The following is a 72,089-nucleotide window of genomic DNA, read 5'->3' on the forward strand; positions in this document are numbered from 1 at the left end:
AAAAGTTGGGCCGCCTTGATGGTGTGTGAAGGCCGCTTCTGCCAAGCCCGAAGGCTGAATCCGATCCTCAGGCCCTCCGGGTTGGATGGAGAGAACCAAACCGATGACTTCCTCAAGCCTGACCACCAAGCCAGGTCTCCCCGCAACCCCCACCCCCACACAAGCGCACACAAATTAAATGTTTAAAAAACTTAGTAGTTGGAAAAAAAAAACAAACAAAAAATATGATTACGGAAATGATGATGCAAAGCGGGAAAACTCACCTTCCTTTCCAAAAATCTTAAGGATTTCCTTCAGGGGAAGCCACAGCCAGTGGAGACCAGAGACTTCAGTACGAAGGTCAGTTCGGGTCTCTCACAGCGGCAGATAAGCCAGCCATTTCGACCTTCATTACTGGATTGATCCGGATTGGTCTGGAAACAGCAGAAGCGGCTTCAGATACTTTTGAATCTGTTTCCTGGCCTCACCTCCTAGGTAGGTTAATTTACATTTCTAAACAATTGTCTGAAAATTCTTCTGTAAAACACTGACCTTGGGTGTGATCTCAGTCCCAGACAGATTGGATAGCACATTGCTGATATTCCCTGAATTGGAAAGGCTAAGGCAGGAGGATTGCTGCAAATTTGAAGTGGACCCAGGATAAGAGGAGAGTTCCCAGCCAGCTTGGATCACAGAGATTCTGAAAACAGATAAATCACTACTAATTCATCCATTCATCCTGGAATTTTATATAATAATAATAATAGTAAAAAGCTGTGTGTAGCAGTGCATGCCTTTAGACCTAGCATGGTGGGAGGGGGACAGCAGAGGCAGGAGGATGTCTGTGGGTTGAGTTCGAGACCAGCCTGATTTATAAAAGACAGACAGACAGACACACACACACACACATGGAGAGAGAGAGAGAGAGAGACAGAGAGACAGAGAGAGAGAGACAGAGAGAGAGAGCGCGCATACATTGGGATGGGGTGTGAAAGAGGAAAATGGAACAGCAGAGATGGAAAGGTTTAATGGAGGAGTCCGCCAGGGAGATGGAGGGAGAGGAAGGGGGCCAACTAAAGCAAAATGTATTTTTTTTTTAATTCCTTAAGGTAATTAAAAGTAAATTTAAAAACTATAAAACAAAAGAGAAAGGTACTTTTAAGATGTTGTGCCCTGTGTGTGGTGATCATTTATAGGAATGCAGACCATGAAATTACTTTGCAAGATCTGCCTTGTTTTCCTCTTAGCCTCAGCCTCATATCTTTAACTGCTAATGCTTTTTCAAGAGAGAAGAATGACTCACTTGGTTGTCCAGAATGTTTGCTTCAGGGAAGGGTCACTGCTTTGCGCTGAGATAACCGCCTGCCTAAGGACTTTGTCCCAGGAGTGGGGGGGGGGGGGTGTGGGGGGGGGCGGGAACAATCCCAGCCACTCTTGGTCTGGGTCCAGTGAAGAGGAAAATCTCTCTAGTTCCCTAATCTTACAGTCCTGTCTCTGACAGGGATTATGTCCTACGCCAACCCGCCAACCCTTGCTAAGCAAAGGAGGGAGGGTTTTAAATCTAATTTTATTTTTTTAAAGCAGTTGCCACGACAACCAGCAAATCCTCCTACCTGGCTCTCCTGATCTTCCCGATCAGATTCAGCACTAGGCATCTAGCACGTGGCTCTCCTATCTCGAGAGATTCTCTGTACCTTCTCCCTAAACTGAATTCCTCACCCTTTCTCAGATAAACCACCTTCATTTTTTTTTTTTTCTATTTCTTTAGTCTGGAGAGGATTTTCTTTTAAAATATATACCCAATCTCTTCTTCTAAGCCTTGGGACAAAAAAACATGTGTGAGATTTTGACTCGCCCGCTTTTTGGTTTTTGAGACAGCCTTTTGTGTGTGTATGTGTGTGTGTGTGTGTGTGTGAGTTTCAACGAGACAGGGTTTCTCTGTATAGCCCTGGCTCTCCTGGAACTCACTTTGTAGATCAGAAATCCGCCTGCCTCTGCCTCCCAAGTGCTGGGATTAAAGGCGTGCGTCACTAGCCTTTTGCTATATCTAGAAGGCTGAATTTAAACTTGTGGCACTCCTTCTGCCTCAGATTCCATAGTGCTGAAAATTTCAGGTGTACAGGCAGCACCATGCTCTGAAAGGAAGGACGGGCTTCTAGCTGTCTCGTTTTCTCTAAGTTTGTCCTGTTCCTTAGAAGTAGGGACAAGAAAGATCGATCAGTGCTTAAGGCTCTTGCAAAGGACCAGAGTTAAGTTCACAGTAATTCAAGTTAGGCTGCGGACCACTGCCTGTTACTCCAGTTCAAGGGAACCGCTGCCCTCTTGTGGCCTCCAAAGTCGCTTGCTTTTTGGAACAAGTTCTCACTGTCTAGCTGTGGCTGGTCTGGAACATGCTGTATAGACAAGTCTGGTCTTGAATTCAGAGGTCCACTTACCTTTCAGCTTCTTTAGCCCTTCCCCTACCTCTTACATTGGGGTCCGCCAGCTCTGTCCAGTGGACATTTCTATTCAATTTCGTGGCCCTCTACGTCTCTTCTATCCCTCCCCATACCTGATCCTGCTTCCCTTTTGAAACTCTCCCTCTTCTCTCCCTCAAAGGTCCCTCCCTCTACTTCCGGAGATTATTTTGTTCCCCTTTCTATGTAGGATTGAAGCATCCACACTTTGGTCTTTCTTCTTGAGCTTCATGTGGTCTATGAATTGTATTGTGGGTATTCTAAGCTTTGGGACTAATATACACTTGTCAGTGAGTACATACCATGTGTGTTCTTTTGTGACTGAGTTACCTCACTCAGGATGCTATTTTCTAGTTCCATCCATTTGCCTGTGAATGTCACGAAGTCATTGTTTTTTAATAGCTGAGTAGTACTCCACTGTGTAAATGTACCACATTTTCTGTATCCGTTTTTGAGAGACATCTGGGTTCTTTCCAGCTCCTGGCTACTATAAATAAGGCTGCTATAAACATAGTGTAGCATGTGTCCTTGTTATATGTTGGGCCATCTTTTGGGTATATGCCCAGGATTGGTATAGCTGTATCTTCAGGTAGAACTATTTCTAATTTTCTGAGGAACCACATAATTGATTTCCAGAGTGGTTGTAGCAGCTTGCAGTCCCACCAGTAATGGAGGAGTGCTCCTCTTTCTCCACATCCTCACCAGCATCTGCTGTCACCTGCATTTTTGATCTTAGCCATTCTGAATATCTGTGTTTTCTGATGATCTTAGATGACCCCTGTGAAAGGGTCATTTAACCCCTTACCTCCAACCCCTAACAGGTTGAGAACTGCTGCTCTAGAGTAACAAAACTTATAGAATGAATCCCTCTATAAGTGAAAAGGGGATTTATTTGTCTGACTTTCAGGGTTTGGTCCACGTACTCCAACAATGGCTGCCTATGAATGGAAGGCTTAAGAATCCGGTAGTTGTTCAGTCCAGGAGGCTGAACATTCCACCTCGTCTTGAGTGTATGCTGGAATTCTAAAGAAATAGGCACTAATGCCAGTAAAGGAATGGACTTGCTAGCAAGGTGAGAGCAGACAAAGGGCAAAAGCTGCCTTCCTCCAGGCCCTTATGTAGGCTTCCAGCAGAAGGTATGGATCAGTTAATTTGAGATGTAGTCAAGTTGACAACCAAGAACAGCCATGACAGTTGCCTTTGAAGTCAGTGGGTGCTCATCTATTCTTGCCACATTTATTTTGCTTATACTTTGTTTGTTTGCTTATTTGTTTTGAGGCAGGTCTCCTGTGGTCTTGAATTTGAGGCAGGTCTCATATATCCCAGGCTGGCCTTGAGTTTACAATGCTGCTGAGGCTGGTCCGGAACTCCTGATCCTTCTGATTCGATTTTCCAAGTGCTGCAGTTAATGCCTAGGGTCAGCTGGTTACTGCAGCAGGCCTCAGGACCCCGAAGCACACACGTGGAAAGACAACTGACCACATTGTTAGAAGGGATTGTCAAAACTCCTGGATTTGGAGAAAACTAAGTTTCCCGAAACTGCTTAACTAACTGGTATTATATCAGCAACAGTCAGTTTGAGTAGATGTTTTTTCTTGAAAAAAAAAAATAAGGTTTTCCTCATTTTGTTGAACAAAATCTGGGTGCTAGTCTCACAGAATTGAATGTGGCTGGGGTGAGTTATGAAGGTCAGGGCTACTGAAAATGGAAAATTCAGTACTGTTCTTTAAACTGTCCTCATTGCATGAAAAAATAAGCAAAGGTGGTCAGGAGACAAATGACAACAAAATCAGAATTAGGTACTGTCTTCTCTCCAATCACAACAAGGTAAATCTAACATGATATTAGCCTGTGTATTATTCCGAAGTAGCGTGAACAAAGGCTTTTCTTTAACATCCTTAATTCCTTGTCTGAATTTCACACTCCTCAGCTTAGGGGGAAGGGGGCTCTCTCTGCCCAAGTGACCATGAAACTCACTTGAGTGAGAAAGGATTTTTTTTTTTTTTTTTTTTTGCATTCTTGTTAAAATGGTAAAGTGAGTGTTAGAAAGGGGGACACAGCGATAATGATCTTATCAGTGCTAGTTAGCAGTCGGGACTATGATAAAGGTCAAAGTTTGCCAGGATAAAAAGAGCATCAAGATTGAAAATACTATGATGGTAAGAATGATGGATAGTAAGATAACCAGCTATTTGTTGGGTTTAATTGGGTATGAATTAGATGGGAGCTACTGATTATTTGTTAGTAGTAGGACATTCAAGATCATGAAAGATGACAGAGATCGGGTGTGGTGGGGCACACCTAAAATCTCAGCACATAGGAGACTGGGAGTTTAAGGCCAATTTAGGCCTTATTAAGGCTACAGAGTGAAAGCCTGTCTCGAAGCAAAACGAAACTCCACCCTAATCTGCTGCCCTAAACTAGCCTAACAAGTGCCTGCTTTCTAAGACATGGCTTTGTACAAGGATATCAGCCTCAACTTAGATTTTTCAGATTCTAAAACTTAAAAATAATTCTGTCCCTGTTATACTCCCAAGAAAAGATTGTTTGTCTGGGTGGGTGGATTTTGTTTTGTGTTTTGACAGGATCTATGTACCATTTGCTGACCTTGAACTTGCTATGGAGACCAAAATGACCTCAAATTCATAGAGATCTGCCTGCCTCTGCACCCTGAGTGATGGAATTAAAGGTGTGCACCACCACCACACTGAGATAAGGTACAGAGGTTTTGTCTTTCCATTTATTGAAAATAGATCCCCCTCACATAATATATCAATGAAGGGCCCAGCTTAACATTACAAACTCCATTTTGCTTTCAGATTCCATTTTATGGTTAACTTGCCCTTTGAATGAATTCCGCTACCGGAAAAAACCCAACTTGTTCCAGGAGCCATTTGGTAACAATCACAATTTCCCAGAGCATATAGCTACTATACCTATAGCAACAACCAATCAGTTCTTAAGGGGCAAATACCTAATGACTTAAAGTAGATTAATTAAGCTAGCAGCCATTGTTCATTCCAAGCTGAAATCATTACTAGCCAATAGAAACACACCAAACAAATGCCAACCAATCATGTAACTAACGAGATGGGAAGTCTCTGACCTGGCTGTGAACCATGATAATAGGCAAGGCTTATACCAGTCAGCACCTTCCACACCATCCACAATGCTAGAGAGGCTGGAGGGTCCGAGCTTGAGCTTGAATAAAGACTCTCACTTTTACATACAAGTTGGACTCCTGGTGGTCTGTAGGGACCTTGGGATCTGGGCATAACACCCTGATTATGGCTTGACCTCCCTCTATTCCTCCTGGTTCCTCCTCTCCATCCTTCCCATTCAGATCCATTTTCTCTCCATTTCTCTTTAATAAACAAGCAGGCTTCTAAGGGATAATAATAAAATAAGCTAAAACAACAACAGCAAAAATAATGCATGGCGGGGGGAGGAGGAGGACAAGAGCCCAAGAGAAGGGCTGAGATTTAGAAACCCACTTGCTTGTAAACTCAAGTATCCCACAAAAAACACTAAGCTGGAAACCATAATGTATATGCAGAGGAGGAAGTACGAAGTTGTGCACGGCCTGTGCATGCTGCCTCTGCGAGTTCATATGGGTCAAGGTCTCCCATTCTTGACATCACTTCTGGCTGTGGGTCTCTGTGTTTTCCTCTGCTGCAGAGGGGCACTTTACTGATGGTGACTGGACAAGGCACTGATCTACGAATAAAGCAGAATACTAGCAGAATAACCTTAGGAATCAGCTTATTGCTGTTCTTGTTGGTAGTGGGTCTCCCTTCCTTCCTTCCTTCCTTCCTTCCTTCCTTCCTTCCTTCCTTCCTTCCTTCCTTCCTTCCTTCCTTCCTTCCTTCCTTTTTTTCTTTTCAGAACAACAGTATTTGGTTTTACTTTAGGTCTTTGGGCTATCTAGTCTTAACCTCTTGGTCACCCAAGCAGTACTGAAAGTGGGTCCCATCTCACGGAGTGGGTTTTAAGTCAAATCAGGTGTTGGTTGGTGTACTGGCTGGTTTTGTGTGTCAACTTTACACAAGCGGGACTTATCACAGAGAAAGGAGCTTCCCTTGAGGAAATGCCTCCATGAGATCCAACTGTAAGGCATTTTCTCAATTAGTGATCAAGGGGGGAGGGCACATTGTGGGTGGTGCCATCCCTGGGCTGGCTGGTAGTCCTGGGTTCTATAAGAAAGCAAGCTGAGTAAGCCAGAGGAAGCAATCCAGTAAGCAGCACCCCTCCATGGCCTCTACATGAGCTCCTACCCCTAAGTTCCTGTCCTGTTTGAGTTCTAGTCCTGACTTCCTTTGGTGAGAAACAGTGATGTGGAAGTGTAAGTTGAATAAACACTTTTCTCCCTAACTTGCTTCTTGATCATGATGTTTTGTGCAGGAATACAAACCCTGCCTAGGACAGTTGGCTACTCCTACAAGTTTTGTGCCATCATTGCACTAGCATTTCTTGCAGGCAGGACACCATTTTTGCTCAACTAATATCCACATATACGCAAATATACATCATATTTCTTTTTTTCTGGTCTAGGATAATATCACTCAAGTTGATTTTTTTTCATGTTCTACCCATTTACCTGTAAATTTCATGATTTTAGTTTCTCTTAAGGGCTGAGTGATACTCTATTCTGTAGATGTTCCACATTTTCTTTTCTCATTCTTCCATTCAGGAACATCTAGGTTGTTTCCAGTTTCTGGTTGTTTTGAATAGAGCAGCAACAAACATGGTTGAGGAAATATCTCTTCTACATGTAGCTATCTGGCTTACCAGCATCATTTGTTGAAGATCCTTTCTTATTTTAGTGTGTATTTCTGAATGCTTTATCAGAAACCAAGTGTACATAAGTGTGTGAGCTTATGTCTGGGATTTCAATTCAGTTTCATGGAGCAGCATGCCTGTTGTTGTACCAGTACCATGCTGCTTTTATTGCTATAGCTTTGCAGTATAGCTTGAAATTGGAGATAGTGATACCTCCAGCAGTTCTTTTATTTTTCAGGATTATTTTAGATATCCGTGTGTGTGTGTGTGTGTGTGTGTGTGTGTGTGTGTGTGTGTGTATGTGTGCCTTTCCTTACGAAGCTGAAAATTGTCCTTTCAAGATCTGTGAAGAATTATGTTGGGATTGCATTGAATTTGTAGATTGCTTTTGGTAGGATGGCCACTTTTACTATATAAATCTCAGCAATCCGTGAGCACAACAGATCATTCTATCTTTTATATCTTCTTTGATTTCTTTCTTCCATGTCTTAAAGTTTTAATCTTACGAGTCTTTCACTTGCTTGGTTAGACTTACTTCAAGACATTATATTATTTGAGTCTGTTGTCAAAAAGGGTTGTTTCCCTGATTTCCTTCTCAGTCAATTTGTCATTTGTGTATAGGAGGGCTACTGATTTTTGTGAGTTAATTTTGTATCTGCTGATGTTGCTCAAAGTTTTTATCAATTGTAGAATTTTCACAGTAGAATATTTTTTTTGGGGGGGGTCAGTTATATATACTATCATATCTGCAAATAAAGATACTTTGACTTCTTCTTTTCCAATTTGTCTAGACTTGATCTCATTTAGTTTTCTTATTGCTCTAGCTAAGAAGTCAAGAAATATAATGAAAAGGTACGGAAAGAATGGATAACCTTGTCATGTTCCTGATTTTAGTGAATTTCTTTGAGCTTCTCTCCATTTAAATTGATGTTGATTGGCTATGGGCTTGCTATAAATTGGCTTTATTATGTTTAGGTATTTCTCTGTACCACTGATCTCTCCAAGACATTTATCATGAAGGGGTGTTGGATTTTATCAAGGGCTTTTTCAGCAATGAATGAAATGATCAAATAGTTTTTTTTTCTTTCAGTGTGTTTATATGGTGGATTATATTTATCAAGTTGTCTATGTTGAACCATCCCTACATGTTTGGGATGACATTTACTTGATAATCGTGGATGATCGTTTTGGTGAATTCTTGGATTCAGTTTGCAAGCTTTTTTTGTTTTGTTTTGTTTTTTGCTGTTGTTGTTTTTGAGAATTTTTGTGTACATGTTCACAAGGGAAATTTGTCTGTAATTCTTGTACTTTTTTGTGTCTTTCTGTGATTTGGGCATCAGGGCAACTATGGCCTTACATAATGAATTGGGCAATATGCCTTATGTTTCTATTTTGTGGAATAATTGAAGGAGCACTGGCATTAACTCTTTTTAAAATCTGGTTGAATTCCATGTTAAAACGATATTGTTCTGGGCTATTTTTGGTTGGGAGACTTTTAATAACTGCATCTATTTCACTAAGGGTTATAGGTCTCTTTAAGTTGCTTATCTAAAGCTGGGTGGTGGTGGCACAGTCCTCTATTCTCAGAACTTGTGAGGTAGAGGCAGGGGAGATCTTTTAGGTCTAGGCCAGCCGTGTTTACAGAGTGAGCTCCAGGATGGCTATGGCTGCATAGGCAGAAAAACCTTGTCTTGAAAAACAAACAAACAAACAAACAAACAAACAGACAGACAGACAGACAGACAGACAAACTGCTTACCTGATCTTGATTTAACTTTAATAAGAGTTATATATTGAGAAAAGTATTTTTTTTTAAAGAATTTTTTCAATTTTGTGGAGTATAGATTTTGAAAGGATGTCCTTAGGATTCTCTGGGTTTCCCTGGTACTTGTTATATTCTGCCTCTCATTTCTAATTTTGTTAATTTGGACATCTCTTTAGACTTTAGTCAATTTGGGTAAGGTTTGACAATCTTATTTATTTTCTCAAAGAACCAACTCTTTTTTTCATTGGTTCTTTGCATTGTTTTCTGTTTTTTTTCTATTTTATTGATTTTTAGCCTTGAGTTTCAATACTTATTGTTTTTTTTTTTTACTGTTTATTCCTTTTGGGTGTGATTTATCCGTTTTGTTCTAAAGTTGTCAGGAGTATTTTTACTGTTATGAGATCTTGTCATATTTTTAACTGTAGGCACCAATTAGTGCTATGATCTTGCCTCTTAGGACGCCTTCATTGCATCCTATAAGTTTGCAGGAGTTGGGTATTCATTTCTATTCAATTCCAGAAAGTCTTTAATTTCATTCTTTCTCTTTCATTCTCTCTTAACTTCATTAAGTAGAGAGTTGTTCTGTTTCCATGAATTTGTAAGATTTCTGTTTATTTCTATTGTTATTGATAGCCAGTTTTAATTGTGGTGGTCAGATAGTGTGTAGTGACTTTTTTTATGGTCCAATGTATTTGGTGTTCTGTACAATTCTTGTACCTTGATAGACATTTTCTTCTTTAGGTCAAGGATATTTTCTGCTATGGTTTTGTTGAAAATATTTTCTGTGCCTTTGACCTGTGATTTTTCTCTTTCCTCTATTTCTACTATTTTTAGGTTTGATCTTTTCATAGTGTCCCAGATTTCCCAGGTATTCCAGGGCAGAAGAAGTTTTAGATTTAACAGTTTCCTTGACCTATGTATACATTTCTTCGAATGTGTCTTCAATTCCTGAGATTCTCCCTTCAACCTCTTATATTGTGTTGGTGAGGCTTGCCTCTAAAGTTCCTGTTTGAGAGCCTAAATTTTTCATTTCCAGATTTCCCCTGGTCTGGGTTTTCATTATTGATTCTATTTTCAATTTCTGGTCTTGAAATTATTTTATTGATTTCCTTCCACTGTTTGTGTTTTCACAGATTTCTCTGAGGGATTTATTCATTTCCTCTTTAAGGACCTCAGTCATATGCATAAAGGCTATTCTAAGGGTGCGTGTGTGTATGTGTTTCAGCTATGGTGTAATACTCAGGGTCTACTGTGGTAGGATCGTTGGATTCTTGTGGAGCCATATTGATCTGGCTGTTATTGATTGTGTTTTTACACTGGCATCTCAGCATCTGAGTTTGGCGAGATTCTAGGTGCTGATATCTGGATTTATCTTTCTTGGGTTTTGCACCTTGGTTTCTGTTTCTATCTCTGGTTCTTAGGAGAGTGTGGTGGCTGTGTGTTGTCTGGTTCAAAACTCTTCTGGGATCCTGAAAGGGGGAGCCATTGAGTATTCTGGGTACATTATATATCTAGGTATTGAGAGCTTAGTAATGGTGACGGGCTAGGAGAGAGGGTGGCCTAGGGGGTCCACAGGAGGGAGGGAAGCCGAGTGTTCATGCAGGATTTGCTTTGTTTCCTGGCAATGGAGGCAAAAAGTAAGAAGAGGCCATTGCAGAGCATCTGCTACAGAGCTGGGGCTGAGACTAGGGGGTTGGACAGAGCAAGAGATGCAGGTGTTCAGTTAGCTTAGTTGCTTCCCTGGCTGGAGTAACCTTTCGCCTCCCAAGAAATACCTGTTGTGGCTTTAGGCTGGAATAAAGCAAGGAGTGGGGGGTGGGAGAGAATTTAGGAGGGGAAAATCTGTGTGAGAGATTTTAGGTAGAGTGAGGGAGAAAGTGACTGACAACAACTGTTGGATACAGAGCTTGGGATGGGACTTGGGGATTGGGCTTGAAGAAAAGCAAAGATAGATGAAGTTCTGCTTAGCCAACCTACTTTCCTGGCTGGAGTGGCTTTCCAGGCAATGAGATGCAGTGTCTTCGTGTCAAACTTGGCAAGTGAGCTAGTGAGCTGTCTCTGATACTGTTGTATAGCAACATAGTTCCTGAATAATAAGTAGCATACCTCCTTGTAGCAAGTGTTGTTTGCCAAATGCTTGAGCAAATTCTGAGTCTCAGCTAGAGAAAACTATTCTGACTCTACTTGAAGGCACCTTACAGATTCCTGTTTCCAACCCATGCCTCTCTCCCACAACGGCCCCCCAATAATACAGTCCAGAGGTTAATTTCTAAGTTCCCATAGGGGCAGAATCATCGTATGTATCATTGTGGGGTTAAGGATGTGGCTCAGTTAGTACAGTGCATGTCTATCATTAAAGAATCTCCAAACCAGAACAAAATAATCTGTCAGTATGGGTTTTTCTCACTTCCATATACCCTTAGTTTTGAGGCTGCCTCCAAACAGGTTGTGTAGACAAGAATAAACTTAAATTCTTGATTCTTCTCTTTCCGCCTCCCAAGTTGGAGGATGAAAGGTATTCATCCACTCACTTCTTCCCTGTCCCACTTGGCTCTGTTAACTCTACACTCCAAATCAATTGACACAGTGAGATAAGACTGGTTCCCCACACAGGGATCTATCCACCGCGAAGAAAAATATTGCTTAGCTTTATCAAGAAAGTGCTTGTCCTTTCTAATCATCCTTAGACTGTAAACAACCCCAGGGAAGTTAACAATCCTGGAATAGTGTCTACTATTAGACAGAGTCAGTCTCAGTTTAGTCAGTCTTTTTTTCGGTTTGTTTGTCGTATTGATTGATTGATTGATTGATTGAGACAGGGTTTCCTTGTGTAGCCCTGGCTGTTCTGGAACTCACTGTCTAAACCACACTGGCCTTGCTCTCAGAGATTTGCCTGCCTTTGCCTCATAAGTGCTAGGACTATGGGCATGTGCCACCACATGTAGCAAGTTTAGAGAATTCTTAACAGAAAATAGTTCCTCTTCTCCATTCCTTCTTTTGGATACCATTAACACATATGTCCTTTCGTTGTTTTGTGTGCTTCAGCCTCTTGAGTGCAGGGACGAGTGGTATGAACCACCATGCCAGGATGGTATACAATTTCTGAGGAGGGATGAGTCAGTACAAACAACCACCATCTGCTATCAAGAGAATGGCATCTTTCAGAGGCTAGAGAGAAGGCTTGGGGGCTAAGAGCACAGACTGTTCTTGCAGAGGCATCAAACTGAGTTTGCAGAACCTATATTAGGCAGCTATAAACGCTTGTAGTTGAAGTGCTGGGAGCATCCAGTGACTAGCCTCTGTGGGCATTTGCAAACATGAGCCCATACCCCCCCCCTACATACACAATTAAAAATAATCTTTAAAAAAGTAGAAATGAGATGGCGGCAGCTGGTCAGTTGTATAACCGAAGGGATTGAGCACAGATTTCAGATGAGAATACGTCCTGGCCACTATCTTATTTTGACCTCTTGAGACATGAACAGAGGATCAAGTCATCCCAGGCTAGACAGCAGATCCATAGAGCTGTGAGCTCATGAATAGGTGCCGCGCTATTATGCTAAACTTCTTGTAGTCTCTTACCATTCAACAGAAAATGAGTATAGGCATTTATTTCAGTGAACTGCTTCTTGCCGCCTGAGGGAAGAAAAGAAATGGGGTTAGAGATGGATTCTCTAAGCAGCACTCTCATTTTATAGTGGATGAAACAGAAAACAGATCTGGAGAACAGATCAAGAATTGTGTTCTCAGTCACAAAACTATTTTATTAGTCTCGAGAGGTAGTCTCAAGCAAACCTAGGATAGCTGTGGATGAGAACTCAACCAAAAATAAAAGTATCCTCAGGTGGTATTTGATTTTCTTTTCCATAATGGAGGAATAAAATTTACCTTCTTTCTTGAAGGGGGCAACCTTTCCTGAGTCAAAAGGCTGTTAGAGACTCAAGGTATTTATTTTGCAAATATTCATTTTGTTTATTGCTATCCCTGTCCATACAAGACAGTGATGTGAACTTCTTCACATATTTAGTTAAACGAACAAGAATTGCTTATGGTTTCAGTTTTTCTTTCTGCTCTCAGGCTAGATCTTCCACAAGCATGTCCCACAGAGGTCTCTCCTGTAGAGTCTGACAGACTCCTGCATTCCAACATTGCATTTTGTTTTCTTATCATTCATTCTTGAAAGGATTCCTATTTGATGACTAGTGGATAACTGTAATTTCATTTTATTGGTGAAGCTTCCCTTGAGAGATAGAATCAGGAGCATGTAGTAAGTTGGTAGAGAAAAGAGGATTTAATGAAGAATTGGCACATGCGATCATGGAAGCTACATTCTAAGAATGGCTGCATCCAAGTTGGAGATCCTGGGATGCTGGGGGTGGGGGTGTGCCTCTGTGCAAAAGGGAAGACATCAGAAAGAGGGAAATCAGTGACATATTTCTACACCAAAGGCCAACTCTCTGAGAACTGAATAGTACTACTTAAGGAATCCCTGGCCAATGAGTCTGTGATTCTGGCATCTAAAAAACTTGGGGAAATCTCTATACTGATTCTCAGAGAAGATTCCAATTTGCCTTTGTTCTCTCTGTCACTGCTCTCTGATTGTCAGGTGCCTGCCTACAGTAAAGATGGATTTTATTTACCTTCTAAGAACTATAGTTATCTCATTCAGACACAGTCCAACGACATGTTAGAAATTAAATTCTACCATGTTTTAGGGCATTTATAAATCTTTAGTCATCAATTTCAGCACACACACAAACATACAACAAATATTCACACACACACACACACACACACACACACACACACACACACACACACACACACACATTTTGGTGAGTGAACCCAGGGCTGCATAGATACTAAATGTGGTGGTTTTCAATATGCTTGGCCCAGTAAATGGCACTATAAGCAGAAGGTATGGTCTTGTTGGGGGAAGTGTGTCACTGTGAGGGTGGGCTTCAAGACCCTCATCCTAATTGTCTGAAGACAGACTTTTCTTGACTAGATGTAGATCTATTGACTCCTTCTCCAAAACTGTGTCTGCCTGGACTCTGCCATCTTTCTTGCCATGATGATAACAGACTGAACCTCTGAACCTGTAAGCCATCCCCAATTGAATGCTGTCTCTAATACGAGTTGCCTTGGTCATGGTGTCTCTTCACAGTCATGGAAACCCCATGACACTAAATAACTACTTTTCCAGCCTTATAGTAAATGTCTTGATTTAAACCTCCCTAAGCAACTACATTTTTCTTTACCTCACTGAGATAAGGTCTAGCACTGGAACCCGAACTAGGTTCCCACAGCAGAATCCTCCAGCCTCAGCTTCCTGAGTATCTGGAACCAAAGGTATTTACTATCATGTGTAGTGCTCTCATTTGACTGGTTATAAAAACTGGCTTGGACTTGTAACAATCTGCTACTGCCTTCTGCATGCCTGGATCATAGGCATATACCATCATGCCCACTGCTATCATAACATTGCTGCTGCTATTATTATTATTATTATTATTATTATTATTATTATTATTTGTTTTTGAAACAAAATCTTATATAGCCCACTTGTTTTGCAGCCTGCTTAAAGGTTCATAATGAACCTAATCTTCTAGGTTGTTGACTGGAACCCTAGAAGAGGCCCAAGTATGGCATACTGGATTCCTCTTCTCTTGTTAAAGATTTATTTTGATTTTTGTATATGTACACATGTTTGTGTGTCTGTTATATGTTTTTTGATGCCAAATCCCTTGGAGCTGGAATTACAGTGGGTTGGTAACTACCCCTTGGTGGATGAGATATTAGTTCTGGTCCTCTGAAAGATCAGCTGAGCCATCTCTTCAGCCCCATCATTTTCTTTATAAGGTTTATTTTTATTTGCATTATTATTATTTTAAACATGATTTATTTTTATTTTATGGGATTTGGTGTTTTGCCTGCATGCACATATGTGTCAGGGTGCTAGATCCCCTGAAACTGGAGTTGTAGACAGTTATGAGCAGCCATGTGGGTGCTGGAAATTGAACCTGGGTCTTCTGGAAGGGCAGCTGCTGAGCTATTTCTCCAGCCCCGATTTTTTATTATTATTATTTTTAATTGTGTGTTCAAGCAGACCAGAAGGGTCAAGATTTCCTAGTAGCTGCAGTTGCATGTGGTAGTACTCCACCTGATGTAGGTATTAGGAAATAAACAGTATCTTCTTTTAGAGCTGTATATACTCGAAACTGCTGAGCCAACCTCTCTTGCTCCTAGGAACCTCTGAATTTTTAATTATACATTAGTGACCCCATGACCTTTGTTATTTCTACTAATGAAGATTGAAACATCCCTCCCTCTCAACAATACAGGTCACACATGCAGGATTATGGACGTGCATGCACACGCCATTAGGTAAGTTTTGCATATTATTTTGCTATTAATATACTTGAGTAACTTTTTCATTTACACCTAGAGTTTGATCCTGATAAAATGATATTTTCCCCACCACATAGACATTTTTACTCAATGCAACATGCTTTCCCATAAAACAAACAAGACTCCTCATACTCTGCCAAATCACGTACTAAAAATAAGTGTTTTGATGTGTTAGAGCAGAAAATTCAACTCAACCTAGATGCTTAAAAATGTTAATAGACACACACACACACACACACACACACACACACACACACACACACCAGAGCTAAAGACAGAAGTTCCAGCAACCACCAAATATGTAGTAAGAAATGAGGCAATGCTTTCCAGAAACGACCTCTACTTGACAGGCAGTTTGGGGAAATGAGGAGATCCTGGGGTTAGTGTGGCAAAGGCAGAATGTGATTTTCAGAAGAAAAGCAAAGCAAATCTCTCGCCTACCTTCTCATCCTAAGATTTGGCAGGCTGAGGTAGGAAGTTCACCAAATTTGAGGTTAGTTGGGCTACAAAACTATGAGTTCAAAGCAAATATAGGCTACACAGGGAAGCCTTGAGCTGTTCTCAGCAACCCAAACTCTTCCCTAGACAGAAAGGGTAGGGTTGCTGGTTACTGTGGAAACAGGTCCCCTCATCACTGCGTCATGTATTGGCTGATCCAGGTACTCAGTTTACCCGATTTTACCTACATGGAAACAAATCCCAGTGTTCTGGTGGAATGTCCCATTTAAACCCACAGGATGATCTAATTAAATGCCCCTCAACTTTGCATGTCGCCTGTCAATTGGTTTCACTTTCCAGTGTGTGTGTGTGTGTGTGTGTGTGTGTGTGTGTGTGTGGCAGTTCTCTCACGCATGTTCTGTGGTTCATTGAACTTTGAGTTTCGCCTGCTGCCTATGATCACAAGAGCAGGGACTGCTCAGTTGGTCGGGTGGGTGCTTGCTTTAGATGTAGCTCACTTGGTGGGGGGTTTGCTTTGCATGCAGAAGGCTGTGGGTTTGATCGCTAGCACTACTATGCATGATATAATATACCTGTAATCCCAGCTCTCCAGTAGAGACAGGGGGATTACGGAGTTCAAGGTCAGCTTTGATTGTTTAATGGTTTCAAGCCCTACCTGGACCATGTGAGGCTCTATTTGATTAATTAATTAATCAATTAATTAATCTTTATCAAATGTGATTTAAATGTTTAAAAATTATATTATTATTATTATTATTAGGTTTAATTTGGTTTAGTATTTTATTAGTTACTTCTCCCACGCAATGGACCTTTCCAGCTGGCCCATGCACAAGCACACTCGGGCTGCACTACAGCAAACTCTCAAGTGTCTGCCGCCAGACTTGATCTCATAGGATATCTTAGCCATGGTGCCATCAGGGGCATCGTTGGGTGTGCTCAGTAGGGCTTTCTCCACTACCACCCCATGGGCTGCCTAGAGGGGCTCCTGCGAGTACTCCACATTTTGCTCCAAAACAGCCAATCACATCACAGCCTGGTCCAGAAGGTTGCCGTTCTGCCGCTGAAGTCCTGCCGCTAAGATACTGCTCCTTTCTTGCCCGGACCCCTCCAAGGGATCTCCTCCTGAGAGTCCGGCAGATGCTCATAGTAGGTCAAGACTTCTCTGGTGATGTCTGGATTAGGGCATGTCCAGTTCCGAATGTGCAGATCAGAGAGGACAACCCACCAGCCCAGCTCTTCCACCCACTGAAACACAGCCAGGTCTGTCTCTTCAGTCTTCTCTTTGGGGGAACCAGCTCATAACTGCATCTTCCAAGGCAGGCAGATGGCTAGGCTCAAAGATGGGACCAGTTAAGGGCTGTAAACAAACTTCCTGCAAAAATCCTTTGCTTGCTAAGATGTTTGCGAAGCTCCTTCTCCCAGGTGGCTCTGGGATGCAGTGCCCTGAGCAGGACATCCAGTTGTCTCAGGTTCTCCGATCAAACACCAGCCTGAGCACATCTCAAGGGAGAATAGCCTGGGCTGTCAGCTGGTTTAAGCAATGCTGCTCCACCTGCTTGAAGAACTTGCTAGGAGGTCTCCCTCTCCACTTTGGTTGTCCCAGTCCTGTGGGACTCTGTGGCATTTTTCAGAGTCCCCTGATGGCCTCCTACAGCCCCATCCAGGCAAGTGGGTAGAAGAGAGCAGCACCGGAGAACAAGGATTGGTAGCACCAGGTGTATTCATTGGTTCAGAGGAGGCAGGCAGCTGGAGGGAGGGAGGGAGTAGGTTGGTCCTCAGAAACTGTGGGGGACGTGATGGTGTAGGAGCAGTGAGCATCACAGGGTATCTGGGCTGAGAAGTTAAAATCAGGGACCTTGAGGACCAGGGCAGGATTGTGTCTCATCAGGCTCTGGCTCCCCCAAGGACTGAGGTGGAGCAGAGTCTAGTTTTCCTGGGCTGCTATCAGGTGTGAGGACTGAGCTGATCAACAGGAAGTTGTGGCTCTGAGTCTGACTCAGCCAAGACAGGAAGGCGGACTAGCTGAAGTCATGCTGGCTCTGACCCAGAAAGAAAGGGGAAACTTCCAGCTCTAGGAACCCGCTACTTGACTGAAGTCAGGGCTGGGTAGGGGTCTGAGGTTGAGACTGGGGCTGAGGTCCTGGGTGAGCTTGAGTCTGGGCTTGTTCTCAATCATGTTCCCTAATGGTGTACTGAAGTTGCTGAGGCTGTGGAGACCCAGGCTTAGGTTTTTGAGGTGGTCCTCTGGATCCGGCAGGAGAAGTAGAGGTGTTGGAGTCAGTTAATTCTCTTTACAGAGACTCGGGTAAAGCTGGGTGTTGGAAGTGACTGCTTCCATCAAGGACTCAGTTTCTTGCTTTGTTCCATTGTCAGTAACTGTGCACTCCTCTGACCCTTCAGAAAGATACCAGGGAAACACAGTAATACCCAGTAATGGTGTCTATAGCGGTTTTGAACCAATGACACTGCCCGGAGCATCTGGGATGAGTGAAGCAGTTTTTTTCTAAAGAAGAGCTGATGCAGCCGGGCGGTGGTGGCACATGCCTTTAATCCCAGCACTTGGGAGGCAGAGGCAGGCGGATTTCTGAGTTCAAGGCCAGCTTGGTCTACAAAGTGAGTTCTAGGACAGCCAGGGCTACACAGAGAAACCCTGTCTCAGAAAACAAGAAGAAGAAGAAGAAGAAGAAGAAGAAGAAGAAGAAGAAGAAGAAGAAGAAGAAGAAGAAGAAGAAGAAGAAGAAGAAGAAGAGCTGATGCTTACTGAGTTTTTCTATCTGGCACTCCCGCTCTGGAATGCTAGATGTTGTAATATCAACCTCTCCATCTCTTCGACCCCTGCAGCCATTGACAGCTGCTGTATTTACCTCCTCTTCCTCCTCTTCTCTGTCACTAGTTTCCTCTATGATCTGAGAACTGCACCTCTGTCCCAGGCTGTCTTCTGCCCCTTCCATCATAACCTCAGGCCACCCGGTTTGCTTGGCCAGAACAGTTTTCAGTCTCTGGAGTTGGCCTTCAACAATCCATTTGTTTTTCCTGTAGCTAGACATACTGTACAGAGTCGTGTCAATCTCATTGATGATAATGGCAGATCTGTTGAGCTCAGGCACAAGGAAGGCTGGAAGAGCAGCCTTCTGTTGAGATGACTGGGCCTGAAAAGGTTGGGTCCACAGACTGTCACAGAAGGATGGCTCTGCTCTCTATGCCACAAGGAAGCAGCACAGTATCTCAGACACATTGCCTCTGGTCAATGAGCTCTCTGACACCTTCTCCCCCCAAGATCTTTAGGGATTGACAGGAGGAGGGCAGACCAGGATCGTGGAGTGCAGTCTTCAGGAGCTACACCAGCAGGTCTTGCACTTTGTCCAAGCTGTCACCTTGACATAAAAGTCCCCCCTACAGGACTCTCAGACTAGGAACATCTTTGGTAAGGTCAAAGCCTAGCACTTTGCCAAAACTATGCAGGAACTCCACAAATGGTCAAGCAATCTGAGAAAGCCCTGCTGGACAGTGTCAAACCAGTGATGTGTGTGAAGTCAGGCAGGGGCTGGTGGTCAGTCAGCCAGACACATATTCCCAGTGGGCTTCTTCATCTCCTCCAAGATAACCCACTGCCTCTGCCGCTCCACCAGCCACCTCTGTGTGGCAAGGTCTTGTCTGCTCTATGGGATGGCCTGGCTCTGGGCTCTTCCTTTCCCTCTTTACCTTTTACTTCAGCTTCTGTTGTGTCCCACCAGCAGATCACAGCCTGGGTTCTAGCCTGGAAAGGCATTTTGGAAACCTGGAAGAGAAGAGGAGCTAGGCGGCGAGAGAAAGAAATGTAGCTAAGACAACATTCTGATCAAAGCTCACTTTTACTATTTCCAGACACTCAGTTATAAAGGAAGGGGGAGGGAACCCGATTTCCCGCCAAGTAACTCGGGGTCCAGTAACAGGACGAACACGTGTGTACCTCCAAGCAGCAAAGCGGCAGGGTCTAGCAGTGGGCGTGGCAGGATGAATGAGCAGGAAGCTCCACCCTTGAGCAAGCAGGTTCCATGCTGGGGAAAGGGAGACCACAAGCTTCTCCTGCTTTGTCTTCATCTTTGCTTTCTCAGCCTTGAATTCCTTCTCATTGTCCTTCAGCTTTAAGTTTTTCTTGTCTTGCTTCCTCTTGCTCCTGGCCTGTAAACCATAAGGGAGGTCATTTCTTCTCAAACTCCGAAAGCACCTCTGCTTGGGCTGCCCTTGGACAGGAGTCTGACTCTCCTCACTGTGCCTTCTGCCTCATCTTCTTTTTGCTTTTAGTCATCTTTGCTTTATTCTCTTCACTCAGTGTTTCTTGAGTTTCCAGTTTCTTTGGAAGTCTATTGTCTGTTTTATTCAACCACTCAGGCATTTTGATCTTAGGAGGCCAACCATGGCCCCGCTTCACTTTGGGAACCTCCTTGTTCTTAGCCTTCTCATTGTTTCGAGGTCAGCTTTGTTTGCTAGTAATTGCCTGAATTCTGAAAGAAATCCCCTCTGCTGATAACTGGACCCACTGCAAGCCTTCTGGTATATCTCTTTCTCAAATCTCCAACAGGCATGTGGGGACTGAAGCTGAAGTGCTCATGACAGACACTGTGTACTACATTTTGGCTCAGGTACTTGATAACTTTTGGAAATTGCTTCATTCTCTTCCCACAGGGACCACAATACCAAGTCTCCCCCTGCCACCGTGGCTGTCATTCTTTTTCTTTCTTTCTTGGTTTGCTTTCTTTCTTTCTTTTTCTTTTATCAAATATTTTCTTTATTTACATTTCAAATGTTAGCCCCTTTCCCTGTTTCTCCTCCAGAAACACCCTATCCCACCCCCCTACTCCTGCTTCCATGAGGGTGCTCCCCTACCCACCCACACACTTCTACCTCCCCACCCTGGTATTCCCCTACACTGGGGCATCAAGCCTTCCCAGGACCAAGGACCTCTCCTCTCATTGATGCCCGACAAGGCCATCCTCTGCTACAAATGCGGCTGGAGTCATGAGTCCCTCCATGTGTACTCTTTGGTTGGTGGTTTAGTACCTGGAAGCTCTGGGAGGGGTCTGGTTAATTCACAGACCACATGAAGCTCAAGAAGAAGGAAGACCAAAGTGTGGATGCTTAAGTTCTTCTTAGAGGAGGGAACAAAATGCTCATGGGAGGAAATATGGAGACAAACTGTGGAACAGAGACTGAAGGAAAGGCCATCCAGAGACTGCCCCACTTGGGGATCCATCCCATATACAGTCACCATACACAGACATTATTGTGGATGCCAAAAAGTGCTTGATTACAGGAGCCTGATATATCTGTCTCCTGAGAGACTGCCAGAAGCTGACAAATAAAGAGGTGGATGCTTGCACTCAACCATTGGACTATGCATGGTGTCTCTGATGGAGGAGTTGGAGAAAGGACTGAAGGAGCTGAATGGGTTTGCAACCCCATAGGATGGCTGTACTTCTTCATGCACACCTCTCTTTGCCATCCATACTGGAGGGGAAGACAAACTTCTTAGGTAGCAATATGTCTCTTCAGTACATCAGTACAAAGACTGCAGCTACTTCTCCAGTCATCTCTTCTCAATCAGCACAAGCTTCAGGGGCACTGCTGACATTATTACTTGTTGGGGAGACTGTCTGGAAGGCAGCTACTGGAGAAGGTTGAGGGGAACCTTGAGGAGAAATCACTGGAACTTTCATGGAGGCTCCCAAAGAGATGGCTGGGAAAGCAGGTGAGGAAGCTGGAGAGACTGCTGGAAAGACTTCAGGAGGGACAAGAAAGCATGCTACTGGAGAGACAGCTGGAGAGCTTTCTGCAGATGCTGCCAAGGAGGTTGCTGAAGAGGCTGTTGGTGAGACAGTTGGATTTAGTTGAGTACTAGGTGGCTGGTCAGGGGCTGACTCAGTTAGGGGATGTTGGAAGTTTGAAGACTGGGTCTCTATTTCTTCCTGTTCAGAGTCACTGCCACTATTCAGGCCAAAGCTGTTATCCCTTATGACAGATGGGGAGGTAGGGCTGACAAAGATGGAGGTTGATATTTGGCTGTCATCTGCCAAGAGACTAAAGGCATTAGCATTACTGAGAAAAGAACAGTGGAGTGCAGAGATCACAGGGTTATCCTCCAGAGACAGCTTGTGCCATGCACGCATCAGCTCTGTGTCATCTATACCATAAAGTCCTCCACTCACTGGCTCTGCTGCCAGAGAGTCAAAGGGCTGGAGGGAATCTTCACTGGGGATTGGAGAGTTGTCCAGGTGATCAGGAAGATGTGAAGGATCATTTAGATAACTCACTGTGTGATCAGGGACCAGAATAGAGACCTCTTAGTCTCTACAGAGGAGACAGGTACACACCTTTACTTCTGACTGCTCTTCCCCAGCTCCAGACTGCCTATCAAGCCCATGCCATTTCCTGTCAGCTCCTTTTCTGTTGCCTTATCAGGATGGATGTCACTGCCTACATCCTGGGAAGGTGCAAAGGTCTGGATACTCAACCCCAACATTGGAGAAGTCTGTGGGGAGGTGAAAAAATCTTGGGGGTCCATTGGAAATCATCTCAAAATCAGGAAAAGAATGATACAGTTCCCATGAATTGAAGTTAAGCCCCATGGGACTCTGGGTACCACTGGCCCAGAACTCTTGGCTTGAAGATTAGTGATATGACTTGGGGATGATGGTTTGTCCCCCAAGGATACCATTGAGTGGGTATTGTCCCCCAGGGAACTGAGAAAGATGGGGTGAGTCCTTGAGGATGTTGCCAGGGTTTGTGGGTGGGTACCGTGAGTAGTTCTGAAGACAGTCATAGGCTACATGGAGGTTATGAGGGGCAGGAGGAGTTGAGAGTAGAGTTCACAATCTGCGAAGTAGTAGTGTGAGATACAGTAGATAAGCCATTAACATTCTCATCCCTATCCAGGCTTTGCTCTGGCCCTTGCTGGGGGAAGCTCATGGGAGACTCTTTAGTGTGTTAGTGTAGAGGCCCTTTCCCCTAGAAAGAAGAGGATGTCAGTCCTGAGGCAGCTGGTGCAGGAGGAGAGCCAGTAAAGCGAAAATGGCCTTTTGCCTCCAGTTTGCCAGGAAGATGCTCAAATCTCTTCTGGCTGCACCTGACTCCAGTACTCAAGGCTAACGAGAGGCTGAGGTGAGCCCATCTGACTCTACTTAGACTGTATTTTAAACAAAAATAGCAGCAACTATGAAATATAACCTGGACTTTTCCATTTTACATGATGGTTTTCAGGGATAATTATCTGTACTGTGGTTTTCAATTGCCTTCTTTCTCAGCATCTATCTATCTACCTATCTATCTTTCTATCTATCTGTAGTGTGTGTATGCACGTGTGTGTGCATGTGTGTGTGTGCACGTGTGTGCGCGCGCGCGTGCGTGTGTGTGTGTGTGTGTGTGTGTGTGTGTGTGTGTATATGTGCCTGCCTTTACTTGCTGAGCCATCTTGGTGACTCCCCAGTTGCCTCCTCGATGCCAAGCCTTTATTTAAAGTTTAGATATTTCTTCTGATCATTAGACTCATATGTGTATGTACTCACTAGAAATCTCTATTTAGGTATCCTACAGGTATCTCAAAGCCATATGTGATGTCTATGAATGATAAAAATGTACTATCCTCTCTTTATAACTGGACGCATCCACTCAGTTAAGCAAGAATCTTGTGATGGACTCCAAGCGACTACCCGCTTTGCAAATCTCTAGTTAATCACGCGCTAGCACTTCTAGTCTCCTTTAAATTCCATTAGGAAAGTTCACTCCTCTCTATTCCCACTCCCATCACCCCAGTTTAGCTTTTAGCTGAGAACTGCAACCAACTGTCAAGCTCTGTGACAGTTTTAATTATTTTGAACCCAATCGTCACAGTCACTAACCTCTGATCATACCAGTCTGCGAATATGAACTTACTGGGAAATGAAATAAAATACCTTTATATTTGCAAAGCCCTGCTGATTTGTTCCCCTGGACAACTTGCTTTGTTTTAATGGAGTGTGATGGTTGGGATGCTCAAGTGTTAGAAGCTTGGTTCTTAGTATGAGCGAGAGCTGGATCTTTAAGAGGTAGGACCGCTGTGGAATGGTTTTTATGTGTGTGCATGTTGTCCTAAGGGGAACTGAAGCCATTTTCAAGGGATGTCTTCATCGGTTCTTACAGAGAGGGCTGTGCTAACTGGAGTCTGACACTGCACTATTGTCTAGATTTCTGACTGACCGTATCATCTCTGGCCACCCCACAAAGTCATATAGCAGGTATCAGTTAGCTTCTATCTGATACCTTAGCAAATACTTTAGGTAATTTAGAGATAAAATAAGGTTCTTTAGGTTAACCTGTTCCAGCCTGTTGTTGGTTGGCCTTGCTTTGGGATCTGTGGCAAGGCAGCACACAATGAAGTGAGAACATGGAGAGCAACAGAGCCCCTCATTTTGTGGTTGGCAAGCAGGAATAAGAAGAGACCAGGACCTCACAGTCCCCCTTGAGGGCACACTGCCCAACCCTAAGATGCCACCTCTACTAGGCTGCACTCTTAATTTTTTTGTTTTAAGATTTTCATTTTAATTTAATCTCTTTCATCTGCTCTTAGGACTCCTTTCCTCCTACTAGGTTGCCTCATCCAGCTTTGATATGAGAGCATGTGCCTAGTCTCATTGTATCTTGTGACTTGTTCATGGAGATCCGTGGGAGGCCCACTCTACTCTGAAGGAAACTCAAGGACGATGGGATCTTGGGTAAAGGGGGGCTGGGGAGCAGGTACTGGGAAGAGTGGACGGAGTGGAAATTGTGAGAGGGATGGGTTGAAAACAACAAAACATAAATAAATAAGAACATTTTATTTATTTATTTATTTATTTATTTGTTTGTTTGTTTGTTTGTTTTTTTGAGACAGGCTTTCTCTGTATAGCTCTGGCTGTCCTGGAACTCACTCTGTAGACCAGGCTGGCCTCGAACTCAGAAATTTGTCTGCCTCTGCCTCCTAAGTGCTGGGATTAAAGGCGTGCGCCACCACTATCTGACTTTATTTATTTATTTATTTTTATTCTATGTTTTAAATTATGTGTATGTATGTGTTTGTCTGTGCCTATATGTACAGAGTGTGAGTGCCTGGTGGAGGCCAGAAGAGAACTTGACAGAGTCAAGTTCTCAGGACAGGTTGACAGAGTCCCAGCAGCTGGAGTTACACATGATTGTGAGCTATTGATGTATATAATGGGAATCAAACTTCGCTCCTCTGCTAGAGCAGCAAGTGCTCTTAATTGCTTTCCAACCTCACTTCTTAAAAAAAAAAAAAGTGTGGGCTGGAGAAATGGCTCAGCTGTTAGCTTTTCCAGAGGTCCTGAGTTCAATTCCCAGCAACCACATGGTGGCTGATGACCATCTGTAACGGGGTCGGATGCCCTCTTCTGGTGTGTCTGAAGACAGCTACAGTGTACTAATAACATTAACTAAATAAATCTTTTTTTTTTTTTAAATGTTTATGTAGGTGTGATTGCAGTGTGTGCGCACATGTGAGAAGTACATATGTGTGCTTATGCATTCAGGCCAGAAGAGGGCGCAGACACCCAGTGCCTGCTTTACCACTTTCAACCTTATTCCTCCGAGACTGGGTCTGCTGCTGAAGCTGGAGCTCTGAGACTGGGTCTGCTGCTGAAGCTGGAGCTTGCTAGGCTGACCTGAGGCCGAACCTAGCAAACCCCAGGGGTTTTCCTGTTTCTACGCTGCTCCCACAGCCTTAGGTTGACTGGTGTCCATTGCTGTGTTCGGAAGTTCGGGTTTCCGTGTTTGCACGCAGGCAAGCTCTCTTACACACAGTCCTAACTCCCTAGCCTCAAGGCCATACATCTTGAAGAATTTTTGTTTGGTTGGTTTGTTTTTTGTCAGTTCTCTACATCACAAAGTTGGGGAATGAGCTTCTCATATAGGAACCTTTAGGGGGTCACTGAAGAAGCAAGCTTTAGCGCTCAGCACGCCGCTATCTGCTGGCAAGCTGTGGCCCAAAGGCTGAACTAATAAGCTCCTCCAATCTTGGACTTCGCAGTTTCTAAAAGTAGAAGTTTAAGAAATTACATTTCCGGGGACTGGCGAGATGGCTCAGCGGTTAAGAGCACCGACTGCTCTTCTGAAGGTCCTGAGTTCAAATCCCAGCAACCACATGGTGGCTCACAACCATCCGTAATGAGATCTGATACCCTCTTCTGGTGTGTCTGAAGACAGCTACAGTATACTTACATATAACAATAAATAAATCTTTAAAAAAGAAAAAGAAATTACATTTCCGTTTTGGGTCTGGTGAGATGGCTCGGCAGTTAAGAACATTGGCTGGATTTTTGAGGTTCAGGGTTCAATTCACAGCAACCACTTGGTGGCTCATGGCCATCTACAAAAGGGATTTGATGCCCTCTTCTGGCACGGAAGTGTACGTGCAGACAGAGCACTCATATAATTAATACTAGCAATAATAAATACATTTTAAAAAGAATTTTCTTCTTTTTACTCCTCCTCTTCTTCCTCTTTACCTCCCCTCTTCCTGGCACCCACTCTTCCTTCCCCACCTTTTGCTCCTCCTCCTCTTTCTTGCCTCTTCTTCCTATCTTCTTCCTCTCCCTCCTTCTCTTTTTCCTTGGCTACTAGGGCGATTGAATTTAGGGCCTTGAGCAAGCTGACCTATGCTGCCAATTTCCTCATCTTCTTTTTAATTTTTGAGACAAATTCTTGCTAAATTGCCCAGGTAGCCTTTGAAAGTATAATCCTCCTGACTCCTACCTGGAATCGCAGTCCTATGTTGCCTGGCTAATCTCTCTCTGTTTTTCTGTCTCTGACTCTGTCTCTCTCTGTCTGTCTGTCTCTCTCTCTGTCTCCTCTTTCCTCTCTCTTCTCTCCTTCTACCCCCTCACCTCTGCCTAAAGATTCTCTTCATAATAACAAAATCAAATTGTCCAAAGTGCAATCCTAGGAATTCATAATTTTAAAATAAAAACATTGATCAAAGTGGGCACAGCAGTGCACATCTATAATCCCAGAATTTGAGAGCTGAGGCAGGAGGATCAAGGAGTTCAGGCCTCATATAATCCAAGAACGACGATTAACTTTCTTTTGTAATTTTGTGTACTTACCAACAGTGGCTTTGTTACTTTCCTTTCTCCAAATCCTATTAGGTTGGAAAAAGTGATGCTTGAGCAGAGTCGTTAAATATTTCTTAGAAACTATGCTTGGGGGCTTGGGGAGCTGGAGAGATAGCTCAGTGGTTAAGAGCACTGACTGCTCTTCCAAAGGTCCTGAGTTCAAATCCTAGCAACCACCCGTAATGAGATCTGACACCCTCTTCTGGTGTGTCTGAAGACAGCTACAAAGTACTTAGATATAACAATAAATAAATCTTAAAATTAAAGAAACCATGCCTGGGCTTTGTTTCTGGGTAGGCCCTCTCTGCACATTCTGCTGTAAGCTCTCAATTGTGACTGGCCAGCTACTATACTAGTTCCTCTAATAGGCTAGCCTCTTCCAAGCAGGAACTTATTACACTTTCTGACTTTTAGTACCACTTGGGTCTTCCCATTTGAGCAGGATGGTTTAATTACACTTCCAGCCTTGAGACCTTTTTCCTTGGGAAAAACCCCAAGTGGAGTTAGTCATTGCTCATTTTTCTGAGTCTTCTGTGACATTATTGGACTGGAGATATGGGTCAACCAGTAAAAGATAAAGCTGTTTGCTCCTAAGTCTGTGGACTTGAATTTGATCATGGACACAAAGATGAAGGAAAGAACTACTTCCAGAAGTCATTCTCTGGCCTCTCTGCACATGTGTCATGGCATGTGTGTGTGTCTTTGAGCACACGTGTACATACACATACAATAAATAAATAACAATCTTTAAAAAGGAGTACATTTTGTTGTTGATGGGGGTTTTTTAGTTATTTTTCTTTTAGTTTGCTTGTTTTGATTATTGTTATTATTTTTTGAGAGAGAGAGAGCATGAAGTTGGGTGGGTAAGGAGGTAGGGAGGACTTAGGAGGTGGTGGGGAAAGGGAAGAATATGATCAATGTGTTTCATGAAAACAATATAGATAAAAGAATATATTAATGAAGAAATAAAAGGTGATGTTCTATTGTGAGAGTCTTCTGCCATACATCTTCTGCCTCAGTTTCCCTGTGTGCAAAGATTAGCACATGCCTAGCCTCAACCTGACTTTCAACACCAGACATTTGTCCCCTCTTGAGACAGAATGTGTCATCATCTTCGGATGCTTTCCTGATAGAGAAGTTAAACCTCTACCCTCTGCCTCACTTGCAGTTCATGCTGGGAACTCTAGTACGGGAGAAGCAAGATGGCTTTGGCAGGAGGGAGTATAAAACAGTGTCCTAGAGATTAGCCTCCAGATATCTAGCAGTCCAGCCGTTATGCATAAGTTATTTTTGAGTTGCAGACTTGATCCTAAGATTTCATACAGTGTTAGAATTACCCAGAGAGTTAATTCAATTTTGATCCCAAAATCTGTGCCTTCCAAACTTTATAGTACAACAGAATCATCAAAGGTCCTGGGTCTTGTTAAAGCTGGAGTGCTGGGTCAAACTCCAGAGGGTTTGTGTGTGTGTGTGTGTGTGTGTGTGTGTGTGTGTGTGGCTTTTTGAGACAAGGTTTCTCTGTGTAATAGAGCTCTGGTTGTCCTGGAACTCTTTTTTTTTTTTTTTTTTTTTTTTAGACAAGGCTGGCCTCCAACTCTTAGTGATCCACCTGCCTCTGCCTCCAAAGAACTGGGATTAAAGGTAAGGACTGGAGTTTCTGATTCAGTTAGGTTGGGTCTTGGTCTAAGTGTTTCTAGCTTAGAGTTCTAGCAACTTCCAGGTAATATTGAACACCACCATCTGAGTCCTCCATGCCAATTCAATGCATGCTATCTCTTCCTTTCCCTTCTCAGGTGCCTCATACATGGGGTTAAGATAGGGCGTTACTACACTATAAGAGTTAATGTTTAAGAGAGACTGATGGTGTGTCTAGACGTTGGTGTCAGCATGAACTTGACATCTGTGTCTTATCCTAGATTGTAACCATAAAACATGCTTTACGTCTTAAGAAATTCTTCCCTTCCTCGTTTTCCCTTCTTGTTCTTTTTCATCTTCTCCAGTTCCTCCTTCTCTTTTAAGTAAGACAAGGTTTTGTGGTTGGCCCGGCTAGCTGGTGTTGCAGAGATCACCCTGTGTCCAATCTCCTGCATGCTGGGCTGATGTGAGTGTGCCACAGTCGTGGGCCATCAAGCTTCTGGGTTGTTCTTCCTCAAACATGGAGCATTCTTCCTTAAGCTTCCTTGAGTTTCCAGGTCGTAGTCACATGTCCTACATGCTTGTGTTGCAGCTCCTTAGGGGCACCCATTTCTTAGTTCTTGTTAAATCTATTTGGGTTTGAGATTAGGTCAGAACTTTCAATGATTTCTGAAATGGCCCTACCTAAACAAATGTTTCCCATCTCATATTATTTCATAATTGATGATTGTAAAATCAACATATTGATCAGATTGAGCATGGTAGTACACATTTATAATTCCAGAACTTGAGAGGTGAAGTAGGAGGGCCAGGAGTTCAAGGCCAGTTTAAGCTATGTAGCAAGTTTGAAGACATCCTGGGTCAGATGGATTCTAACAACAAACAAACAAACAAACAAAGAAGCAAAAACCTCCCAAACCAAACCAAAGAAAACTAAACCAAAAAAACAGAATAAATAAATAAATAAATAAATAAATAAATAGGTAAATAGATAAATTCTGAAAAGCATTGAATGTTCTAGTCCTGCAATACCAACTATCCAGCTAAGATTTATTCCATGTGTAAAGATAAATGAGCACATCCATTTTGTTAACATGAAATTTTGTTTTCATCTGCCATAAATGGTAAAATTGCATTACTGCAAAGAATTGCTTAAAAACATCTTGTTCTGATTTATCATCAGTAAATGTTTGATTTGCATACTTCTTTTATATACCTATCTTCAGAGGGTCAGACAGATTTCTTGGGAGAATCAATATAGCAAAACAGTAAAAGGTTTTGAAGTCCTGATCTAAAACAAAATACATATAAAATAAAACAAAATAAAATAAATAAGTCAAAATGGTGACAAAAACAATGCAAATTAATCTGAAATCTGTAACTGGGAGGAACATACACAAGCACCCTGTCTCATGTGGAACACACATTGGGTAAGTTGTTTGTAGAGATTCAACTATATTTTTCCAGATGGCTACACTCACTTATCCTAAACCATTAGTTGAATAATCTATCTTTCCCACTCTGATGTGAAATGACAGTTATATTTTTAAAACTAGGCTTTCATACAAGATATTTTCCAAATAAGCTCAACCTATCCCAATGACCCTTAATAGGCAAGGCCTTTATATTACTATCTTTGAATTTTTGAATTTCTTTTTTAAAAGTTTTTTTAAACTTATTCACTTTACAGTCCACTCACTGCCCCCTCCTAATCTTCCCCTACAGTTCCAACTTTAGCCACATCTGGGTGACAGTTGGACAGTTGTCACCATGGGATATCTCTTAGCATTACCTCATCACAGACTCATCACAGAGGTAAGACTACAGAGTAAGATAATTGAGGTGTTGGCTTTAGGAGTCATGATAGGCAGCATAGTGCCTTGTGGGATTGTGGAGAATATTTTAGGAGGGCTGGGTTACTCTGGGGATTTAGCTCACCCCAGACTGACCCTACCCAGCATATTTAAAGAAATTATAAAGACTGCATTTCCAAGAAAGAAAGAGTTGTGCGGTGGGTGTAAAACTCATGCCTTAATGATAGCTGTCTACTTACTTCTGACACCATCAGAAAGAATTCATTTATTTGAGATAATCTGAATTTTTCATGTTAAAGGCAAGATGTGATGTAGTATGCTGACCAAAGACTGTGAAGAGGATACCCAGTTTTCCCATCCCGATTTGACCTCAGAATGGAGGTTCAGCTCAGCTTATTGGAACCTCAATTTTCTTAATCATTTATAGAAGGTAATTAGGGTAGTCTCTACAGGTCAGAGTGGGGACCACGGGGGCAGACGGCTTCTGGGACAGGCAGGAGCCACAGAGCCGCTGAGGCAGCACCCTTTTGGGGCCGCAGACATCCGGCACCCTCCCAGTCGGAGGACAGTGACCTGCCCTGCAGAGAGCGCCATCTTGGCTCCTGGACTCCACCGAGCTTAGTCTCTACAGGTCAGAGTTGGGACCACGGGGGCAGACGGCTTCTGGGACAGGCAGGAGCCACAGAGCCGCTGAGGCAGCACCCTTTTGGGGCCGCAGACTTCCGGCACCCTCCCAGCCGGAGGACAGAGACCTGCCCTGCAGAGAGCGCCATCTTGGCTCCGGGACTCCCCGAACTTAGTCTACAGGTTAGAGTGAGGACCACAGAGGCAGACAGCTTCTGGGACAGGCGGGAGCCACAGAGCCGCTGAGGCAGCACCCTTTTGGGGCCGCAGACATCCGGCACCCTCCCAGTCGGAGGACAGTGACCTGCCCTGCAGAGAGCGCCATCTTGGCTCCGGGACTCCGCCGAGCTTAGTCTCTACAGGTCAGAGTGGGGACCACAGGGGCAGACGGCTTCTGGGACAGGCAGGAGCCACAGAGCCGCTGAGGCAGCACCCTTTTGGGGCCGCAGACTTCCGGCACCCTCCCAGCCGGAGGACACAGACCTGCCCTGCAGAGAGCGCCATCTTGGCTCCGGGACTCCCCGAACTTAGTCTACAGGTTAGAGTGAGGACCACAGAGGCAGACAGCTTCTGGGACAGGCGGGAGCCACAGAGCCGCTGAGGCAGCACCCTTTTGGGGCCGCAGACATCCGGCACCCTCCCAGTCGGAGGACAGTGACCTGCCCTGCAGAGAGCGCCATCTTGGCTCCGGGACTCCGCCGAGCTTAGTCTCTACAGGTCAGAGTGGGGACCACGGGGGCAGACGGCTTCTGGGACAGGCAGGAGCCACAGAGCCGCTGAGGCAGCACCCTTTTGGGGCCGCAGACTTCCGGCACCCTCCCAGCCGGAGGACAGAGACCTGCCCTGCAGAGAGCGCCATCTTGGCTCCGGGACTCCCCGAACTTAGTCTACAGGTTAGAGTGAGGACCACAGAGGCAGACAGCTTCTGGGACAGGCGGGAGCCACAGAGCCACTGAGGCAGCACCCTTTTGGGGCCGCAGACATCCGGCACCCTCCCAGTCGGAGGACAGTGACCTGCCCTGCAGGGAGCGCCATCTTGGCTCCGGGACTCCGCCAAGCTTAGTCTCTACAGGTCAGAGTGGGGACCACGGGGGCAGACAGCTTCTGGGACAGGCAGGAGCCACAGAGCCGCTGAGGCAGCACCCTTTTGGGGCCGCAGACTTCCGGCACCCTCCCAGCCGGAGGACAGAGACCTGCCCTGCAGAGAGTGCCATCTTGGCTCAGGGACTCCGCCGAACTTAGTCTGCACAGGACAGAGTGAGGACCACAGAGGCAGACAGCTTCTGGGACAGGCGGGAGCCACAGAACCGCTGAGGCAGCACCCTTTTGGGGCCGCAGACATCCGACACCCTCCCAGCCGGAGAACAGGGACCTGCCCTGCAGGGAGCGCCATCTTGGCTCCGGGACTCCGCCGAACTTAGTCTGTACAGGTCTGCTGACAGAGGATACTCAGAATCCCCAGAAGAACAACCTCTGAACAGAGACAACTATAACAACTCCAGAGATTACCAGATGGCGAGAGGTAAAGGTAAGAATCTTACTAACAGAAACCAAGACCACTCACCATCATCAGGACCCAGCACTCCCACTTCACCCAGTCCAGGGCACCCCAACACACCTGAAAAACTAGACCTGGATTTAAAAGCATATCTCATGATGATGGTAGAGGACATCAAGAAGGACTTTAAAGAACTACAGGAGAACATGGCTAAAGAGTTACAAGTCCTTAAAGAAAAACAGGAAAACACAACCAAACTGGTAGAAGTCCTTAAAGAGAAACAGGAAAACACATCCAATCAGATGATGGAAATGAACAAAACCATACTAGACCTAAAAAGGGAAGTAGACACAATAAAGAAAACGCAAAATGAGGCAACACTGGAGATAGAAACCCTAGGAAAGAAATCTGGAACCATAGATGCAAGCATCAGCAACAGAATACAAGAGATGGAAGAGAGAATCTCAGGTGCAGAAGATTCCATAGAGAACATGGGCACAACAATCAAGGAAAATGGAAAATGCAAAAAGATCCTAACTCAAAACATCCAGGAAATACAGGACACAATGAGAAGACCAAACCTACGGATAATAGGAGTGGATGAGAATGAAGATTTTCAACTCAAAGGACCAGCAAACATCTTCAACAAAATTATAGAAGAAAACTTCCCAAATCTAAAGAAAGAGATGCCCTTGAACATACAAGAAGCCTACAGAACTCCAAATAGGCTGGACCAGAAAAGAAATACCTCCCGACACATAATAATCAGAACAACAAATGCACTAAATAAAGATAGAATACTAAAAGCAGCAAGAGAAAAAGGCCAAGTAACATATAAAGGCAAGCCTATCAGAATTACACCAGATTTTTCACCAGAGACTATGAAAGCCAGAAGATCCTGGACAGATGTTATACAGACACTAAAAGAACACAAATTCCAGCCCAGGCTACTATACCCAGCCAAACTCTCAATTAACATAGATGGAGAAACCAAAGTATTCCACGACAAAACCAAATTCACACATTATCTCTCCACGAATCCAGCCCTTCAAAGGATAATAACAGAAAAAAACCAATACAAGGACAGGAACCACGCCCTAGAAACAACAAGAAGGTAATCCCTCAACAAACCTAAAAGAAGACAGCCACAAGAACAGAATGCCAACTTTAACAACAAAAATAACAGGAAACAACAATTACTTTTCCTTAATATCTCTTAATATCAATGGACTCAACTCCCCGATAAAAAGACATAGACTAACAAACTGGCTACACAAACAAGACCCAACATTTTGCTGCTTACAAGAAACTCATCTCAGAGAAAAAGATAGACACTACCTCAGAATGAAAGGCTGGAAAACAATTTTCCAAGCAAATGGTCTGAAGAAACAAGCTGGAGTAGCCATTCTAATATCAGATAAGATTGACTTCCAACCCAAAGTCATCAAAAAAGACAGGGAGGGGCACTTCATACTCATTAAAGGTAAAATCCTCCAAGAGGAACTATCAATCCTGAATATCTATGCTCCAAATACAAAGGCAGCCTCATTCATTAAAGAAACTTTAGTAAATCTCAAAGCACACATTGCACCTCATACAATAATAGTGGGAGACTTCAACACACCACTTTCACCAATGGACAGATCATGGAAACAGAAACTAAACAGGGACACAGTGAAACTAACAGAAGTTATGGATCAAATGGATCTGGCAGATATCTACAGAACATTTTACCCTAAAACAAAAGGATACACCTTCTTCTCAGCACCTCATGGTACCTTCTCCAAAATTGACCACGCAATTGGGCACAAAACAGGACTCAACAGATACAAAAACATTGAAATTGTCCCATGCATCCTATCAGATCACCATGGACTAAGGCTGATCTTCAATAACAAAATAAATAATAGAAAGCCAACCTTCACGTGGAAACTGAACAACACTCTTCTCAATGATACCTTGGTCAAGGAAGGAATAAAGAAAGAAATTAAGGACTTTTTAGAGTTCAATGAAAATGAAGCCACAACATACCCAAACTTATGGGACGCAATGAAAGCATTTCTAAGAGGAAAACTCATAGCTCTGAGTGCCTCCAAAAGGAAACTAGAAAGAGCACACATTAGCAGCTTGACAACACACCTAAAAGCACTAGAACAAAAGGAAGCAAATTCACCCAAGAGGAGTAGACGGCAGGAAATAATCAAACTCAGGGGTGAAATCAACCAAGTGGAAACAAGAAAAACTATTCAAAGAATCAACCAATCAAGGAGCTGGTTCTTTGAGAAAATCAACAAGATAGATAAACCCTTAGCCAGACTCACTAGAGGGCACAGGGAAAGCATCCTAATTAACAAAATCAGAAATGAAAAAGGAGACATAACAACAGATCCTGAAGACATCCAAAACACCATCAGATCCTTCTACCAAAGGCTATACTCAACAAAACTGGAGAACCTGGATGAAATGGAGAAGTTCCTAGACAGATACCAGGTACCAAAGTTGAATCAAGATCAGGTTAATGATCTAAACAGCCCTATATCCCCCAAAGAAATAGAAGCAGTCATTAATAGTCTCCCAACCAAAAAAAGCCCAGGACCAGATGGGTTTAGTGCAGAGTTCTATCAGACCTTCAAAGAAGATCTAATCCCAGTTCTTCACAAACTATTCCACAAAATAGAAACAGAAGGTACTCTACCCAACTCATTCTATGAAGCCACAATTACTCTGATACCTAAACCACAAAAAGACCCAACAAAGATAGAAAACTTCAGACCAATATCCCTTATGAATATTGATGCAAAAATCCTCAATAAAATTCTTGCTAACCGAATCCAAGAACACATCAAAACAATCATCCATCCTGACCAAGTAGGTTTCATCCCAGGGATGCAGGGATGGTTCAATATACGGAAATCCATCAACGTAATCCAGTATATAAACAAACTCAAAGACAAAAACCACATGGTCATCTCGTTAGATGCGGAAAAAGCATTTGACAAGATCCAACACCCATTCATGATAAAAGTCTTGGAAAGATCAGGAATTCAAGGCCCATACCTAAACATGATAAAAGCAATCTACAGCAAACCAGTAGCCAACATCAAAGTAAATGGTCAGAAGCTTGAAGCAATCCCTCTAAAATCAGGGACTAGACAAGGCTGTCCACTTTCTCCATACCTATTCAACATTGTACTTGAAGTCCTAGCCAGAGCAATTCGACAACAAAAGGAGATCAAAGGGATACAAATTGGAAAAGATGAAGTCAAAATATCACTCTTTGCAGATGATATGATAGTATATATAAGTGACCCTAAAAATTCCACCAGAGAACTCCTAAGCCTGATAAACAGCTTCGGTGAAGTAGCTGGATATAAAATTAACTCAAACAAATCAATGGCCTTTCTCTACACAAAGAATAAACAGGCTGAGAAAGAAATTAGGGAAACAACACCCTTCTCAATAGTCACAAATAATATAAAATATCTTGGCGTGACTCTAACTAAGGAAGTGAAAGATCTGTATAATAAAAACTTCAAGTCTCTGAAGAAAGAAATTATAGAAGATCTCAGAAGATGGAAAGATCTCCCATGCTCATGGATTGGCAGGATCAACATTGTAAAAATGGCTATCTTGCCAAAAGCAATCTACAGATTCAATGCAATCCCCATCAAAATTCCAACTCAATTCTTCAACGAATTAGAAAGTGCAATCTGCAAATTCATCTGGAATAACAAAAAACCTAGGATAGCAAAAACTCTTCTCAAGGATAAAAGAACCTCTGGTGGAATCACCATGCCGGACCTAAAGCTCTACTACAGAGCAATTGTGATAAAAACTGCATGGTATTGGTATAGTGACAGACAAATAGACCAATGGAATAGAATTGAAGACCCAGAAATGAACCCACACACCTACGGTCACTTGATCTTCGACAAGGGAGCTAAAAACATCCAGTGGAAGAAAGACAGCATTTTCAACAAATGGTGCTGGCACAACTGGTTGTTAACATGTAGAAGAATGCGAATCGATCCATTCCTATCTCCTTGTACTAAGGTCAAGTCTAAGTGGATCAAGGAACTTCACATAAAACCAGAGACACTGAAACTTATAGAGGAGAAAGTGGGGAAAAGCCTTGAAGATATGGGCACAGGGGAAAAATTCCTGAATAGAACAGTAATGGCTTGTGCTGTAAGATCGAGAATTGACAAGTGGGACCTCATGAAACTACAAAGCTTCTGCAAGGCTAAAGACACCATCAATAAGACAAAAAAACCACCAACAGATTGGGAAAGGATCTTCACCTATCCTAAATCAGATAAGGGACTAATATCCAATATATATAAAGAACTCAAGAAGGTGGACTCCAGAAAGTCAAATAACCCCATTAAAAAATGGGGCTCAGAACTGAACAAAGAATTCTCACCTGAGGAATACCGAATGGCAGAGAAACACCTGAAAAAATGTTCAACATCCTTAATCATCAGGGAAATGCAAATCAAAACAACCCTGAGATTCCACCTCACACCAGTCAGAATGGCTAAGATCAAAAATTCAGGTGACAGCAGATGCTGGCGAGGATGTGGAGAAAGAGGAACACTCCTCCATTGTTGGTGGGATTGCAAGCTTGTACAACCACTCTGGAAATCAGTCTGGCGGTTCCTCAGAAAATTGGACATAGTACTACCGGAGGATCCAGCAATACCTCTCCTGGGCATATATCCAGAAGATGTCCCAACCGGTAAAAAGGACACATGCTCCACTATGTTCATAGCAGCCCTATTTATAATAGCCAGAAGCTGGAAAGAACCCAGATGTCCCTCAACAGAGGAATGGATACAGAAATTATGGTACATTTACACAATGGAGTACTACTCAGCTATTAAAAAGAATGAATTTATGAAATTCCTAGCCAAATGGATGGACCTGGAGGGCATCATCTTGAGTGAAGTAACACAATCACAAAAGAACTCACACAATATGTATTCACTGATAAGTGGATATTAGCCCAAAACTTAGGATACCCAAGATATAAGATACAATTTGCTAAACGCATGAAACTCAAGAAGAATGAAGACCAAAGTGTGGACACTGTGCCCCTTCTTAGAATTGGGAACAAAACACCCAGGGAAGGAGTTACAGAGACAAAGTTCGTAGCTGTGATGAAAGGATGGACCATTTAGAGACTGCCGTATCCAGGGATCCATCCCATAATCAGCTTCTAAACGCTGACACCATTGCATACACTAGCAAGATTTTGCTGAAAGGACCCAAATATAGCTGTCTCTTGTGAGACGATGCCGGGGCCTAGCAAACACAGGAGTGGATGTTCACAGTCAGCTATTGGATGTATCACAGGGCTCCCAATGGAGAAGCTAGAGAAAGTACCCAAGGAGCTAAAGGGATCTGCAACCCTATTGTTGGAACAACATGATGTACTAACCAGAACCCCGGAGCTCTTGTCTCTAGCTGCATATGTATCGAAAGATGGCCTAGTCGGCCATCAATGGAAAGAGAGGCCCATTGGACTTGCAAACTTTATATGCCCCAATATAGGGGAATGCCAGGGCCAAAAGAATGGGAATGGGTGGGTAGGGAAGTGGGGGGCGCTATGGGGGACTTTTGGGATAGCATTGGAAATGTAATTGAGGAAAATATGTAATAAAAATATTAAAAAAAAAAAAAAAAAAAAAAGAAGGTAATTAGGTGTAAGATCTGTTTCCAGCCAAGTGAAGACGGTCACTGTGTAGTAATGTGACTCTTCTGTTTGTTCATTTAAAACATTTATTTTCAATGTTTTTAGACGGTCTGACAATGCTGTAGGCTGGTCTAGCTTGTACTTTGCTCCATAGCCCAGGCTGACTTGTAACAAGCAATCCTCATTGTTCAGCCTCCTGAGCCCTAGAATCATGGGCACCATTCACTATCCCTCATTTGAAAACGTCCTTATCACTGGATAGGTGGGGAAAATTCTCCTGGTTAGAAATGAACAAGGCACAATTATTCTTTTGTGACACTTATAAAAAAAGACAATTATTTATTTGGAAGAAGGAAGTGCAATGGAACAATAGTGGGAATTGAAGCTAGAAGATGCCCATCCCCTAATTCCAAATCAGAATGTGGGCTCTATGATGCACTCCAACTCAACTGTGAGACCTGTTCTAGACTCCCTCTAGGTTGGGATATGAATTGCATTGAATAGTGGTGACATTTCATATATCTTTTTTCCTATGATGACATTTAATTTAGAGTTATTGTCTATTTATTTTGGGGGGAGACTTTTGCTTATGACTAGTTTCTAACAGCTAATGTGAAGCTGTGTCCAAATCGCAGTCTGGAAATCACCTAAGCCAGGTGCTTTTGTGATGTCTCACTGATGCCACCTCTCTTGGTGTGTTTAAATTTGAATCCCAGTTTTGAAAATGCTTGTACAAATCACAGTTGTTTAACATATTTGAATAAACATCTTCACCCTGTATCTCTGCCCACCAGGCCAAGAAGTGATGGATCAGTGACTTCAGAAAGGTGAGTTTTGGTTTGTCAAAGTTGAAGATAAGACAACACCTAATAGCTAATAAGAAATGGGTGGGGGATGGGGAAGCAGCTCAATTCTTAAAAGTCAGGGACAAAAGGTTAATAGGGTAGCTTTGGTAATATAGATCTGCAGAAGGTTGCCAAGCAGGATAGCATCAGGGAATATACACATGGCATGGTGCACTGAATGGAGCTTAAGATATACTCCCTAGCAAATATCATATAGAAGGGCATGACAAGAACGATTCACGGTCACATGACATTCTGGTTTTATGGCACTTGGCACTAATTGTAGAGATCACCAAACATAAATCACTGTACTATACATTTACGTTTTCCAACATCAAGAGAAAAATGTTTGCCCACTCAGTTTCTGCCAAGTAAGAATTAAAAGAGGGTCAGGAGGTTTATGACTAGTTTGAACATTTCTAGAAGGTGAAAACAAGCAGCAACATTATATTTCTACCAAGATAAGATTCTTTCTATCCAATCCATGGTGCAATGGTGTCTTCAGGTAATCTTCAAGAGTGTCACTTAGCTACTTTTCACGATGTCAGCTGGGTGAGCTTCGTGGTCTTCCAGGGTGGAGGGATAAGTATAAGTGTCAATTCATTGTGTGTCTCAGGTCAAGGAATAGTTCAATGGTATAGTTCTCCATTAGGATGAATACAAACAAACAAATACACAGAGTACCTGATTACTGCGTGGAAAGCTTAAGCTTTGGTGAAATAGAGAAAAGGGTTTAATGGGAAAAGAATGCACGTTGTAGTTTTCTTCTTTCCCAACTAGTTTTGTCAAGTGCGGTCTACTGAAGGATGTAGCCCACACTTTCTATTCACGAATCAGAGACCTCTACAATTTCTGTGCTGGTATCCACTAAGTAATTCATTTTCGGAACCCCAAACTCATGTGTTTAAACGGTTTCATGGTGTCATTTACATACAGGAACTAGCTAATAAAAAAAAAACCAACCCACCAATCCAATTATATCAGAAACCCCGCATTTAGCATGTGGCACGCATAGAAAAACATTCAATAAAAGGTTGGGGCTGGTGATGAGTCAGTGCCCAGAAGTTCCACATTAAGTCACAATTGGCTTTGTGCTGGAGAGCTGGAGAGCACGTATCATTTGGTGTAATCAGGTACAGAGGAGAACAAGTTTCTTGTAATAACAACACAGCACCTGATCATCACCCAGCTGTGACTGAAGGGGACTTCTGTAATCCCAGACTAGAAGTGTAGCCTTGTCCTGATGTCCAACCATGAGAAAATATCCACAGCAGATTTGATGGAGAACCTCAGGGAAGAGCTGACCTGTTTCATCTGCTTGGATTATTTCAGCAGTCCAGTGACCACTGAGTGTGGGCACAGCTTTTGTCTGATGTGCCTCCTCAAGAGTTGGGAAGAGCACAACACACCTTTATCTTGTCCTGAATGCTGGAGGACTTTGGGAGCCCCGCATTTTCAAGCCAACGAGCGGCTGGGGAGACTGGCTAATATTGGCAGACAGCTGAGATCCCAGGTGCTGCAGAGCGAGGATGAGCAGAGCATCTGTGGGAGAATGCCAGGGCCCAGTTGGGTGTTCTCTGACGATGAGCAGAGTGTCATTAATGTCTCACCTCCTGGTCAAGGGACAAACAAGGCGTGTTTCTCAAGTGAGGCTGAGGAGCAGCACAAAGTAAGTTGGGATGCTCGATGGCAACCCAGAACCCAGAACTGGTCCTAGCCACTAACTCTCATCCAGGTCTCTGTCAGTAACAGCCATGGGCACGTATCTTCATGTAGCATGGTTCTTGCTTTCACTCTCTCTTTGAGAGCCTCAGTCATTTTCCAATGGCTAGTTTTCTTGATCTTGCTACCACTGCATACCCTGCTTATTTGCCAAGGGGTTCATTTCTATTGCAGGAAAAACTCCAGGATATCATAAATATTTTACGGAAAAAGAAGAAGGAAGTTCAGGCCATCCTGAACCATGAGAAGGAACGAGTGATGTTGTGTAAGGTCAGTGTCTGTCTAGTGTTTGATCTTGTGTGTGAGATACCTGCTGACATGTCAGGGGGAAAGGACCATTTTTTTAAAATTATTTATTCTATATATATGAGTGCATTGTCACTGCCTTTAGACCCACCAGAAGAGGGCATCAGATCCTATTACAGATGATTGTGAGCTACCATGTGGTTGCTGGGAATTGAACTCAGGACCTCTGGAAGAGTAGTCAGTGCTCTTAACCACTGAACCATCTCTTCTGGAAAGGACCATTTTTGACTCTTGGTCATAGGCAGTACCCTGCTGTTTGGCTGACTGCCACTGTGTGCTCACTGAGAAGTATCACAGTTCAGCTCGGGTTAACTCACCCCAGTTTTAACTTGTTTATCTTTCTTGACTAGTCTTTTATGATGGATCTAATTAATGTTATTTAAAACACAAGCAATGTATTTTCAAGATAGGATGGAAACTAGTTTTAAAAATGAGTCTCTCAGATGCTCAGGGTAAAAATTGCATGCCAATTAAAAGGAAATAAAGAACACAGGACAATGGCACATAGTAGATTGGATTATACTGCAACAAATGCCTGAGGTTTATCACGGATTTGGACTTGAATTACCTAGCAGTTAAAGCAAAGAACGAAACGTTTCCTATGGCACAGGCAGTATAGGTATTAGGGCTGGGGAATTTGCTCAGTGGGTAATAGCATTTGCCATGCAAGCCTCATGACCTGAGTGTGGGTATTCAGAACCCACATAAAAGCCAAAAGGACAAGCATTTATAGCCCCCTCATGATCCCTACCAGGAGATGGCAGACAGACATCCAACAAACCCCAGAAGCTCAATGGCAGGCTCACCTGATGTACACAGCGGTGACACCTTGTTTCAAACCAAGTCAAAGATGAAGATTGATTACACGGGAGGCCGTCCTATGGTCTGCACAGATGTATTATGTAAACACACACACAGTCTCACACACACACACACACACACACACACACACACACACACACACATCCATACATGCTAGTGCATTCAATGTGAATATTTGAGTCTCCCAATAAATGAAGAAAATGAGGAATTTTGCTTTAGACAGCCTTTCCCTATGTAGCCCAGGTTAGCCTTTTTTTTTGTTGTTGTTTTTGTCTGCCTTAACCATCCAATTCCTAGGATTTCAAATGTGGTGGTAGATCAAATGATGATTCATTGCACACTTTGAATTCTTGTTTTATTTGTTTTGTAAGACAGAGTCTTGCTCTATGGTCCTGGCTATCTGGGAACTGATCATGGAGATGAACAATCTGACCTCAAGTTTACATCTAATCCTCCTACCTCCACTTTTGCCTTCTGAGTTCTAGTTGTACATACATGTGCCACCAGGCTGGCTCATATCTCGAATTAAGTGCAACATCTTGTGATGTATTTCTAATATGTAACTTGATGCCAAGTTTGTTTTTAAAACCAATATTTGTCTAATAACGTACACATTCATGTTTCATAATTTTTTCCTTTTAAATTGTATTTCATTTTTCTACTTTCCTACTATTAACTTTAATTTTGTTTTCATTGTTTTCCTCTTAGATTTCAGTTTATTTCCAATTAGTGCTGATTACTCTGCATCACGCTTTTTGACTTCTTTTGTTTCGTTCAGTAGGAGTGACAGTTCTTAGATTAGAAAATCTGATTTTGTTGACTGTTGGGTACATATGCGCCTCTCAAAACTTTGTCCTCGTCACCCATCATATCAATATAAATTATACATTATAGGACTGTTTCTGTTGCTAACACGTGTGTGCATGTGTGTGTGTGTGTGCTTGTGAATTTCTCTGCACATGTGATAGCAGGAGGAGACCAAGACTTGTAAGCAGGTTGTTGTGTCTGAATACATGAAGATGCACCAGTTCCTGAAGGAAGAGGAACAGCTCCAGCTCCAGCTCCTGGAGAAGGAGGAGAAGGCGAACATGAAGAAGCTGAGGGAAAACGAGATCCAGCTGACCCAGCAAATCCGCCGCCTCAGTAAAATGATTGAGCGGATTGAATCTACCTGTCAGAACTTAACGTTAGAATCTTTTGAGGTGAGGCAAAATTCATGAGGACACTGGGGAAAAATTAATGCAAAAAAAAAAAAAGAAAATGCACAGTGGCTTTTAGTATTTCAAACTATAGGAACTACATTTTTCTATAATCATCTGAAAAATTAAATTCTGCCTAAACGTCATTTCCCTAAGGTATCTATCTGGGTATCAAAAATTCTTGAAAAGGAGGAGAAATCAAACAAGGTGAAAAGGAAACAAAAAACATTTCACAAACAAGCCCAGGGACGACTAGTTTCTTCTGGATCTGCTTCTGCACACACAGCCTTGTCTAGAAACTCACGATTTATTTGTAAGCCAGTGGGCATGGTGAATTTAATCTTTTCAAAGATCTGATGAGGGTTAAGTCCTAGTGTCATGTAGCCTACAGGTGATCATCACTTACAAAAGGGACCTAGGATAGCAAATATTTAATAATCAGATTGATGGCCGTTAAGGAGACCTGATTGCCCTGCAGCTAAAAGGTGGCAGGATCCATGCATTCTCTGTGCCAGGACCTCTGTTCAATCTTTGCCTACTACCTCCCTAGGCTACTGCACTCATTAACATCGTCTCAGTTATAAGCCACAGAGCCAACTTCCGCTTCAGGTCCCATTCATGATTAGACTCTATAAGGAGTGCTATCTAATTTTGTGTCTTCTAAATGACTAAAGAACATCATAAAACATGACATGGGCTTTGTCTCAGCTCTCGCTCAGGCATTTTTCTTTGCTCATCTCTGGTTCCTTGGCACATGAGGTTAATATTTGGCCTCAAGAATTAGATATTCAAATTTTAAAGGAAGGAGGGCTTAGGAGTCCCCAGTCATCTCTGAGCATGTCTAGGCAGTTAGTGGTTGCTGTGTGTGTGTGTGTGTGTGTGTGTGTGTGTGTGATATTATTTTTTATTGATGTAGTCACTGGTAAGCTGCCCATTCTCTGTACATAACCCCTTACCCACCCCCATAAATAACCCTAATTAAACTCTTTATGTCATGAAACAAATAAGGTCATGTGATTAGAATTGTGGATGTGTTGGGAATAGGAAAGGGATAAATAAGAGTGGAAAGAAGACAAGATCAAAATTATGTGCATATATGGATACACAAAAATATATTATTTACATATTGGAATGCATCAAAATACATACACATATGAAATTGTCAGGATGAAATCCATTATTATACATAATGAATATATGCTAAAACACATTTTAAAGAAAGGACATTTTAAGTGCTAGCAAGCTATCACTTAGTGGGTAAAGGTGATTGCTGTCAAGGCTGACCATGTGACTTCAATCCTTGGCTAGGATTCACATGGTCTGAGAGATCAGCCTCCCTTTAATTTTCCCTCTCACCTCCATATTTGTGTTGTGACAAAGTGCATTCCCTACTCCCTACAAATAAGATTTGTTTTTGTTTTTGTTTTAATTAAAGCTTAGATGTGAAGAAAGAGAACAAACAACTCTCTGGTCAGAGTGAGAAACATCTCATGTTCATTAAAAACCATCCTTAGAAAAAGCTGAGGCTTTACTCTCCTATCCTATCTGTTACCTCCTCTCAAGATGTGCTAGAATCATGGAAGTAGAGTCTAAGTAACTAAGTACGAGATTGGGATGAGGATCGATTTACGATTCGCTAGTGATGGAGATGAGTGCAGAGTAACCTTCTTTTCTTTATATCCCTAGGAAGTCAAAGGAGCCATGGATCGGTAGGTGTCTATTAGTCTATGGAGATCTGGTGCTGATGAAATACTGAAGGTGTGGGGAAGAGTATGTGGATATTGTTGCAAAGAGATGCTATGGACCGACAGGTTGGGTGTTATGTGTCACAGAGAGAATGAGGCTCTGTTTTCTCTTGGAAGGTATGAGTCCCTGTTGTTTCAGTCTCCAGAGACCACCATCACGGAACTGAGCCTGTGTCACATCACTGGGATGAGGGAGATGCTGCGAAAATTCAGCAGTAAGTCCGTCTTCTTGTCATATCTCCAGGGATTTCCATAGTTAAGCTCAGCACATGTTATGGGTACCCCTGAGTTCTTGGGCAGCTTCTTCTAGCATAAAAGATTCTTCTGACAGGAGGCTCTCAGTTATAGTATTTAGAGTCAGTGCTAAGACACCAAGTTGTAAACACTGCCTATGCTTGAGCCAAGACACAAGAAGCCTTGTTGGATGTTCTGTCAGGCTCTGCTTGTTGTCAAAGGGTTCTGTGATATGTATACACCATACCCAGCACATGCAATATCCCTCTTACATTCTTTTGTTTTAATCCCTGTGTGTGGTCAGGCAGTGGGAGTGATTGTGGTACGGGTGTGTATATGTGTGTGAGAGTAGGAGTTTGTGCCAGTCAATGGGTATAGAGGTCAGAGGACAACCTTGGGTGTTAAGTCTTTGACTCTACTTTGTTTGAGGCAGGCCTCTCTATTTGTCATGCCCAGATTCTTTGGGAACATTTGAGTGGCAACTGAATTGGATCGTACCTCTGAGATGGGAAACATCTTTGTTCAAAGATGGGAGTATGTATAGCCTGATACCATTATTCAAAGATGATGGTATATATAGATTGATGTAAGTTGGGGCGGAGGGGTCCTGACGTTGCCAGGTGCATTGTTTGGAGATGGGTGTGTGCACACTCTACATGCAGATAAAGGATCTAGAATGTCTAGTACATTATTGTATGCTTATCTACCTCAATGCGGGCAAATTATCTCACAGCCAGTGAAAGTTTGAGGTAGGGATGAAGACCTAGTAGTTCACATGAGCTGCATGACAGAGCTGTATGACATTGTCACCGGGATGCTAACTCACACAAGGCTGCATTTGACCATGGCATAGTGGAAAACCATGAATTAAAAATTTACTATCATAATTCTCAATGATTTTGTAATGTTAGTAAAATTAATCTGTATGATTTTAAATTTTCTTTTAAACTCAGTTTTGTTTAGTTAATTGTTTTGTATTTGTTCAACAAGGTCTCATGTAGCCAGGCTGGCCTAGAACTCCCTATGTAGTTAAGGTTGATCTTGACCCTCTTGCCTCCACTTTCAAAGTGCTATGCTTGTAAGTTTGTGTGACCACACCAGGTTTACTTCTCTCTCTCTCTCTCTCTCTCTCTCTCTCTCTCTCTCTCTCTCTCTCTCTCTCTCTCTCTCTCTCTCTCTCTCTTTCTCTCTCCATTTATTTATTTTTAAGTGTTAGGGATAGAACCCAGGGCTTTGGGCAAGTTAGCCAGGCCTTCCACCAACACTTTGATACCTCTGACCCATTTTTCAAGTTTTTATTTATTATTTTTAAAGATTTACTATTAGCAATGAGTATATGTGTATGAATGTACATGAATTTGGGTGCTCAAGGAGGCCAGAGGTGTCAGGTCCCCTGGAGATGGTATTCTAGAATGTTGTGTGTCATCAGACATGAGTGCTGGGACTCTAACTCTGGTCCTTGTGAGAAGCATCATATACTTCTAACTATGGAGCCTTCTCTCTAGCACTTGTCATTTATTTATTCCCTATGTATTGTTGCATGCAATATGAGAATATTATAATTGCAACAATGATTAAATACATTAATGCATAGGAAATAATTTGCACTTAGAAGGAGGGTAACAAATTACCCATTTGTCTTCTATCTGAACTGCAGAAATCCTGCCATGTCTAACAGCAAGGGTGTCCTGTGTAAAGAGATAAACTGGGATTCTAAAACTGTCTAGAACACAACTTTTATTATAGTCAGTTTCCTCTCATCCTCACAGATGTGCCTGACCTCTCTTCACATGACTCTACTCTGCCTCTTCTTGTAGCTTTACTGTCTGTTCCATGGGCAGTGAAAAACAAGCTTGGAGATTCTGTTCTGTGTTCTGTTTGTTTATTTTGAGATTGGGTCTCATGACATAGCCCAAGCTAGCCTTAAACTCATGTTAATCCACTTGCCTAAGATTCCTAAGTATTGGAGTTAATGACATTAGGCATCAAGCCCAGTTAGAGGTGGACTTTTTCTTTTCTAAAGGAGTCCATTTTACCAAATGCACTGAAATTAAATTGAAAACTTTTTGTTTGTAGAAAAAAAAAAAGAATAGAAATAGATACTGTACAATAGAATTCTATAGTATAAACCAAGCTGGTCTCAAATTTACTATATAGAGTTTGGCCACAAACTTGGTTTTGAAACCAGATATTGCTGTGTAGTCCAGGCTGTTCTTCCATTCATTATGTAGCCCAGACTGGCTTTTAACTCATATCCTATTACTTTATGGCTGGGGTTGTTTGCCTGCCTAATGCCTAAGTTAAAAAATAGGCCTAGCAAAGAATGTTGAACATTTCTTTAGGTGCTTCTCAGGCATTCAATATTCCTCAGTGGAGAATTCTTTGTTTAGCTCTGTACCCCATTTTTCAATAGGGCTACTTGGTTCTTTGGAGTCTAACTTCTTGAGTTCTTTGTGTATATTGGATAATAACCCTCTATTGGATGTAAGGTTGGCAAAGATCTTTCCCCAATTTGTTGGTTTTGTCCTATTGACACTGTCCTTTGCCTTACAGAAGCTTTGCAATTTTATGAGGTCCCATTTGTCAATTCTTGATCTTAGAACATAAGCTATTGGTGTTCTGTTCAGGAAATTTTCCCCTGTGCCCATGTTCTTGAGGCTCTTCCCCAATTTCTCTTCTATTAGTTTTAGTGTATCAGGTTTTATGTGGAGGTCCTGGATCCACATGAATTTGAGCTTTATATAAGGAGCTAAGAATGGGTCTATTTGCATTCTACATGTTAACTGGCAGTTGAACCAGCACCATTTGTTGAAAATGCTGTCTTTTTTTCCACTGGATGGTTTTAGCTCTTTTGTCAAAGATCAAGTGACCATAGGTGTGTAGGTTCATTTCTGGGTCTTCAATTCAATTCCATTGATCTACCTGCCTGTCACTGCACAAATACCATGCTGTTTTTTTATCACTATTGCTCTATAGTACAGCTTGAGGTCAGGGATGGTGATTCGTTGAAAATAGTTTTTGCTATCCTAGGTTTTTTGTTATTCCAGATGGATTTGAAAATTGCTCTTTCTAACTCTATGAAGAATTAAGTTGGAATTTTGTATTGAATCTGTAGATTACTTTTGGCAAGATGGCCATTTTTACTATATTAATCCTGCCTATCCATGACCATGGGAGATCTTTCCATCTTCTGAGATCTTCTTTGATTTCTTTCTTCAGAGACTTGAAGTTCTTGTCATACAGATCTTTCACTTGTTTGGTTAGAGTCATAGGAAGATAATTTATATTGTTTGTGACTATTGTGAAGGATGTTTCCCTAATTTCTTTCTCAGCCTGTTTATCCTTTGAGGGGGAACAAAATACCTATGGGAGGAGATACAGAGACAAAGTGTGAAGGAAAGACCATTCAGAGACTGCCCCACCTTGAGATCCATCCCACATACAATCATCAAACCCAGATACTATTGTAGATGCCAACAAGTGCTTGCTGACAGGAGCCTGATATAGCTGTCTCCTGAAAGGCTCTGCCAGTGCCTGATAAATATAGAGGTAGATGATCACAGCCAACCATTGGACTGAGCACAAGGTCCCCAATGAAGGAGCTAGAGAAAGGACTGAAGGAGCTGAAGGAGCTTGCAGTCCCATAGGAGGAACAACAATATGAACCATCCAGTACCCCTAGAACTCCCAGGGACAAAACCACCAACCAAAGAGTACATATGGAGTGATCCATGGCTCCAGCCAAATATGTAGCAGAGGATGGCCTTGTTGGATATCAATGGGAGGAGAGGCCCTTGGTCCTGAGAAGGCTCTATGCCCCAGTGTAGGGGAATGCCAGGACAGGGAAGCAGGAGTGGGTGGTTTGCTGAGCAGTGGAAGGGGGAATGGGATATGGGGTTTTTGGAAGGGGAACCCAAGAAGGGGATAACATTTGAAATATAAATAAAGATAACATCTAGTTTAAAAAAAAAGGAAAAAGTAGACCTAGCTGGGCTTGGTAGTATGTCTAAATCTCAGCACGGAAGAAGCTAAGGTTAGAGAGAACTGCCAAGTTTAAGGCCCAGCCTGGGCTACTTGGTTAGAATCCTGTCTCAAAAAAAGACCCAAATAAATAATAATAGGACTATCTATTAAGAATTTAGGTTAAAATTAATATATTTGGGAGGTTACCAAGGATGTCAAAAGATTTGTTCTCTTCTTGCAGCAGATGTAACTCTAGATCCAGCCACAGCCAATGCTTACCTGCTTTTGTCCGAAGATCTGAAAAGTGTTCGGTACGGAGGGACCAGACAGCAATTACCTGACAACCCAGAGCGATTTGATCAGTCTGCAACTGTGTTGGGAGCCCAGATCTTCACCTGTGGGAGACACTACTGGGAGGTGGAAGTGGGAAAGAAGACGGAGTGGGAAGTGGGGATCTGCAAGGACTCTGTGAACAGAAAGGGGAATCTCCCCAAACCGCCCGGGGACCTCTTCTCACTCATAGGCTTAAAAATTGGCGACGATTACAGTCTCTGGGTTTCATCTCCCCTGAAAGGGCAACATGTCCGAGAACCCGTTCATAAAGTTGGTGTGTTCTTGGACTATGACTCTGGACACATAGCCTTCTACAATGCGACAGATGAGTCCCTCATCTATAGCTTCCCCCCGACCCCTTTCCATGAAGCTCTCAGACCTATCTTTTCCCCTTGTCTTCCGAATGAGGGGACTAATACAGACCCTCTTATCATCTGCCACATCTGAGGGATATGCCCTGAGCCTTGAGCAAAGACAAGGTGGTTACTGCATTCAAAGACATCACACATCAGATTACCCAGAACAACAACAACAAAAAAATCCTCCCTCTCCCCAAAGACTTTCCACAAACCCAGTTCTGCAATGAAGAGCTTATTAAAAATCTATTCAACACCAAAAATAGAAAGATGATACCCTGCCTTTAACCCAGTTGATTATCTGAGCTATGCTGTGTGTGCTGGCGACTTAACAGTGTTGTCACTGTCCGTTTTTACCTGTCAACCTGTCATAGGCCAGTTTTATAAATATATGGCATTTTTTTTTCAGTCTGTTTATTTGCTTTCTGAGCGCTGTGCAGTTTGGGTTCTTACCTAATATGTATAGCCTTGCCTGTGTGGCTGCCTTGTAAATGAATTCCTCCGTCAGCTGAGCCCTAAGCCTCCTCTGGAAAGCTACTTTTCCACGAGGCCTGACATACTCATCCTCGGGAAAGCTTACATGTGCAGGATGCTGTTAATATTTGTCATCATCAAGACTATTCATGTTAGGGTCTTTAAGAGCCTAGAATGTTCTATAGTTTATTGCAGCTAAAGGTCTGGTCAGGAAATATATCAAGGCAATGGGTGCTGAGTGGTTTGGGTTTTAGCTGAGATTGCTGGCTATACATCTGACACTTCCTAAGAACAGAAGTCCTTTAGTCCCTGGAAGGTAGGTATTAGCCTTTCCTACCTCAGAGGAGGATAGGTGTGCTGTCCAGGTGGTACTCCTTTGGGTGAATCTCACATCACCTGCTAGGGGAGTTAGGTCTGCAGAGATTTGTCCTGTTTTTGCAGTCTTGACCTTTTGAGCCTTTTTCTGTCCCCATTTTTTAAAAAAAAAATAAAAATCTACCTTATCTTGAAGAATGTTACCAATCCTAGTGTCGTAGAAAAGACCAGCCAATTGATAGGGCTTGGCCACCATACAGCTCCCTAATTATAGGTTTCTAAGGGGGAATTGTCATTGGCTGTATCTAAAGTGGATTGAAGGGAGTGGTGTGTGTGTGTGTGTGTGTGTGTGTGTGTGTGTGTGTGTGGTATGGTGGTGCATACCTATAAACACAAAATTTGTAGGGTGGATGGAGGCAAAGGATCAGGAATTCAGAGTCAGTTTTGATTATGCAGTGAGCTTGAGGCCAGCCTGGGCTTCATGAGACCTTGCTTCAGAAACAAAGCTAACGCTTTACTCAGCACGCAAAGCCCACATGATGTCAGCAACTGGGCTTTGTGCTAGAGTTCCTGCTCATTCACTGACCTAGGTCTACTGTCTCTCTTACCCTGACACATTTCAACGTTGTGCCCCTGAAAGGCAGGGAACAGGTATGAGCCAGGATTCAGATGCCAGACAACCCTCTCAGCTCTGCGTTTACATTTGCCTTTCCATGCTGTAGCCACAGAGGATAATCAATAACTTGCACACATTTTTGTTTGTTTCTCATTTACTATTATACTAAATAAATTTTATTTTAAGTATTTATTATTATTATTATTATTACTATTATTATTATTATTATTTGTGATATGGTTTCTCTGTGTAGCCCTGGCTGCTCTGGAGTTCACTCTGTAGGCCAGGCTGGCCTCGAACACAGAGAGATGTTTGCCCCTGCCTCCTGAGTGGCTGGGATTGAAGTCACGTGACAACAAGCCCACTTCCAATTTATGCTATCACCCTCTTACTGAGGAGCATGGAGTGTGTTTTCTATTTGTAGATATAGCAAATGTACCTAAGTCTTTGAGTGTAAGGGTCGCTCAGCTGTGTCTCCTGCAGGCAGGACAGTGTCTAGTAGATCCCGTGACCCCCTGTTTGTAGCTGTATACTTGTACAGATACTTCACGAAGGCTTAAGTAGCCCAAGAGTTTCACTCACCTTTGGTGTTGATGCACCAGCGATCACAGATCTCAGACAAGGGAAAATGCCTATATTCTGTGCCATACAACCTTCCACGATGTACTGCCTGGCAAGAATTAGATTTATCACAAAGCATTTCAACTCTGAATCGGACTTACTCTTCTGAAAATCAGAAAGAATGAATCCAGTGTGAGGATTTTGTGAGAAGACAAAGTCTTTATGGGGGACAATACATTTTGTTGGTTCTCCTCTGCCCTTCAAAAAATTCTTTTGGGGATGGAGAGAGGGTTCAGTGGTTAAGAGCACTGCCTGCTCTTTGGAAGGTCCTGAGTTCAAATCCCAGGAACCACATGGTGGCTCACAACCATCCGTAACGAGATCTGATGCCCTCTTCTGGGGTGTCTGAAGACAGCTACAGTGTACTTACATATAATAAATGAATCTTTGAAAGACAAAGGATATTAATAAAATTAAAAATTGTACAATAGGGTCCGGATCTTACCAGGACCTCAAGCAAAGGTGGCCTGAAACTTGTATTTCATTCCGTTTGTGGCACATCTCTTTCTGGGTAGCCAGGTGCAAAAATGAAGGACAGAGGCTGTGAAACAAGCATCCTAGGCTCCAGCTATGGCTCTCTACCTACCTACTATACTACCACAAGCTAGACTCATTCTCTCTCTCTCTCTCTCTCTCTCTCTCTCTCTCTCTCCCTCCCTCCCTCCCTCCTTCCCTCCCCCCCCTCATTGAATATTTTCTTTATTTACATTTCAAGTGTTTTCCCATTTCCATGTATCTCTGTCGGAAACCCTCTACCCCATGCCTCCTTCCCCTTGCCTCTATGAGGGTGCTTCCCCCCCCTCCTGTCTTCCGGCCTTGGCATTCACCTACACTGGGGCAACAAACACTCTCAGGACCAAAAGCCTCTCCTCCCACAGATGGCCAATAAGGACATCCTCTGCCACATATGCGTCAGGAGCCATGGATCCCTCCGTGTGTACTCTTGGGTTGGTGGTCCACTACCCCCCCCCCCCGACCGGTTGACACTGTTGCAAACCCCTTCAGCTCCTTCAGTCCCTTCTCCAACTTCTCCATCAGGGACCCCCGTACTCAGACCAATGGTTGGCTGTGAGCCTCTACCTCTGTATTTGTCAGGCTCTGGCAGAGGCTCTCAGGAGACAGCCATATCAGGCTTCCATCAGCAAGCACTTCCCAGCATTCACAATCCTAGCAGGTTCTTAATCTCCCTGTGAATCAGTCTGTTCATTAAAATGAGGTGGAAATGTCTACCTCAAAGGCATGTACATGCCCAGAGAACATCACCTCCTGTTTCCTTCTTTTATTGGATATTTTCTTTATTTACATTTCAAACGTTATTCCCTTTCCAGGTCTCCCGTCTGGAACCCCCCTATCCAATTACCCCTCCCCCTGCCTCTATGAAGGTGCTCCCCATTCCACTCCCACCTTCCCACCCTGGCATTCCCCTACACAGGGGCTTCAAACCTCTACAGGACCAAGGGCCACTCCTCCCAATGATGTCCAACAAGGCCATCCTCTGCCACATATGTGTCAGGAGCCGTGGGTTGTATTTGGTTGGTGTTGCCTGCCTTGCCTCCTTCTCCACCCAGAGCCTCAGGCTGCCAGTCCTAGAAACACTCCCAGGCAACAGACCAGATCATGATATTTCATAACTCATTGTTTGAGCCAATAACTCTCATTTTTGAATTGTTTTTCTTATTTTCAGACAGAATAAGACTCTGCTGCCCAGGTTGGCAGGTTGGTCTGGAACACTCAGGATGTAGCCCAGTCTGGTCTTTAATTTGTGGATGATCTTCTCCCTCAGCCTCCTAGTGTTGAGGTTGCATGCATGAATTGCCACATTAAGCTCAATTCTAATTCTTTTTGTTGTTGTTGTTGTTGTTGTTTCTTTTGTTTGTCGAGACAGGGTTTCTCTGTATATCCCTGGCTATCCTGAAACTCACTTTGTAGACCAGGCTGGCCTCGAACTCAGAAATCTGCCTGCCTCTGCCTCCCGAGTGCTGGGATTAAAGGCATGCGCCACCACTGCCCTGCAATTCTAATTCTTATGTCTTCTATATTAGGAAACTGTTTGGAAACATTCAGAGCATCTTCATCATTGATTTTTATTTCATGTGTTCATTCTTTTCCTTCCAGTTCAAATACGATGATCATTATGTTCAAAGCTGCTGCTCTCTTGCTGGGTTATGTTTTGAACAGACATGGTAGATTTACAGGTCTTAGTTTAAAGGGAAATCTTCATCCACCAAGATTTGTTGGGCTTCATTTTGATGAGGAACATCCTCTCTTAAAAAATTACATTCAGGGATGGATGAAAGGCTCAGTAGTTGTGAGCACTTGCTGCTCTTGCTTGCAGAGGACCTGGGTTAAATTCCCAGCAACCACATGGTGGCTCACAACCATCTGTAACTCCAGCTCCAGGGGATCCAATGCCCTCTTCTGTTCTCTCTGGGTATCAAGAACACAGGTAATGCACATAGATACATGCAAATGAAACATTCATACACATTAAAAAAACATGTCTTGAAGAATTATATCAATATTTTGATTAGTATACAAAACAATGGGCTTCATGGTGACATTTTTATGCATTTGTTCACTTATCTTTTGCTCATATTCAGACCCCATTACTGCTTTGGCTACTTTTCCTTTGTCTCTTTCAGCTCAGGATTCCTCTCTGCAAAGTGTCTCTTTCCCTGCCCTCCCTCAGTATGGAAAATCAATGCACTGTACTCTGGAGAGACAAGAGTCTGAGGTGTGCTAGTGTGTGCGTGTGCGTGCGTGTGTGCGTGTGTGTGTGTGTGCGTGTGTGTTGGGAGTATGCATGTGTGTGTGGTCAGGTGCCTGTGGTAGGGGAAAAACCCTTGCAGGAGTTCAGTCTGGTTTCTTTCTCAGTTCCCCTTCTTGTCCGTTCAGCTTGGGTCCCTCCCGCTTCAAGTCCCCACTCCAGACCCAATCCTCCTTGTCTTCCTAGATTTAGTTGCTAGTTTTTCAAACCTGTTTACAGAAGAGAGTCTTATTTGGTTTTCCAGGGTACTTTGTTTCTGTCACTCCAGGAAGCCAATGTCCTTGGAGTAAACTATCAGAGAAGAGCGTCAGAAAACACACAGGGAGGGATCAGATTGATGCTTTGAGATATTTTCCCACCCCAAGTCCATTTTCCCCTAGAAGAAACCAGGAGACCCTCTGTCTAAGCTAGAGGGATTCATGTTACTCTTACTTTAGGATGGTTATTTTTATAGTGAGTTATTATTTTAAGTTAATGAGCACCATCAAAAGCCAGTTTTCAGCAATGTAAACACCAAGAGCCGTACTGCACACTGTGCCTTCAAAGTAGAAAACTGTTTTATTCCCTTGAGCTTGGGACTCTCAAGTTAGCAATGGAGGAGTTTGTGTTTCTTCTGAATAGGTCTGAAGAACTGCTAGCCTTAGTTAAATTTTTATGAGGTATTTTAAAGAGTAATTGTGAAATGTGCTGTCTCCTCAGAGGTGCTGGGACTGCTCTGTTTTTATCTGGCACGGCTCGCATCTATTGTTCAGGCTATGAAAATGCAATGGACTGGAAATTTATATGTTCAATTTCTGTATGTAAATTGTACTTTAGTAAAAATTTTCAAAGGGGGAAGAAACACGGCTGTCTTTCATCATCGTTTAGGTTGCTGCGAAGCATACTGAGAGGGAATGTAGCATGCAGGTCATTTTTATTTTTTAAAGAGGATTCTGAAGACTTGTGGTCTTTGAAATCGGGGAGAGAAACAGGTCTGTTTACAGAGACTAAATAGAAGGGGAAGGTCTAGAGACAGGGTGCCTCAGTCCCACACAGAGGGCACCTTGGAGCAAAAGTAACCCTTTCCAGTGCTTCTCAACCTTCCCAATGCTGCAGCTCTTCAATACAGCTCCTCACCTTGTGGTAACCCCCAACCATGAAATGATTTTGTTAGTACTCCATAACTGTAATTTTGTTGATTTTAGGAATCATAGTATAAATCATCTGTATTTTCCAATGTTCTTAAATTTTTGTTTATTTATTTATGTTATGTATATGAATACACTGTAGCTATTCAGGTGGTTGTGAGCTGGGAATTGAAGTTAGTACCTCTGCTCGATCAAGCTGGCCCCACTTGCTCTGGCCCAAAGATTTTATTTATTATTATTATTATCTTAAAGATTTGTTTATTTTGTTTTATGTATATGAGTACACTGTAGCTGTACAGATGGCTGTGAGCCTTCATGTCATTGCTGGGAATTTAATATTTTTTAGAGGATCTCTGCTTGCTCAGGTCAACACCGCTCGTTCCAGTCGACTGCACTCGCTCAGGCCCAAAGATTTATTATTATTATAATTAAGTACACTGTAACTATCCTTCGATGCATCAGAAGAGGGTGTCAGATCTTATTATGGGTGGTTGTGAGCCATCATGTGGTTGCTAGGACTTGAATTCAGGACCTTCGATAGACCAGCCAGTGCTCTTACCCGCTGAGTTATCTTGCTGAACACATTTTCAGTGTTCTTAAACAACCCCTGTGAAAGGGTCATTCAACCCCCAAAGTGGTCCTGACTCACAGGTTGGGAGCCTCTGTTAGACTAAGGTCATCTGGAACAGAACTGAAACGACTCGTGTTTAAGAACCACAAGTGACCGATGTGTGTCATTGTATGGGATTACATTTAGCATGGTGGCTCTCTGCAACCAAGATTATCTGCCCAAGACACTTCCACAAAAGACACAACCAGGTCTCTTCATTAGGAAGCCTGAGAGAGACATCTGGGCTCACCCTACAGCCATGGATGACGACAAGAGGGATGTCTGAAGTTTAAGGTCTGTTGACTCTTCAGGTTTTTTTGTTGTTTATCCTTTGTTTGTTTTTTAGTCAGCTTTCCACAGAATCTAGGCTGGTCCTGACCTTGCTGATTCAATCCAGGGAGACCTTGAATGATCTGATCCACCTATCCCCATCTCTCAAGGCCTAGGATTGCAGGCTGGTACCACATTCATGGCTGTATGTAATGCTGGGCAAGTAACTCAGGGTCTCATCCATGCCAGGAAGTACTCTACCCACTGAGCTCTGTCTCTAGACCTCTGGCATTTCGGGTCATTTATTTCAAAATTCATTTGGTGAGTTCTTTTTTTTGTAATATTCATAATTTATTTTTATTATTTGGAAATTTTATATACATCTTCAATGTATCTTGATCATATCCAACTCTCACTACCTCATTCTCTTCCCCCCTGTTTCCGAATAGATTTTCCTTCCAATTTTGGTTTTCTATTATTTTTTTGTTTATTTTAATTTACATTACACTGAATAAAATTGGTTTTGTCCATATGCATATGAGTGTAGGCATAGGAAGATTAACAGTGGTCATAACCCCTTAAGAAATGTCCCAGCTATCAACTACCAATAACTCATAGTTAGTTGTAAATTTCCGAGATGCCATTCCTCATCTGTGATAGAATTTTTATCTGGATTGATTTGTGCAGCTCACATTCAGACAACTATAACTGTTGTGAGTCCATGTCTTTTTTTTTTTTCTTTTACAATTTTTTTATTACGTATTTTCCTCAATTACATTTCCAATGCTATCCCAAAAGTCCCCCATACCCTCCCCCCCACTCCCCTACCCACCCATTCCCATTTTTTGGCCTTGGCATTCCCCTGTACTGGGGCATATAAAGTTTGCAAGTCCAATGGGCCTCTCTTTCCAGTGATGGCCGACTAGGCCATCTTTCGATACATATGCAGCTAGAGACACAAGCTCCGGAGTACTGGTTAGTTCATATTGTTGTTGCACATACAGGGTTGCAGATCCCTTTAGCTTTTTGGGTACTTTCTCTAGCTCCTCCATTGGGGGCCCTGTGATCCATGCAATAGCTGACTGTGAGCATCCACTTCTGTGTTTGCTAGGCCCCAGCATAGCCTCACAAGAGACAGCTATATCTGGGTCCTTTCAGCAAATTCTTGCTAATGTATGCAATGGTGTCAGTGTTTGGAAGCTGATTATGGGGTGGATCCCTGGATATGGCAGTCTCTAGATGGTCCATCCTTTCGTCTCAGCTCCAAACTGTGTCTTTGTAACTCCTTCCATGGGTGTTTTGTTCCCAATTCTAAGAAGGGGCACAGTGTCCACACTTTGGTCTTTGTTCTTCTTGAGTTTCATGTGTTTAGCAAATTGTATCTTATATCTTGGGCTAATATCCACTTATCAGTGAGTACATATTGTGTGAGTTCCTTTGTGATTGTGTTACCTCACTCAGGATGATACCCTCCAGGTCCATCCATTTGCCTAGGAATTTCATAAATTCATTCTTTTTAATAGCTGAGTAGTACTCCATTGTGTAAATGTACCACATTTTCTGTATCCATTCCTCTGTTGAGGGGCATCTGGGTTCTTTCCAGCTTCTGTGAATTGATCCATTCCTATCTCCTTGTACTAAGGTCAAATCTAAGTGGATCAAGGAACTTAACATAAAACCAGAGACACTGAAACTTATAGAGGAGAAAGTGGGGAAAAGCCTTGAAGATATGGGCACACGGGAAAAATTCCTGAATAGAAGAGCAATGGCTTGTGCTGTAAGATCGAGAATTGACAAATGGGACCTCATGAAACTCCAAAGCTTCTGCAAGGCAAAAGACACCGTCAATAAGACAAAAAGACCACCAACAGATTGGGAAAGGATCTTTACCTATCCTAAATCAGATAGGGGACTAATATCCAATATATATAAAGAACTCAAGAAAGTGGACTCCAGAAAATCAAATAACCCCATTAAAAATTGGTGAGTTCTTTAATGCACTAAATTCATGTGTTCAACACATAACACCAGGTCGTTGTTTGTTTACTTTTGAGACATGATCTAGCTATGTGGCCCTTCGTTGTAGAATGCTTTCCTCTGAACATGACATGGCTATTGTCCCTTTGAGCTATTAGCAGCTGTGGGTGGGTATATTAACTTTCCATCTTGGAGATAAAGGCAGGGATCATGAGCCATGCTTCTCCTCAATGACTTACAGACAGATAATAGTTGTTAACACATTTTCTTCAGTGGTATAAATGTTTATAAGTGACCACAACATAACTAACTTTGCTACCAAGCTGAGGTGAAATTGTTTCTTTGTTTTTGGTATCCCATGTTGTGAGAAGACATTTGTCCAAATTTCCTCAGTACAGATTCATACGACACCTTGACTGCTCTGGAATTCACCATATAGACCAGACTGACCTTGAACTTCTGGTAATTCTCTTGCCTCTCCTTCCCAAGAGCTGGAATAATAGATATTGTGCCAGGAAGTGTTTGTGAACCCCAAAAGACCACCAAGGAGCTATATTAGGGTCTCTTGATTATAAACTTGAGTTTGGACTTATGGCTGACTCACGATTAAGCAGCCCCCAACTGTCATCAGGACAAGGTTTTATAGGAAATGGGAAGCAAGGGGGCGGGTATCCATTCGGGCAAGTATCTTAACTGAATATTAGCTGATGGGTGCTCTGAAGCAAGAGCATACACAATCACAAACTAGATCAGAGACAGACTCATCTTTGATTAACTGTTGCTAGGAAGTAGCTAGGGAGTAACTCTGGTCGAGGACAAACCATGGGGTCTTTCCTGCTATTTGGGTGCAGCTTGGGTTTATCTGTGAGTCAAATTCTCAGGATTTCTTTTTTCTTTAAGATGGAGGCTGGTTCCAAGGTAGAATAACTTTAGCCTCTCAACAGATATGTATTATATGCCAGCCCTGTTTTAAAATAATTTGGATCACATAGTGTTGCCCACCAAACTTTAAGCTAGGGTTGTCACTTCAAACTTATATAACAATATTTATGTGTATATGACTTTTACCATGTGCTTTTTATGTGTGTGTGTATGTGTGTGTGTGTGTATGATGGTGTCAGCACATGTATATGTAGGTACAGACCATCGAATAATCTTCAGTATTATCTTTAGGAATACCGCTGACCTCCTTTTGAAACAGTTTCTCTGTGCTTGGGGTTCGTCAAGTAGGCTCATTTGGGTAGTCAATACAGCACAGGAATCCTCCTGTTCCCATATCCCCAGCACTGGAATTACAGGTACAGCATACCTTGTTCAGCATTTTTATGTGAACTCTAAAGGTTGGAGTTAGTTCATTATGTTTACAAGGCAAGTGCTTTGCTACAGGAGCCATCTCCTCTGACCTTGAAATTTGCCCTTGTTTTATCATCACCATATCATATCTGACTACTTTGATTTCTCTTCAGAATTCTCATGTTTTGAGGTACTTCTTTTTGTTTAATCCATGTACCATACTTGTGTCTTTTTGATTAGCTTGTTCTAATTATCTCCATACTTACCTTTTACTAGATAAAGAAATTCTGGGTAAAAAAAAGTTTGAATGGGAAGAAATTGGCTGTCAGGTATAAGGTCTGAGAGGATGTAGCTTAAAGAATTCTAATTGTAGGGTATTCAATTGACAAGGGATCCAAGTCACCATGCTTTAAAGACTATTACAATGTCTTCACATCAGCATGACTTTCTAAAACTTATTTTTTAAAACATTTTCCTATTTATTTATTTATTTATTTATTTATTTATTCACTTTACATTCTGTTCAGTGCTATCCCTCCTTCTAGTCCTCCCTCACACAGTCCCTCCTCCTCATCTGCCCTTCCCTTTCTCTTCTGAAAAGGTGGAGTCCCCCATCCCCAGGATATTTCCCCACCCTGGCTTATCAAGTCTCTGCAGAGCTAGGCACATCCTCTCCCATTGAGGCCAGACAAGGCAGTCAAGTTAGGGGAATGGGATCCACAGACAGGCAACAGCAACCACAACATATTTTATGATTAGCTAGGCGTGGCAAGGATCACAGTGTGAACTGAATTCTGGGCACACAGGTCCCTCTGAAAGTTGGGGGTTTGGCTTATGAAATCATTGAGAGCATTAGCAAGACACTCATGTAACCTTCCATTTCTCTCCACTTCTCCTCTGCATTTCATGTTAAGTGTGGCCTTCCTTTATTATAAGCAACTCATTTATTTTCCTTGTGGAGCAGCTTGATAGAGTTCCCAGGACTGGCACACACTCAAGCATATCCTGAATATCTCTTCCTAATTTGGGGTTTGGTAATACTACATTGGAAGCTTGCAATGGAATAAGATGGAAGAGACAAGGCAGACCACTCAGGCTCTGCTTCCATTTTTAGATGCTTGATTGTTAAAACAATTATCTGATATTACCATTCATCAGTATCCCAACTACTAAAATCCTTGCACAGTTCATTCCATCTGGAATCTGCTTCTTAGAGTACTCATATTAGCACAAAAGGAGAACGAGATGAAATCTATGTTGGATGAATTGATAGTGAAGATAGAAAGTTCAAGACGCACCAGCCTATCAAAATAAAATCAATCTCTCTGCAAGTAATGTCATCATTAAGGTCATATTATTGCCTATGAGAACTGGAGTTTGGAATACTAGCTTAAAGTAGAAATAACATTTAAGACTGAAGTACTATGCCATTTCTGACTTTAAGTCTTCTTCAGCCTTTCCAATTTGACCTTGCCAAGAGCACTGTCTATGAGTTCTTCGATGGGATTGAAGTGAGTTTTCTTGAAAACTTTAGTTTTGACTCTCCTAACCCCATTGGCATCATACTCTAACCCCAATTTCCTGGATGTGGATTTAAAGTTTTTAAAAATTATTTTAGATGTATAAGTGTTTTGCTTGTATATGCATACTTGGGGCCCATAGAGACATAAGAGAAAGTCATACCTTCTCACACTGGAGTTAGAGGCAATTATGAACAACCGCATGGGTGCTTAGAATGGAACCTGGGTCTATTGGAGGAGTGGACAGTCTTATCTGCTGAGCCATCTCTCCAGCCAATATCTGTGAATTTTTAGCGTCTCTTTGTTACTTTTCAAAATGGTGAGGACCTATTTTTCCTTTCTTTCTGTGTTTCACCTAATTTTAAAAACAGATTTATTTATTTATTTATTTATTTATTTATTTATTTATTTAATGTATATGAGTATACTGTAGCTGTGCTGATGGTTGTGAGCTACCATGTGGTTGCTGGGATTTGAATTCAGGACCTTCTGAAGAGCAGTCAGTGCTCTTAACTGCTGAGCCATCTCTCCAGCCCACCTCATGTTTTTTTAAAAAAGGTCATTTATGAACTCATTTTAATTTTTACAATCATCTACTTAATTTCATGCATGTGAGTGTTTTTACTGTGTGTTTGTGTACTAGATGTGTATCCCTGGTGACCAAGGTGGTCAGAAGAGGCTATAAGTAAGATAGCCTGGGATTTTGAGTTTTAGATGGTTATAAGATATCAGTAAGCTCCAGTCCCTTGCAAAATCAATATGTGCTTATTTATTTATTTATTTATTTATTTATTTATTTATTTATTTATTTATTTATTTGACAGTGTTTCTCTGTGTAGCCCTGGCTGTCCTGGAACTTACTCCATAAACCAGACCAGGCTGGCCTTGAACTTACAGAGTTTAAGAGAGATCTGCCTGTCTCTGCCTTCTGAGTTCTGGGATTAAAGGCATGTGCCAAGGCCACTTGGCTGCAGTATTAACCACTGGGCACACTTACATCCCTCACCCTTTTGAGTAGGGATTCCATTGTGTAGCCTTAACTGGTCTGAAACATTAATGTTTTTCACAAGCAAGCCTTGAATTAATAGTAATCATTGCTTTAGTCCCCAGTTCACAGATGTAAGTCACCACACCTGAGTTTCCTTAAAAATTTTTTTCCCTTTAAATTTTTTGACATATCTGTGGTGATTTGAATATGTTTGGCTCATGGGAAGTGGCGCTATTAGGAGGTGTGGCTTGTGGGAATAAGTGTGGCCTCATTGGAGGAAGTGCATCACTGTGTAGGGGGCTTTGAAGGCTGGTAGTGCTCAAGCTCCACCCAGTGTGGAAGACAGTCTCCTGGCTGCCTTCGGATCAAGATGTAGAACTTTCAGCTCCTCCAGAACCACATCTGCCTGCACATAGCCATGTTTCCCACCATGATGATAATGGACTGAATCTCTGAAACTGCAAGTAAGCTGGTCCCAATTAAATTTTTTTCTTTATAAGCGTTGCTTTGATCATGGTGTCTCCTCACAGCAGTACAATCCAACCTAAGATGGTATTCCATGTCAATAAATAAAATTTACTCTCCTTTTCCTTGAACAGTTTCCCATGAAAAGAAGGCTTTCTCTGCCTGCTTTGACCCAGAGTATATATTATTTTCTACCGATCTCTGAACTTGAAGCTGTGCAGATTATATTCTATACCCAGTGGTTCTGTCCTTACAGACATCTTTGGGAATTTCTCTACTGGGTCTTCTTTTTCTTGGTTCTTTACTTGGGTTCTTTCCCTAAACCTTTTGTTTCATGACTAATTTTTGTGTGTGTGTGTGTATGTGTGTGTGTGTGTGTGTGTGAGAGAGAGAGAGAGAGAGAGAGAGGGAGAGGGAGAGGGAGAGGGAGAGGGAGAGGGAGAGGGAGAGAGAGAGAGAGAGAGAGAGAGAGGGAGGGAGAGAAAGGGAGAGAAAGAAAAAGAGAGAGATTGCTTATACTTATTATTGAGAAATATGTAGTTGTTAAGATTGTTAAGAGTTTTAAATTGTGAAGTGAAACTAAAAGTGGAAATTTCAAATTTCCTTTGAAAATTGTTTTATATATAGAGATTAACCATGATTCACAGATGACAAAATTCTGGCTACAGTCCTTCAGTAGTGACCTCCCCTCACTGTTACTGTAACCCAGGACCTTCCTGCTTATCATATAGCTGCTAGAGTGTTAGGGAGATCTGGCACCCTGCACCACACCCAAACTCAGAGCTAACAAGATAGCATACTGGGTGTGTTCTGTTTCTTTTCTTACCTTCTTACACTTCATTTCTTGGGCTTCATGGTTCAGACTTGCAAGTTACTCTGCAGGGGACCCTGAGCATAAAGTGTCTTCTAGCTCTTAAAAAACAAAGGGTCCTACATTATCCTTTCTGTGACATTTAAAATAGACAACCTACTCATGTTTGAAATATCTGTGTGTTGGCCATATTGTATTTTTGCAGCATCAAGTTGGGCTCTACTTATGGCTTCTTGGCAATCTTTTTTGGTACTGATTGGCTCTCTCTATAGAAGAGTGCATGCATTACATGTGCCATGGGAACCATTATAAACATGAAATGTATCCAAACCAATAAGAGATTTGTTCTTGTTTAAGAGAAGAACCACGTTCAATTACTGGGAACTCAACCCCACCTTGTTACAGTGGATTGTCCTCCTCTTTCAGCAGGGAGAGGGCTTTGCCATGTATTAGGTGCTGAATGCTATTCATTGCTGCAGTTTAAAGGTATTTACATGTTATAATTCATAAACTATCTTGTGGAGAAAATATATAAGGGGGATTTTATCTCTGAATGCTACCTTGATGATCCTAATTCTTATTCCCTTCAAGAATTTCTCCCTAGACATGTGCATGCACAGAGGATAGCTTCCCCAGACAAAGACTCCTATCAAGCAAGTCATTGCTGTTACCTCCATTACCGTCATTTAAACTGTTTTCTGATATCATTAGCAGCACAATTCCTCAGAGAAAAGAAATGTGTTGAAATGCAATGATAATAGTAATAATAACGACGAGAGCAAATGCTCAGCGCTTCTTCTCTGCTTGGAACTAAATGTTCTAAATGCTTAAACACACGAACTCATTTTACCCTCACAGCAACCTAAGAGATAATTATTGTTGTTATCTAGGGTTTCTGACTGAGGAAATGAGGCACAGACAGGCTGAATATTCTGTCAATTTTCACAGAGCTAAGGACTAGTCCAGGCAGCAGTTGGATGCAGGTGGTCTGGCTCCAAGCCCTAGTATACTATTGTAGTTGCATAATAAATGTTCATTACATATTAAATACAGAGAACGGATATTAACTGAAGAACTGAATGGATAACTTGAATTGTTTCTTTTTACCTGTTGTTTTAAAAAAAATAAGACGTAGAGTATCCTTTCAAAGGAACTGATGATAAATGTATGATATAATAATGTACTTTTCTGCTACAAATCAGACTCTAATCATCTTTAACATTTTTATATCTTTCATTTCATGGAAAATATGTTGGTCTATTTTTGGAATTCAGGTTTTCATCCTTCTATAGAAGCTCAGGACTTTGTCTCTTTGATGGCCATGTCTGCAGCATGAGGCCCTCTGAGTTATGTTGAGTGGCAGTCCTCTCATTCCTCCCACCCCCTCCTCCTGTTTTTCCTTCTTTCTTCCTTCTTCTTCCTCCTCTTTCTCCTTTTTTGACCCCTCCCTATCTATCTCTTGTTCTTTGGTTTTAAGACAAGTTCTCATTCTCCACTTGGCTGAAACTTGCTCTATAGACTAGGCTGGCTTCAAACTCACAGAGAGTTCACTTCTCTCCCCCACCCCCCCAAGTTCTGGAATAAAGGTGTATGACAACTGCTTAGCTCTTTGAGCTGCAGTCTTGGTACTTATTGTTATGAAATCAAACCACCAAGAATACCCAGGAAGCAAAATTCCCTGTGCATGTATATTTTCTTTCTAGTAGGATTCTAATGTCTTGGTAATGTATCCCAGACAAATAATACTTTCCATATTAATTAACCATCATCACAAGCTAGGTACTGTGCATAGTATTTATTATTATTAGGAAAGCTGCTCAACTCTGTATGTCTACTAAGTGGAAGAACACGGTATCTACCTAGGCTAACTCAGGAGCCTTCTTTTAACCACTGGGATGTATTCTTATTATTTTTCTTTATTTGAAGCATATGATTATCTTTTCTTTAATTGAGATAGAGTCTTGTGGACTGGAGAGATGGCTCAGCCATTAAGGGCTAGGCTTACAACCAAAAATATAAGAGATAGAGTCTTGCTATGTAGCTGAGACTGTCTTGGCACTCCCTAAGTAGCTGAGGCTGGTGCTGAACTCAGATTCTCCTACCTCTTTCACCTGAGCACTAGGATTCTAGGCATGTACAGAAAGCATACTGGCTATATTATTCTTCAATAAAAATTAGTGGAATGAGTCATTTTTATTAAAAGTTTGAATTGGAGGGATGCTATGGTGTAGGAACATGAAGAGAACAGTTAATCCCTAGGCTTTTAGGAGCAGAGTATCTATTTGACTGACAGGTTAGAGATGAAATCTTTTTTTTTTTTTAACCAAACATCATATGCATAGTAAATAAAGTTGGATGGTGGCATCATTTTATTTCAGGAAAGATGGACATATTGACTAAGAGTTATCCTCACTTTAGTGCTGCTTGAAGGAATGATAAGGGTGCAGGCCAAGAGAGCAGAAGAGCAGAAGAGCATCTGCTGAAGGTCTGCCAATCAAATGGTAGGTACTGGAAAACGATTCCACTGACCTCTTTCCTTAGTTTTACTTTTATTACTTACAGTTTTAGTTTCACATGGTCAACAGCAGGTTGACAATAATCAATGGAGGGCCAGAGAGATGGCCCAGCAAGTAATGTATTTGCCTCAAGGTTTATAAAGAGCAAAGTCCAAGAAATTGTTCTCTGATGAACACACTTGATACTTAGTGTGGCGCACTCATTCTGTTGCATGTGAGTGCCCAAACACCACACACACACACACACACACACACCTCCACTGCCACCTTTCAGAGGGCTGAGATGACAGGATTTGTCAGACAACCTGAGATTGAACCTAAGATCTCTTGTATTCAAGAGAAGCATTCTCCCAAATTGATCCATAACCCAAATCCCAAGATTCTTCCTTAAAGAGTAAAATAAGAAAATCGAAAGCTCCATTTACTTTTTCTACTTTTTCTGTCAAAAAATGTAGGATTCTAAAGTTCCAGCAGAGTTCTCTTATAAAACAGAGGATCAATAGAGTTGAAATCTTGCATTCTTAGTTAAGTAACCAGAGAGTGTTGTTGGTACTTCAGAATTAGTACTATGGGTCATGAATACTTGTAGTTTTCTCAACATGTCTACAGATTTTATGATTGTCAGACTGAGATGTCCATCAACATGTTCCTGGTGACCTGGTTTAATCAGACTATCAATACATTGCACATAGCAAGTATTTGCTTTTTTGGTATTAATAAAATATTCTGTCACAGTCTTTGTAAGTTCATATGTACCTTAGCCCTATTGTGTCTGGAAGACTCAGTTTACTTGGAGTCATCCATCATCTCTGGCTCTTACAGTCTTTCTGTCTCCTCTGCTGCATAGATCCCTAATCCTTAGAGGAAGTGGGTAGCACGCACAAGATCTAAACAAATTTGAGCCAGACACAAATCCAAGCGCAGAGAAAGGGAAATGGGTACAAAGTTCTATTCCTAACCAAGAAGGTATTTGCAATGAATACCTGCTTAGAGAGAGAAAGTCAGTTCTCTCCAATGATGTGACACTGAGTATGTCAACCACACTTTAGGGCATGCCCCATGTTCAGGAATATGTAGTCAACATAAAACAGAGTTAGTAGGTGTGTAGGTGTGTGTGTGTGTGTGTGTGTGCACATGAACATTTGTACTTTTTAAAAATTTCTTTTTTTGTTTTGTGTTGTTTTATCATTTTGAACGAGAGAAAGAACATTAAGTTATGTTGGTAGGAAGTGGGAAGGATCTGTGAGTAGTTGGGGGAGAGGAAAGAATACTACATGATTTTTTTTTTCTTTTTACAAAGCTCTCTTAGTAGGTATTACTATTGCTATGTTAAAGCACCATGACCAAAAGCAATTTGGGGAGGAAAAGGGTTATTTCTGCTTAAATCTTGTAGTCCATCATCCAGAGAAGTCATGGCAGGAATTGACACAGAGGCTACAGATGAGCGCTGCTTACTGGTTTGCTTCTAATGGCTTGTTCAGCCTGCTTTCTTATAGCACCAGGACCACCAACTCAGGGTGACACAACCCACATCCATCATCACTCAAGAAAATGAAGCGCAGGCTTGCTCACAAGCCAGTCTTGTGGAGCATTTTTCTCAACTGAAGTTCCCTCATCTCAAATGATTCTAGCTTGTATCAAGGTGACATAAAACTAGTCAGTACAGAAGCCAATAAATATGACAACAAATCCACCACCAACAAAATGTGCCACAGAAGCTAATAACCTTAGCTCTAGATTCCCACCAACATGATTGCTGGAACATGAACTGAACAAGGACAACAACAACAGACATGGTAACCCAGATGGAGAGAACGCACAAAGCTGCAAACCCACACAAAGAATACAGACTCAAAGAAATGATTCCTAATAACATCCTGCTATACATATAACATAATGACCACCAGAGATGCTCCACCCAGCAACTGATGAAAATAGATGCAAACACCTACAGTCAAACAGTAGGTGGAACTCGGTGAATCCTGGGAAAGGATCGTAGATTCCAGAAGCATCAAGGACATCTCAAGAAAACTCACAGAATCAACAATACTGGGATCACAGGGCCTCACCGAGACTGAACTAACAATTAGGAAGTCTGCGTGCATTTAACATAGGCCCTCTGCATATATGTTATAGTGGTGTATCTTAGTGTTTTTGTGGAACTCCTGACAGAGGGATCAGGGGCTGTTATTGATGCCTTTGCCTGCTTATGGGACCTTTGTCCTCCTCCTGGGTTGCCCCATCCAGCTTTAATGTGAGAGGAGGTACCTCTTCTTATTGCAACTTGATATGCCATGTAGGTTGATATCCCTTATCCCTGGGAGGCCTGACCTTTTCTGAAGGGAAATGGAGGAGGAGAAGATGGAGAGAGGAGTTGGGGGAAGGACTGGGAGGAGAGTGGAGATGGGAAAGTGCTGTCCAGATGTAATATATGAGGGACTAAATTAATAATAAAAAAGAACAAAAAAGAATTACAGGCAATTAAAGAAGGCTGAGAGTAGAAGAAATAGTCTTTCCCCAGAGGAGAGCACAGAGATTGGTTCTTCAATACCAAAGAGTCAAATGGGGAAGGGAGAGATAAAGTAATTACATTAGAATCTCAAAACATAAAAGAACTAATTTAGAATGTGATGATAGATCAAGTCCAAAGTGATCAGAGACTGGGATAGCAGAAAAATAAATCATTAAATAATTCCTACAGCTCCTAAATATATTTTTACATGTGTTTATCACTTTAATGATTTAAAAAAATCAGGCTTTTAAAAACGCTCAATAATGCTGGGCATGGTGGCTCATGACTATAATCCTGGCACCTGGGAGACCAAGGCAGAATGAGCATCGTGAGCTTTAGCCTAGCCTAGGCTACTCACTGAGTTTCAGAGCAGTCTAGTCTATAGTGAGAGGTCGAGGTTCAAAGAATTTCAAACAAAAACCCTCCCTTCCAAGACTCAGGGAACATGTCAGAGTAGGAGGATCGGGAGGACAGCTGTGGAATACTGCCTCTGGACACTGAGTGGCCAATGCACTGGTGAGATCACCACAGCAATGCTTAACTGCATGAGACCTGACTTGAGAGGATGGGGGCACAAGACCAGTCAGGATTCCAGCTGGTAGCACTAAGTGCTCTCAGTGGGTTACAAGAGAGGAGAAGAGACAGCAGGGGAAAGGGCATGAGGGTGAGAAGAAGGTGCATGAAGGGTTGCTGGAGAGTGCCTATAGGGGTAGATATGCTGAATAGCGATTGTGTACAAGTAAGAGATTGTGAGAATAAATAGAAGATTAGAAAAAGAAAACAAAGCCAAACAGACTCAATATCATCATCATCATCAACATCATCATCATCATCATTATTATTATTAATTATTATTTTTGCCTTTTACTGAAATCTGCCCAAAGGCAAGCTTTAGGGTAATATGACAAAATCATCTTGCTCAAAAGAAAAGTCTTATTACTTTGGAAAGTGTGTAGTTAAGTAACTTGAAACAATGGCAAAGATACCATTTAGTCCCTTTCGGCCACTGCTGACCAGCTTATTGCTTTGTGTGCTAATTGAGACCCAATGAGAAGGAAAAAGTCAATAAACCAAAAGAGCCCCTTCTTTAATCTACAAAACCCAGGCAAGAATTAGAACATAATGTTTTTCTTTTCAATAGGACTACTGAGCCCCTATGACATCACCAGTCTAACTACAAGCTAGCCTCCTCATGAGCATATGCTGCTACAACGGTAAGGTCAAGGTCAGATGCCAGGGGAAGAGTAAAAGAGAATTGTCTCCTTTTCTGAGCCAACCGTGGTAAAGAAGTGGTCTTTTTACAGTCACAAAGGAATCAAGGCTGGAGCAGTGTTCCCATCACCCGGAACACAGATTTGGTAACCTGGGTTAGGCTGGGATAAACCTGCCTTTATACTTAAGAGTTAAAACAAGGTTGGCAGTGGCTTTTGTATCAGGTGAACTAAAGCAGAGGAAGCTGACACAGTACACTCTTGGAGTCAAGCAACAGTGTTGGTAAAGTACAATAGATGGGGATTCTCCAATCACAGGCTGCCATTTGTTTAGATTGTATCTGCATACAGTAACTGCACAGCACAGCCTGCTCACGGACAGCAAATGCCATCCTTGGCCAACAAGGCTGGTGGGGTGTATAATTGTCTTACACTATGCGTGTTACCAGTTCCAGTGAAGAGTGCTACTTCCTGCAGAACATTTGGTCTGAAGTACAGCTGAATCCTAGAACGCTTTTTTTTGGCTCAAATATATTTTGTTAATTCAAACTTGTCTCAGCCTTTTACAATATTGAGACTTAATTAGGGGCCATTTTCAAATTAGAATGAGGAGGATAAAGAAGGGTGTGTGTAAGTCCAGGACAAAACATCTGCATTTAAATGTTTGACCCAGAAACTTGCTTTTGTCTTTTTCTTAGATTTTTTATGTTATCTCTTTTCCTAGTTTCCCCTCTGAAAATCCCATATCCCCTCTGCCCTTCCCCTGCTCACCAACCCACCCACTCCTGCTTCCTGGCCTTGGCATTCTCCTATATTGGGGCATAGAACCTTCACAGGACCAAGGGCCTCTCCTCCCATCGATGACAACTAGGCCGTCCTCTGCTACATATGCAGCTAGAGCCATGAGTCCCACCATGTGTTTTCTTTGATTCATGGTTTAGTCCCAGAGAGCTCTGGGGGGTGTACACTGGTCATCTGCTTGCACAGACACATATGGAGTGTGGGGAGTTATGTGCAGCCAAGTGCTCAGAAGAAAATGCATGTGGGGATATCCAGTGCCCATCAGCAACTGTGCTGGAACCTGACGTGATGTTAGGTTAAAAAGAACAGGGTAAAAATCACATGAGTTTCCAGATTTTTAGCATCATCCACAGGTCAATTATATTTTAGGAGTAAGTATGTTTTTTGCTGAAACAAAGGTATTCAATGTGACTTCCTGGTGGGACCCAGAGTAATATTTCTTAAGCAAGTAAATGGGCTTTTTCTGCAGTGACAGAAACACATTCACACTAATGCCATGAAGGTAAAAAATATCGTTCTGTCATCTAGAGCAGGTAGTACCTTCAACTAGGTTTGCAAGAGGCTGGGGCAAATACTTTCAGGTTTGAATTTTGAAATTATTGGTCAGTCAAGATAGGCCATATAACTTAAAGATGTTTATGCAGTTGGAAGCTAATGCAATTGTAATGATACCATGTAAGAGAATAATTATATTTGTATTATATCTTCAAAAATTATGCATACATGAGTGTGTGTGTGTGTGTTTAAGAGAGAGAGAGAGAGAGAGAGAGAGAGAGAGAGAGAGAGAGAGAGAGAGAGAGAGAGAGAGAGAAAGAGAGAGGTTGAGATTGATTGTCTTGGGAGTATAGAATAAAAGAACACAGTAGGTCCACCAATGTTTTGGATTGTGGTTTTAACCCAACAGGGCATAAAGGATGAAATTCTCTGTACTCTGTGTAAAATTGAATCTTAAAGAGGTAGAGCCTAGGGAGAGCTCCCAAGGTCATTTGGTTCTTGCCCTCAAAGTAGGTGAACAGTGCTGCCTCTTCCTTTTCCCCTTTTCAGCTTCCCAGGTTGGCAATGAGAAGTTTTCCTTCACAGCTCACTCCCATTACAATGCATTACCTCACCACAAAGTGAGGGAGCCAGTTTACTAAGACCTAGGAGCTCAAAGACTGTGAACCAGAATAATCCTCCCTTCTTTATAAATGGGCCATAGGTCCTTTGTTAAGGTTACAAGAATGTGATTGACAATGTACTGGCATTGTGTAGTTACAGCAATAATGAAAAGATAGTAGAAGTCACATGAATACAGCAAGAGGTGGTAGAAAGAAATCTGTTCAACAAAACCTTTGCTCTTTCATTGATGTCCAGCTTTCCCTCAGCTTAGCCATAGAATCTCCTCCTGTTTGATTGGAACTCATGGAGGCCTTGGCCTCTGAGCACATTCCTGAACTTT

The 72,089-nt window shown here is 42.3% G+C and overlaps 1 protein-coding gene and 1 pseudogene across 3 annotated transcripts; one reads left to right on the top strand and one right to left on the bottom strand.

The window, feature by feature from the left end:
* Positions 1-16,636: 16,636 nt before the first annotated feature.
* On the bottom strand, positions 16,637-29,056 carry LOC110300222 (bromodomain adjacent to zinc finger domain protein 2A-like; annotated as a pseudogene).
* A 9,950-nt stretch (positions 29,057-39,006) lies between these two features.
* On the top strand, positions 39,007-50,068 carry Triml1 (tripartite motif family like 1). Of its 3 annotated transcripts, none has more exons than XM_085844317.1 (6): positions 39,007-39,059; positions 40,974-41,069; positions 42,899-43,129; positions 44,813-44,835; positions 44,989-45,086; positions 49,310-50,068. In XM_085844317.1, exons 2-6 carry the CDS (start codon positions 41,058-41,060, stop codon positions 49,846-49,848), a joined length of 903 nt encoding a protein of 300 aa, XP_085700443.1. In that variant the 5' UTR covers positions 39,007-39,059; positions 40,974-41,057; the 3' UTR covers positions 49,849-50,068. The 3 variants fall into 3 exon arrangements, with proteins under 3 accessions (XP_085700443.1, XP_021026170.1, XP_085700442.1); XM_021170511.2 differs by lacking the exon at positions 39,007-39,059 and adding an exon at positions 40,249-40,746; XM_085844316.1 differs by lacking the exon at positions 39,007-39,059 and adding an exon at positions 40,249-40,746 and having other exon boundaries at positions 49,313-50,068.
* Positions 50,069-72,089: the final 22,021 nt, after the last annotated feature.

Source organism: Mus caroli, unplaced genomic scaffold (genome assembly GCF_978045245.1).
Source record: "Mus caroli unplaced genomic scaffold, Mus_caroli_1 scaffold_10, whole genome shotgun sequence".
NCBI lineage: Eukaryota > Metazoa > Chordata > Mammalia > Rodentia > Muridae > Mus > Mus caroli.

Bases quoted from the DNA above. Each gene is read 5' to 3' on its own strand.
- Triml1 (XM_021170511.2), top strand. From the start codon at position 40,321: ATGTCCAACCATGAGAAAATATCCACAGCAGATTTGATGGAGAACCTC. The intron at 40,747-40,973 runs GTAAGTTGGGAT...TTTCTATTGCAG, and splicing joins AGGCTGAGGAGCAGCACAAA to GAAAAACTCCAGGATATCAT. The intron at 41,070-42,898 runs GTCAGTGTCTGT...ATGTGATAGCAG, and splicing joins AACGAGTGATGTTGTGTAAG to GAGGAGACCAAGACTTGTAA.